Source organism: Canis lupus, chromosome 30 (assembly GCF_011100685.1).
Source record: "Canis lupus familiaris isolate Mischka breed German Shepherd chromosome 30, alternate assembly UU_Cfam_GSD_1.0, whole genome shotgun sequence".
Classification (NCBI taxonomy): Eukaryota; Metazoa; Chordata; class Mammalia; order Carnivora; family Canidae; genus Canis; species Canis lupus.
Window position 1 is genome coordinate 3,789,471 of NC_049251.1, and position 72,089 is coordinate 3,861,559.

The 72,089-nt window shown below is 38.9% G+C and overlaps 2 long non-coding RNA genes across 2 annotated transcripts; one reads left to right on the forward strand and one right to left on the reverse strand.

The window, feature by feature from the left end:
* The first annotated feature begins 10,733 nt into the window (after positions 1–10,733).
* Positions 10,734–34,060, forward strand: LOC111093370. The gene is made up of 4 exons (XR_005381338.1): positions 10,734–10,830; positions 18,861–19,034; positions 21,123–21,220; positions 33,976–34,060. It is a non-coding gene; the product is annotated as an uncharacterized LOC111093370 (long non-coding RNA).
* A 2,742-nt stretch (positions 34,061–36,802) lies between these two features.
* Positions 36,803–48,548, reverse strand: LOC111093379. The gene is made up of 3 exons (XR_005381339.1): positions 48,161–48,548; positions 41,321–41,454; positions 36,803–37,337 (listed from the first exon to the last, which is right to left on the reverse strand). It is a non-coding gene; the product is annotated as an uncharacterized LOC111093379 (long non-coding RNA).
* Positions 48,549–72,089: the final 23,541 nt, after the last annotated feature.

Genomic DNA, 72,089 nt, shown 5'->3' on the forward strand with positions numbered 1-72,089 from the left:
CATGGATGATCCTTGAGGACAAATGTCAAATGAAATAACCCATAACAAAAAGACATATTACATGATTCCATTCACATGAAGTATCCGGAATAGTCAAATATACAGAAACAGAAATTAGAATGGTGGTTGCCAGGAACTGGGGGAAGAGAGAAATAGGGGGCTGTTTAATGGGTATAGAGTTTCAGTTTTACAAGAAAAAAAAAGTTTTGGAGATTAGCTGCACAACAGGGTAAGTATGTTTAATACAACAGAACTGTACACTTAAAAATGGTTAAGATAATGAATTTTAATTATTAAATTAATTTGTAGGTATTTACCACAATTAAATATTTTTTAATTAAAAATAACCTCTTTTGGGATGCCCGGATAGCTCAGTGGCTGAGCATCTGCCTTCCTCTCAGAGTGTGATCCTGGGGTCCTGGGATGGAGTCCCCCATCAGGCTCCATGTGGGGAGCCTGCTTCTCCCTCTGCCTATATCTCTGCCTCTCTCTGTGTTTCTCAAGGATAAATAAATAAAACCTTAAAAAAAAGGGGGGGGGGGGCAGCCAGGGTGACTCAGCGGTTTAGCGCTGCCTTTGGCCCAGGGCCTGATCCTGGAGACCCAGAATCGAGTCCCACGTCGGGCTCCCTGTGTGGAGCCTGCTTCTCCCTCTGCCTGTGTCTCTGCCTCTCTCTCTCTCTCGCACTCTCTCTCTCTCTCTCTAATAAATAAATAAATTCTTAAGAAAAAACAACAAAAAACCTCTTTTAGTGACATGCCCTTCTTAGCTAAAGAAATGAACTAAAGAAATTATTTTTAATATTGCAGTATGTGTAGATTAAAAGGTAGGGTGGAACAAGGAATAAAAGACAAAATATTTCAACTCTCAAGAGCTGACTTTTTTGACAGAAAATCAGAGACAGAAATCAGACATATAAAAACAATAAATTCCCATAAAAATAGTTTAATCACTATTAGAGTTGCAAGGTTGAGTAAAGAGTTTGAACTGAAGTTGGATTAATCCCAGAGCTCTTCCTGGAGGAGGCAGATGTGTGGCTTGGTTCTGAAGAAGCAGGGGATGGGCAATATAGATATAGAAGGTGAAATGGATGAGCTATTTGTGAGGAAGATATACTTGCTTTATAGGAATTAATTTATTAAATTCTACAACAGTTATATCAAGAAAGTACTGTTTACAATCTCTCCTTTGACAATCTGAGGCACATAGAGGTGAGGTAGCTCACCTATAGAGAGTGCGTAGTAAAGGGCAGTGTAAGGTTTTAAACCCATGCCACTTGTCTCCAGCATCCATGCAATAAGCAATAAGCAATAAGCTGCATTTTGCTCTGCTTTCTGCTTGTTTCCTTTACAAAGTGGTTCTTAGTGTCTCATTTCTATACACCCTCCCTAAGGTCCTATGGTTTTTAACAGTTTCCAGAGTGCAACATGTTACCATAGGAAAGCTTGGAATCCAGCTGGATTTGAATATTCACCGAGGACTCGATGCAATAAAATAGTTTAGGAACCATATGAGAAATTCAGTTTAGAGAGACAATTTTTCTGAGATGGGTCAGTCCCTTTGACATGGGATTGAGGTTAGGGAATCTGCTCTCTGGGAGATGGTTCTACTGTCACAGTTTAGCACCTCAACTCTATACCTCCATGGACGTTCTTCACATATGATGCTCTTGTGGGGGAGCATTTCATGGAAGTGCCTATGCCTCTTGCACAGTACTTTCAAGTGTATCAGGCTGCAGATTGTCATCAGCATCATGGACTTTCAATAGAATTTACATCTTCTTCCATCCCTAGGATTGCAGCAGATGTGTTACATTATTTTCTTTTGAAAATAATAGGGATTGGGTATATATGAATGGGGTGAGAGGGGTGGTTAGGAAAAGCCAACTCTTCCATATTAGATCATATATATTAATATTTAACACTGAGAAAGACATTCTGGTTAGGATGCTGCTTACAGAAAAAGACACTGTTAACCTATAGTAAATTATCTGATGTAGAGTCAGATACTAGAAGAACAAGGTAGTTATTATTTTAATCTTTATTCTGATACAGACTGACAAATGGAGAAGTGCTTTATCATGTTCAGACTTCTTTTTTTTTCCTGTTTAACATTCAAAAAAGAATGTTTCCTGTTTAACATTCAGTAAGATTTTGTTAAGTATTTTTATTTTTTAAAAGGTTTTATTTATTTATTAGAGAGAGAGAGAGATGAGTGGGAGGGGGAGAGGGAGAAGGAGAGAGAATTTTAAGCAGACTCCACCCTAAGCACGATCCCATCATGGGGCTTGATCCAGGGATCATGACAAGCTGAAACTAAGAGTTGGATGCTTAACTGACTGTGCCAGCCAGGCACCCCAAGCTTTTATAAGAATCTTAAAATTATATTCAAATGATCAGGTCATAAATACTTGTTGATGAAGAGTGAAAAACAAGGGTACACATTTTTCCAGCTTTCGAAGTGAAAGGAATCTCTTATTATTGAGGCATTACTAGTTAGAAATCATTTAGCTATAGATGAGTATAGACATAGAAAAAAAAGAGAAAAGAAAACTATTTGAGTTTCTCAAAAGCCCTTTTGGACAGCAGACCACTGATAAAATATTTCATTTTATTAATTGTAAATGAATTAGAAATATGTGGGTTGTGTTCTCCCCCAACTCAGTAGGGGCTTAAAATGTAAGAAAAAAAAACTTCTGGCAAATCCTGTTTGGTATTTTGCTAACCCTGAACCATATTTGCTAAAGGTTCACTTTTGTGATTGAGTTTCAAATAGAATACAGAATTACAAAAAGAAAGCATTGAGTTTTTAAGCAGAACATGTTTTAAACTCAATGACAATTTAAGGCTCTTCTAGAAACAGGTGGATTCATGCCCAAAGTAATGAATAGCTTCGTTGTCTTTTGGTCTTATGTCTGAGTGTGCCAGAAAATTTCAAATTTTGCCTTGCAAAATGTAAAGACCTGCTATATGCTTCAGGAAACACACCTCTTAAATAGAATCCGAATTTCAGGGCTCTTGTGTGTCACTTGTATGTCTTCTTCACAGGATCAGCAAACAGCAAGTAGGCTGATGAGTCATGTGTGTGTGACTTGTAGACTCAGCCCTGCTCTATTAAGATTACTGTGGCTGCTCTAACTCAAATTCTCAATTCTATATTGAAACAGGAAAGTAGGAGGGAAAGAACAGGTAGGGGAGGATTGTAAGTGAGCACTGGCTATGAGCAAGCATGTTCCTTGCGTGATCTCACTTAATTACTCAAACAAGCCTGTGAGCTAGGAGTGACCTCCATTGCAAATGGCACATCAACTCAGAGAGATGAAACCTCCAAAGTCACACAGCTAGTAAGTAGAAGTATAGCGTCTGAACCTAGATCTATGAGCATAAAATAGTTTTTTTGCTTCTTCCTAAGACCTATGCTATCACTTACTTACCTTCTGCATACAGATTTTAAAAAGGTTTCATTATCCCTGGCAAAATATCACTGATACTCTGCTTAGGAACAATCCTTTTTGACTTTTAGACCCTGCTAGAACATATGTCTTCGAACTGTTCTACATCAGAAATGTCTAAAAAAAACCTGTCTGTGTATGTGTGTATGTGTTTATCATTATAATGGGTTATTTTGGTTCTTCTTTCCTGATTATTGCCTAAATACAAAGAGGTGATATGAACGTGTTTGAACTTTACCGTTATGCTTTTATTATAAGTAAACACAGACTTTTGTTTTTAAAAGGAAATAATATATTCCAGAAAGGGGATTTCCCTCCCTCCCTCCCTCCCTCCCTTCCTTCCTTCCTTCCTTCCTTCCTTCCTTCCTTCCTTCCTTCCTTCCTTCCTTCCTTTCTTCTCTTTCTTTTCTTTTCTTTTCTTTTCTTTTCTTTTCTTTTCTTTTCTTTTCTTTTCTTTTCTTTTCTTTTCTTTTCTTTCTTTCTTTCTTTCTTTCTTTCTTTCTTTCTTTCTTTTCTTTTCTTTTCTTTTTCTTTCCCTTAAGCAGCATCTTTCTGGTCTACAGAGGCTTTTAAATTGGATACCAGAATGTAATGTAGAAACAGAGATAGTCAAAAAGTTGCTAAAATTACCACATGGTAAAGCAGACTTCGATTTTGTGTATATATTCCTATGGGAAACTGAGAACACATCCCAAGCCCCATTTCTTTTACTGGCACTTTTAAAATTAGGGAATTGCTTTAGAAAGCAAACCCAGGAGTCCCCACCATGCCCTCTCAAGTTCTTGCTTCAACGATCCCCTCATTCAGCCATCTCCCAGTGCTTACTCCAAAAACTCCAAGATATGACTCCTTCCAAATGTGAGAGGGGAGAAATGACACTAACCACCTTCTTAAATATTAATTATTTCTCAAGCCAATGAAACCAGGTTTTTCTCCCTCTAAGGGGCTTTGTCCACCTCTATACACAATAGAGAGTAGACACTGATTTCAGGAAATCCACAGCATGGAGCACTTCTCCTCATCCAGACTCTATAGCTTGAGCTGATGTGTCTGATGATCTTATCTGCCTGGGGAGAAGAATAGCAGGCATATGAGAATGCTACTCCCATTATGTAAAATTGTTGTTATAAAAGCACTAAGTTCCAGACAGTTTACATACATCTCTTGGTATGTTTCAAAGACAACATAGTATATGCATAATCAAATGCAGGGAAACCATTAGTAAAACATCCCCTTTATCTGATAACATTTTCTGTTGAACTACCGGCAACTCCTCTCTGTCAGGAAGACAGGAGGCTGGGAGCAAGGTATTTATGCTCTGCAGTTTCTCAAAGGATTACAAATAAAAGATGTGGTCCCCCACAGAATTCTCCTTAAATATTGAACATTCAGGGTTCAGGGGCATATGTGTGCTAAGTGAGAGGCCATAAAATTAAAGATGATATGGTGATACTGGGGGTATTATGTTGATATGTTAAATCAAGACTTTTGCCAAGACTTCTCCACCAAGGATAACCTCAACAGTATCTGACTTTCCAGAGTTTTAGATTTAGCTGTCCTCTTACATCATCTCCCGTGCTCTGCTACCTTTCATCTGCCTTTCAATAGTTCCCTCCCTCTGTCCTCTGCTGTGGCTTTTCTTAGGTGGTGGGGTATTTTATGTCAAAAGCTTCTCTGTTACTTCTATCTGAAAGTCTCTCTAGGAAAGCTCTGTCATACACAGTTAAGTGAACTACATTAGAAGAGTTTATTATGATGTGGCTTTTATATAAGTTTAGACACCCTCTTGGTCTGTCATAGTTACTCACAGATCAAATGAAACAACCAATGAATCACACACTTATATTAGAGAACAAGGCTGTGTTTCAACCACATTGACTTTGTTTGGGGAATACATGAAATCAGGGACACTAGGAAGGATCTGGAATACAAGGAAAGATGGAATCGTCACCCATGTTTGGAAAAGGAGAGTCACTGGGAGAACTCAAGATTGCATCCAGATCGGTATAGTCACTACTCCAGGTAGGAGGAATTCTAACACAGGGAAATGCTGAGGAAGCCACACAGATGGAGTACAGTAACTCTTAGCAAGAACAGAAAGCCACTATTGCTCTTGAGCTGGATGGCTAAAGGGAGGAGACAGTATTATTTGATCCCAGGCTCTGGGGCCACATTCAGAAGCAGACACCACTTCAGTATTAAGCAGTGAACGTGCAGAAGCATATGTGTGCCAAGTGAGAGGCCATAACAATTAAAGATGGAGTTGGTGCATGGCAGTTAGTACCATGCTGTGTCTATGGATGGGTGTGGATGTAAGGGGTAGGGGCATATGGCTGTTAGAGAGCCAGGGACTCAGCCACAGCAAACAGCCTGGCACTAAGTATTCGAAGTATTTGTTGAACAGGCAAAAAAATTAACCACGAATGAATAGACATTTGATGGCCTTCAAGGACAGTGCCTAGTCACTCACCAAGCCTTTCATTGATAGTGGGCAGTTGTAGGTATGTACAATTTCAGGAAAGAATTTGGAATATGCCACAATTTGTTCTATCATTTTCCTTAAAATAAATGAGGGGTGGTTTTCAGAGAGGGGACCATTTTCCATGACGGGAGTGAGATGGATTGACCTTTAGGAGTTTTATCTGGGGCTTCCCAGATGTCCAACTGTCTTCCTCGTTGCTGTTTATTAAAAAACAACAACAACAACAACATGTTGGTTCTATTGTTTAAACTTGCAATTATTGTTAAATTTGCATGATACAAAAAGCTATCAAGGCTTATATCCTCCACTAAGCTCCCTTACAACCTCTGTTCTGAAGATGTCTGGCCAGTTCACATTTGCTTTCCAGCCATTGTACACTAGAGAGAACATATCTCACCGCCCACAGCTCCAGAATCCCATAGCACTTGCACAGAGCCCAGGGTATGTGTCTGCTTGTTTTTCTCATTTTTTTTTCTCAAAAGCAGAGAGTATTGAATTAGCACTGTCTTCTTTCACATGCAGTTGGGCTCAGTTATCATATATTAGTCTGGCAGAGAGATACACGTGATATAATTTAATACCAAGTTGGGGATCACACGTAGCCACTCACAGTCAAAGACTTCCTACTTAAATACTTTGAATGAGTGGAGATATTGATTTACAAATCAATATTAAAAAGTGATTATTCTGACTCCGGATAATCAACTTCCAAATCTGTGAGTAGGCCAGAGACCACTAGCCAGATTTTAGATTAAAGTGAAAAACACAAAAGAGAAAAAAAAAAAAAAAAAAAAAACAACTTGAAAGTTTGTATATTGTAGAAGATCATTAAGAAATGCCTTTCTAGGACAAATCTAACAATCAATGCCATCAATAACTTTCTATACAGTATTTAATGTCAACTATTGATTCCCAGAAAGCCTACCCTGGTCCAAATATGTTCCTTTAATTTATGAGCATTTCATTCAACATATCATTCCCCATGTCCCACAATAAGTGAGTGACCATTGAGTTCATAGTTTCCTAATTATTAAGAATGCAGAGGGCTCTCATAGATCACCCAACCCTGACTTCTTGTTTTGTAGAGGCAATGATATAAGACTTAGTTACTATGCCAAGGCTACATAGCTAATCAAGTGCTGCACCAGGAGTTGAACATTTGTCTGGGGCTCTTTCTTGTCTCCATATTACATAATGAATTTCTTTACATGCCAAAGTCACTACAACTTAGAATCATTGCCTATACTGTTTTGCACCATTCCTAAAATACGATCCCCAAGCCCAGATTACTCCTGTGTTCGTGTGTTTTCTGCCTTGATTCCAGGGTGCAGAAGGCTCTTGGGAGATGTGGTAATTATATTTTTCAAAGATGGTCATATTTGTATTTCCTATTTTACGTACTCTTCTACATTATGACCTCACCATCCCCTCATTAAGAGTTTATTTCTCCAAACTCTTTGAATCTGAGTGACCCTTGAGATTGTTTTATTCAGTAGAACACAGAAGTGATGGTGTGTCAGTTCTGAGCATTACCCTTAAGTAGCCTGGCAGCATCTGCTTCCTGCTTTTTGGAGTGTTTGCTGTTGGAATGTTTACTCTCAAAACTCAGCCTCTATAACGTGAGAAACTGAAGCCATGTAACAAAGACATGTCTAGATGTTCCAGCCCAGTTAAGCTTCTGGATGACAGCTAGTATCAACAGTGCATCTCCTAGAAAGGGCAGCCCAGTTGAGTTTCAGCTCACTCCAGTCCGGGGGGACAGCAGCCTATAAGTATGCAAGAGACCCAAAGTGAAAACTGCCCCGATGAGCCCAGTCAACTCACAGACTTTAGGAAATATTAACCAATTTCTGTCTCCATTCCATTAAGTTTTAAGGTGGTTTGTTATACAGCAATAGGTAACTAAAAGAGCAGGCATAGAAGTCAGCAGTCCTGGCTGCCCACGGATTCGTGACATCAGACCTCAGGTGCACTCTCACCTCTGTCAGGCAAACCCTTTTCAAGCCTCACAGACTCCCGCACATACTGCTCACCTTGACAGATCCAGCTCTCCCACTCTTCTTGTTAGTGAAATCTGTCAGGTTTGAAACTGATGTCTTGGGTATGTGGATTTTCAATAGAAATTCTAGGAAACTTCGAAGTTTCTTAACATAGAAAAAGAATACCCTCTTTTTCCATGTGGGTATTTCCCTTAAATAACAAGGGTCAACAGAGGTCATAGAACCCACAAGTGAGTTGGATATCATGTTGACCTTTCCAGAAAGCACAGAGATAAATTTAATCCAACATAGTAACTATTTTAGCCTGGGGGGACAGTAGATTTGCTTCTTTCTTCTACAAGGTTTTGGTGTTTATATTTTTTACCTCACAGTCTCACTAAGTACATGTCTTAATTTTAAGCCACCTCTGAGTCTTTCTGAAAACGCACAGGGTCTAAATTACAAACAAAAAATACTAAGTCCCTTCCCCTGGTCTCTGATGGTTAAGCTTCCTCTAAAATCTACGATAGACGCTTAGTTTTTCTCATTTAGAATAGAGCTTCCCAAAGTACAGAACTTGTGCCAATGGCAGAACATGAGAAGTTTTAAGGTAGACCAGACATTCCTCAGTTTTTTATTTTAAGTTATGTCTTTATTTTAATACATATTAGAAAAGATCAAACTAGTATATTACCACATTAGAACAAGGCTAAGTGGAAAAGTGAACCGATTTCAATAAAAATGTTAATTTAAAAATATTTTGTTGATATGGCAAAACCGGTAAAGGTGGTAAATAAATGACTGGGAAACACTAATTCAGAATTTCTGAAAAACCTTTAGGGTTCTAGGCTTCCCTTCTTTTACCAATGATTTGTCATGGGGCAGTTATACCTTTCTGGCTTATTGATTTCTTGTCTCTTCTTTGAGTCAGCGAGCTATTGCTTGCCATGGTTAGAACTCACATATCCAACGTTTTCTCTATATTTCATTCTATCAGCAAGCTTAATTCATATTTTTTTTCTCCCATTTACTGGGAGCTCACCAAGGCCAGCTCAACAACATCCCCAGGATCTGAAGAGCTGCTTTCTAGAGGTGCTCTTGCCTTTGAGAAGTTTCCCAAAGCTAGATAGCTCAGGGTTGGATTTTCAGATCATGCTGAGCCCCATACCTGAGACAAAGACATCACTGGCTTGTCCCATCCTCCTGCCTCCACTACTATAGCCTCATCCACAGATTTTCCAGAGACTAAGTGATCATATGTATTGGCCCTCTGGTCCCATCGCCAGTTAGTTAGTAACCCACCACCATTTTTCTCTGTCTTTCCATCTTCATCTAACCCTGACACCTTCACCTTGCCCGTTTTATGTTAGCGTTGGAAAGAGTGTATTAACACTTCCTGCAAAGTTACAATTCGCGTGGCTCATATAAATAAATTGCAGTTGAAGATGATTCCAGAGACATCTTTAAAAAGATAGATTATTATGTCCTTTTATCAATGGGGAAATGAACTGTTTCTATTTTCGAACTTCAAGTAGTGCTTAGGAATATATGCCTCTTCAATCTTAACATCAAATAAACTATCCCCTGTAAGCCAGATCAAGATCCACGGGCACAGGCCCTGGTCTTCGATGCCTCACAGACTTCCTCATTTAAGACCTTTGAATTTACCGCCTGCTCTGGAGATAAGGTTCTCATCAATTCCCATTTATTAGTAGGTGCTTAAAAGGAGGCACTTTCTGACATGCAATAAAAAGCAAACCTAATGAGCAAATGGCAGTGAACTTGAGGGGCACTTTAGGAGAAGGTCTATCAGTATTCATAACTCTGACACACTATAAAAGATACTTTAGTGCAACGAAAATGTGTCAGAAAAGATATTGAGTTAACCGAAGGGAGAATTTTCTGGTAAAACACATAAGAGCACCCATTTCAAGTGATCTGCACTATTAATATATTTTCACCTTTACTGACAACTCATTTACCAAGTGTCAGATGAATGGTATTGGAGACAGCACTGATATTAACTCCCAAATGAGGTTCTATAACAATGAAAGGTACATAAGTATTCCTCCCTAGCATCTTCTCTATAATTAATGCCCTTGGCCTTGCCTAGGCAGCTGATGCCACTCAAAAATTAGAAAAATTATCTTTGGGAATAATTCTCATCATGCTATAAATGGCACATTATAGTTTATTTTTCACACAACTCATCTTTCACATGATACAGATGAAAGTTAATGGTTGTCTTCAGATTCTTAGGGCAAATTAATCTCAATATTTCAAAGCACTATAGGTGACATCACATTAAGATTCTTTAGTTTATGTGGTCTTTTTCCTTAAAAGAGTTTTTCTTAAAGCCAATTCAGCGCAAACAAAACTCCAAACCCAAAGAACGAAGTCAAAGCAAAATCTATGCATCTTGTACTATGGAGGAGGAAATGCATAATCACATTTAAAACAGTATAATGATAAGCCTGATCAATAAATGTAACTATTCCCTAACTCGTATGGGCATGCTATTTATATAAAATAATGGGAAAGATTTCTCTTTTTTATCCTCTTTTTTAATAATGGAATTCCAATTAACTTTTCTTTTTACACTTGAATTATAGCATCTATATTTTTATATTATTCTTTAGAACCATACATATATGGGTGCTGTACATTATGAAAGTTAGTGATCATATTCACAAATAATATTCACCAATAATGGAATACAGTGCTTGGAAGCAACATGAATAACAGACCTAATAAGAGCATACTGTGAATTTTACTGCCACAGCATCAGATTCAATTATTAATAGTTTTCTGTATGATTTCCACAGGTGGCAACATGGATTATGGAAGAGCAGAATGTTTCTGGAACTATTATCTTTTTTCATCTCTGTATCATTTAAATGAAAATACAGCTAATGAAGGTAATTTGATTAAATACCAAACTTTTTCATGTGACATATAGAGGGGAAAAAAGCAAATGGGGGAAAAAAGGCAAATAATTCTCTGGCATTGGCCAGGATTCAAGACCACCTTACATTCCATTTAATGCAGAAACACAAAGGACTCTGACTTGGCCTGCATTATATTTCTACATTCACTATAAATTTGCTGTGAAAGCCATGAGGCCACTTTATCCAGAAAATTGCAGGAACAGACATCAGAATCTCACTGGATAACTTCAAGTCAGACTAACTTAGTCTATTTGCTTTCCAGCTAGCTTAGGTAGTAAAGACATGTTTTACATGATCATGAATCTTTGACTTTCATCTGTAAGCTGTATTACTAAATGCTCCAATAAAAGCACACGAATCCATCAGAGTATGCAAGAAAGCATTAACCCATTGCTTCTAATATGCTTTGGAATCTTACCTTATTCATTTATTCCTTCATCCATTCACTCATTCGTCATTCAACAATCATTTATTGAGCACCTAACATGGATGTGGTCCTCTGCTAAGGCCTTGGATTCCAAAGATGATAGAGATAACAAAGACGTGGTTATAACCCTTGCACACTTTGTAATCTGTAGGGGAATCTGAGTGCTGAGAAGATACTCTTGATACAAAATGGTAAATACGTTAGGGCTTACCCAGGGTGCTCAGTTGTGTGTGCAGATATGGGGAGGGAGGTAGTAAGGTAAGAGGGGAATTTGCAGGAAAATATTTTTTGAGAAGAAGTCTAAATAGAATTTTCAAGGGTGAAAAAAAAAAAAAGAATTTTCAAGGGTGAGTAGAAATACCATCTTTTAGCAGGTGTTCAGAAGACAAGTACCAACCAGCAGAAGACTACGAACAGGTACTTAGGGAAGTAGGAGAAAAAGCAGAGTAGAGAATGAAGGAAGCAAAAAACAAATATTGAGTGTATTTTGATCTCTTTAAAATTTGATCTCTTAAAAAATATTGAGGGCTTGGTGTATTTTCTTAATTGGTCATTGTTGTAACAGATTTGAGCTCATGGGTGAAATGATGAGTGTAGTTATGGATTTATGTTTGAGGCAGCAGTGGGCCGTATGTTTGGATACCAAATATCTAGTTGAAGTTATATATCTGAGAAATACAGATTTCATTCTTGTTTTTGTTTATCCATTTGTATATCAGGCAAATAATTGCTCTAGAGGTTACAGCAATAGAAATAGGTCACACAACTCCAAATCCTTGCCCTCATGTAATTTATATTCTAGTAGGAATAGGGTGAAATGGGGAAACAGATAACTATTGAATATATTAAAATGACATTAAAGATATATTTTAATAGGTAATAGGGGTGATGACATGGCAATTTTGAATAGTTGGCCAGAAAAGGCCTCAGTGAGATGAGGCCTTCATTTGTATAAAGGAGGCAGAGTCGTGAGTTATGTGGATGTCAAGGGAAGAATATTAACAGGAGGAGGGAGTAGTGAGTGCAAAGGCCCCAACCCTGAAACTTGTGTGCAGGTTTAAGACAAAGTGAGAGCAGCGACGGCTAGAGCAGAGTCAGGAAGAGATTAGTAGGAAGTGGTGAAGAGCAGACCAGACTGTATAGAAATTGTAAGCCATGGCGATTTGGCTTTTACTTTGAGATGAAAATCTATTATAGAATTTTGAACAGGACCAGGAAATGATTGGACTCTCATGCTAACAAGATCACTCTACCTGTTGTGTTTAAAATAGATTGAATGAAACAAGCGCTGGAAGTAGAAAAAATCAACTGGGAGGCCATTGGGATAATCCTGGAGAGAGATGATAGTGGTTGGAAAGGACAGTAGAGGGGGAAGAGGAAATAAGTGGTTAGACTCGGGATGTATTTTGAAAAAGGACCGATAGTGTATGCTAATGGATTAGCTGTGGAGTGAGGGCAGTAGAAGAGGTTAGGTTGACTCTGAGGTTCTGGCATGAGCAAATGGAAACAGAGAGTTGCCATTACCTAAGATGGTGTGGGGGGAGTGAAGAAGGTAAGGACCTGGTTTGGGATGTTAGATTGAGATGAGCATTAGACACTTGAATGGAGATGTTTAATAGTTGGTGTATGAGTCTGGAGCTCAGATAAGAGGGCCAGACTAAAAATCTAAATTTACAGCCGCCATGTTCAGATGATATTTAAAGCCTTGTTACAGGATGAGATCACCAAAGGTAATGTAGATATAAAAGAAACAAAGTTGACTGAGTGAGTCCTGGGGCACTTGACAGTTGAGAGGTCTGGAAGGTGAGAAGCAACCTGGCAAGGAAACTGAGAAGAAACCACTGCTGAGGCAGGAGGAAACCCAGGAGAGTATAGCATCCCCAAAGCAGCCTGAAGTAATAGTCCATCGAAAGAGGAAGTGATACTTCATCAAATGCTGCCAATGGGTCAAGTGAGATGAGGACTGATCATGGACTTGTGGATTGATCTGCATGAAGTCCTTTGGGACTCATCAGTATACATGTGACACTAGAAGACTAGTTTGAAAATTAACTAGTTTTAAAAGTTGATGGAATCAGAAATCAGATTACTGAGAGTTAAGAATGAAAAGGAAGTGAGAAATTAGAGACACCAAGTAAGACCAGTCTTTCCAGAAACTTGATTATAAGGAAAAAAAAAAAAGGTATAAATCCTTAGACTAGTAGGACACCAACATATCAAGAAGAAAATACATTCTTTTTCTAAGACATGTAGGCCAGACTTTATTTCTCCAGGCTGACAGACCTGGGAAGCTACAGGACAAAGAAAGGTTGAAGAGTGAGAGAGGAGAGTGCGATGGGCAGAAGGTTCTGTGCGATTGTGGAACAGATTCCCTCCTCACCTCTGCTTCTGCAGTTGCCAGAATTTTGTCATGCCAGCAAATTCTTCTAGTCTGATGCAGGCAGCCACTGTCAGGTCACCACAGTTCACAAGACTGTCAATAAATGTGATAAAATGGCATTTACACACACACACACACACACGTGTGTGTGTGTGTGTATGTGTATATATATATATATATATATATATATATATATATATATATATTTATGAAAAAATAAATACACTGCCTGATGGGTATGTGTGCATATATGTATACCGATGTATATATTATCAATAGTATATGTTTATATATGAAATATAAAAATACATTTCTTTCCTTCCTTCCTTCTTTCCATCTTTCCTTCCTGCTTTCCTTTTTATTTTGAACGTTATTACTCTTGAGGGAAGGGTATAAGAAAATTCACATTAATTGCCTTCGCTAGGAAAGAGATCTGCTAAACATATCCATAAAAGAATATTTGGCTGAGCCTGGGACCCACTAAAATTCTATGGTTCTCAAATGAAAGCTAAACTGAATTGTTTATAATCCAGTTTATATATCTAGTAAAGTGAAATACCAACAAGGATAACACAAACACTTCTGTGATGGATGTCTTCAAAGACAGCAAACATATCTCTGATAATATTGCAGTAAACCCAGAGTTTTATGATAAGAAATAGATTACATTTCCTTTATCATATAGAATAAACAATGGAATATGAGAATAAGCTGGGGTTTCTTTATTCAGAGAAGATAATTGAAATATAGAGTGCAGTGTATGAATCTTTTCCACATGCATAGAAGCCCATCACAAGGGGCTGGTGTGGGCATAATGGAGGTAGTTCGAGTTCTGTTTCTGGATATTTTATCTGCTTCAAACACACTTTGTTCACCAAATCTAAAAAGAACAACAATAGCGTGGAAACAACCACCAAAAAACCCTTCTCGGGTCTTAGATGAAAGCTTTTCTTTCCTCAGATCATACTTTCCATGTCCCAAAGTGCTGGCATAAAATTGAAAATTAAACAAACTACAGCATTGTCAGAAATAATCACACAGCAGACCAGCCCTTCCGCTCCTGTTCCTCTTCTCCACAAAGAAGCTACAGTGCTGCAACTGAGCAGCCCCTTAAATCTTTATTGTATTTTGCCTCTGGGGCTTACTCATCACTGCAGGTCTAAAAGTGTCTATTACGGTCAGAAATAACTTTAAAAAAATATTGCACCACTGAGCCAACGAGTAGTTCAAATGACTCCAAAATTGTAAACTCGTAAAATGTAAGGTAGAGTAAGCACTCCAGCATTTGGAATAAACTGACTCCTTCACTATGTCATCCTCAGTGTTCTAGTTTTATGGAGACTAGAAATACTCAGTCAAAGCAAGAGTACCCATAAAGTCGCCAAAGGTGCTGGAGAATTTTCTTTCCTTCCTAGCCATCAAGACAAATAACAAAGCATGGACTCTGTAGTTGAAAGCTGTTCTTAAACTGCTTGCTCCACAGTGATTTCCACATGTCTGAGTGGAGAATGGCTGGGTGAAAGACGTTTTGGAGGAATTAGAGACCAGGGTTATTTTAGATCTAAGTACACGCAGGAAGCTTTCTGACATAATAAGACCATTAGCGGAACGTCGCTTCTCAATTCCTCTTGGCAGCTGTGAAAAAAAATTTTTTTTCATGATTTTATATTTTCATATTACTTATGTTTGGGGCCATTTGGTGGTTCTTCTCTTTTTAGGCTAGTATCTAAATGATACTTTAATGATACTTTTTGCTTTAATTATGAGTTTACAGAGGATGAGAGTAGACGGTGTTGTCCACAGGTGAAATCTTTATTAAAATAGTTTATACACACTTCAAGAGCAGTGCAACTCTTCAAGTTGGCTAGTCAAAATATTTGGAGGTTATAATCAATCTAAATAAGTAAAATGAGTATGATATTGAGAACTTGGCATAAGAAGACAAAGGTGATCCTTTTAAAATTTTTAAATGAATTTTTCATTAATCACAAGAGAAATTTTGACATGCACTGACATTCCTTCTTTCTTTTTAAAGATTGTATTTATTTATTTATTTATTTATTTATTTATTTATTTATTTATTTATGAGAGCACTAGAGAGAGAGAGAGAGAGAGCACGAAAGAGCAAGCACCAGTGGGGGGCAGAGGGAGAGGAACAAGCAGGGAGCTGGATGTTGTGCTGAGCCCGGGATCCTGGGATCATGACTTGGGGCTTGGTTTCAGGACCCCAGGATCATGACCTGAGCCAAAGGCAGATGCTTAACTGACTGAGCCACCCAGGTGTCCCTGTTTATTTTCTTTTAACATGGTTTTGGCTTAGCTATCCTAAGTGCTGCATATATTTGGACAAGGCTGAAAATTATTATGTGTATGTGTGTGTGTAAAAATTCATACATATATATGTTTATATATATGCACACACATATATACACGTACTTTAATCCAGAGAAAGCAATAGGAAGACCAGGTCTTGGGCGGCATTTCTTGGAACACTTGGCCTTTAGCCCACACGAGTTTAACTTACTAGGGAGTATAAATTATTTTTCACCAGGGAAACTCTCTGGTAAACCTGGAAGCACACCTCAAGTCAAATCTATATGATCACAATTAGGCTGCCAGATAGTTGGCATTTGTGCAGGAAGATAGGATTGTACAACACTGGGAGAGAGCAGATAACAGTTGGCAGGCACTGCGCTATTACACAATTCAGAAACAATGAAATCTATGTCTCCAGAGTTTAATGGCAAGGCCACGACACTCTGTACGTTGCTAGATCCCAAAGCACTGTATGAAGCCAGTTGCATCTAGCCCTAGGATTCCTCATGCTTTTCTCTTTCTTATAGGCCCAAGACTGTGGCCTTCATGCAATGAAAGTTCTGTGGAAGCTTTTAACTGCATCTTGTGGAAAAGTATACCTTTGACTCTGCAATCATGTTTATCTAAGGGCTCACAGAAGCAATGCAAGGGCAGTCTTCGACATCTGTAAATCTTCATTAACTGCTATTTATTCAATGCACATCAGTGTCAGGCACTGTGTCAGGAATTTTAGAAAGCCTTAGCTCTTCTAATTGCCATATGATATTATTCACTGCTTATTGTGTGTCAGGTACTGTGCAATTAATAGAAAAAAGGGACATACACATAGAGATAAGACAACATTTAAAATATTCAAGAATAGAATTATCAAAAAAGACAAATGGGGCAGTTCCTAGAGAGTCATGGTTAAGAATTAGGGTGAAATAATAAAATGATGATGGTGATCATGATGGTAATCTTATTTTTGCCTCAAGTCTTTAAATAGTGAAGTTATTTGACTCAAAGTCTTTAAAAAAGTCATTGTAAGTTGCCAAATTTCTAGGTGTTATCAATAATAACTCTAAACACATAGGATGATGGGGCACCAGGATGACTCAGTTGGTTGAGTGTCTGCCTTTGGCTCAGGTAGTGATCCCAGGGTCCTGGGATTGAGTTCTGCATCCGGCAGGTTCCTGCAGGGAGACTGCTTCTCCCTCTGCCTGTGTCTCTCTCTGCCTCTCTCATTGTGTCTTTCATGAATAAATAAATAAGATCTTAAAAAAAAATAAAAACAGGATGAGATAGTGCTTGAATAAGAGGCAAAAACCACAGTTGCCTTACCTCAATTTATTTTGGTGGCACAATATTTTCTTAACTCCTTATTCACTGGGACACCATTAGATCGGAAACCAGTTTAACAGTCACACTCTTGCCTTCCTCACCACGTGTGTTGCTAATGAGGTCACAGCTGATCTTGTAGTAGCTGTTAGCAAGAGACTCATAAATGCCAATTTTAATCAGAATCTTTATTTTATTGACACATTCCACAGTACACACATGGCTCAAAATACTTTTTCACAATTTAGAAATCATACGTGCTAGAGTAGTACTATAAGGAGAAGCACATGCTTCCACTTTGGAAGACTGCTTTCAGGTATTAGTTTTACTTATCAAATATGAAGTGCATTTTACAAACAATGGACATATAGCATTAGCATGTCATACTTTTCCTACACAGATCCCAATATCTGCTTAAAGAAATCAATTTTACCCAAGAGTGTTTCTTTTCAAATATGTCACTATATCTATGTTGACTTAAAAGTTGTAATGTTTTATATACACTGTGTGGGCAGAAAGGCCTCCCAAGATGTCTGTGTCCTAATACCCCAAATCTACATGGCAAAGGGGACTTCATGGGGGTGATTAAGTTAAAGCCCTTGCCATGGGGAGACTATTCTGGATTATCAGCATGGGTTCGTTCTAATCACAAGGGCCCTTATAAATGGGAGGTGAGGGAGTTAGAGTCAGAGGAGGTATATATAACCATCGAGACAGAGGTTGGAGTGATGTGGCCACAAACCAAGGAATGCAGTCAGTTTCTTGAAGCCACACAAGTCAAGAGATGGTTTCTCCACTGGAGCTCCACAGGAACACTGCTCTTCTCACACCTTGATTTTAGCCCCTATAAGACCCGTTTCAAACTTTTGAACACCTGTACTGTAAGATAATAAATTTGTGCTGTTTTAGGTCACTAAGTCTGTGGTAACTCAGTAAGCATCAGTTGGAAACTAATACACACAAGACACACCTTATTGGGTTTACCTTGACTCCTCTATTTTATGACTCACTTTAGCTTCCATCTTCCTCTTCTTTCTCATCTTCACTCAATACCTTTGATGATTTGTAAAAAAAAAAAAAAAAAAAAAAAAAAGTGTCATGTATTTATGATCCTGGTGTTCAAAGTGGAAGTGGTGATTACTGCATATATCTAAAATAAATATTTCATCTGAAAGCATAGTAAAGTATATTTTCAAAATATTTGCAACCATTATTTTAATGAGGAAGAAGCTCTTACTTAGAAAAATTAAAGTACTCTCACATAATTGAAAGCTTTTGTGTCAAAATGTGCAAGCATTTAAAATGTTTCTGCTCTGAGGGGAGAAAAACCTTATTACTTTGTGGTGTATTTTTATTGACACAGCTAGAGAGTAATGCCATATAGAAAAAAAATGTGCTTTGGTTTGCTGTTCTAGTTGGAAATCTCTTAGCTGACACTATCTCTATAAAACAGTAGAAATTAATGGGAACAAATTATAACCTTAAAGTACTGTAATATTTTGAAGTGTCCTTTGGATTAAAGTTTAAATTTTCTGATGATGTCAAATGTATCTTTTCCAGGCTTGAATTTTTGGAAATTGGAAACCAGAAAGTAAAATTAATCACAATGTTCCTTTCCTTCATCATACCAGATCAAATAGATTATAATGGAATAAATTTTTAAACCTTTTTTATATTTGAAGAATTAAAGCTTAATTTTCAGTTTTGGAAGTATATATCTGATCTAATATTCAGGTAAGCACGGTGGTACAGTAGAAAGAGCCATGAGGTAGGAATCAGAAGACTTGGGTTTAAGCCCCAAATTAGCACATGAACTTGGAAAGCCATTTAATATCTGGTAACATCAGTCCTCTTCTATCATTATTATCCCTAGCTACCTTGCAGGAAATAAGTGAGATATAGTAAGTTTTTTTTTAACAATTTTTTAAACATTTTATTTACTTATTCATGAGAGAGAGAGAGAGAGAGAGGCAGAGACACAGGCAGAGGGAGAAGCAGGCTCCATGCCGGGAGCCCGACGTGGGACTCAATCCCGGGTCTCCAGGATCGCTCCCTGGGCCAAAGGCAGGCGCCAAACCGCTGAGCCACCCAGGGATCCCCGATATAGTTAAGTTTTTTAAAAAATGCATTGCAGGGACGCCCGGGTGGCTCAGTGGTTGAGCATCTGCCTTTGGCTCAGGTCCTGACCCCAGGGTCCTGGGATCGAGGCCCACATCGGGCTCCCCACAGGGATCCTGCTTCTTCCTTTGTCTTTGTCTCTGTCTCTCTCTGTGTGTCTCTCATGAACAAATAAATAAAATCTTTAAAAAATGCATTGCAGACTGTAAATTACTGTTCAAATGAAAGAGATGACTCAAGAAGGATTCTGAAATATCCCATAGAATTGTAATACCTAGAACTAAAATGTCCCCAAAAGTAATTCTTTCAATTTCTTTGTAATTATATAAATGTGTGTGTGTGTGTGTGTGCGCGCGTGCGCATGTATGTATCCCAGGCTGCTCATCACTTGCTAACAAATTTCAAAAGATGTACAGATCTTCACAGTAACTGTAGATACTGAATTTTATATACATTATATAAGCCTATTTTTTTCAAAATTAAGTAATATTTACTTGATTATAGGCATCTAGAAATAAAAAATGAGCAAAATTGTCCTAAGACTCTAAAGATGTTGTTATGCTTTGAGTTAAGGTTCAGGTTGATCTTTTTAATATTGCAGCAAACTCACACGTCATTAATCATTTTGAAGTGGCCCCAGGTCATAGTAAATGGATGGCCTAATAATCAGACGAGATGTTTGCTATTTCCAAATTATTGTCAATAAGTAGAGTAAGGAGGTGACAATTCAATAACTAATGATTATTAACTTAAATTTTTATTTTTCTAATGCTAATCAAGAACATAAGAAGTAGGAAGGTGAACCAGAGCATAACACATATAATTATAGACAAGCATGAAGACAGTAATAATCATGATAAAAGATGTGTTTATTAAAAACAACTCATATCTATCATTATGTATGAGTTGCTCTGTAGCTAGAGATATTGTTTCTGGTTGTCTTAACTGTGAGTATGTAACAAAAAAAAAGTGGGACTCAAAATATTTTCATTCTGAGGGAGCAAGAAGATGGTGGATGTAGGGTTCATGAAAAGCAGAATGAGGATGGGTGGGGATTGAGCATAACAGACTGTGGTAGGAGTGATGCACATGTGGGAATAGAAAAGAAAATGAAATACAGAAAAAACAACTCACATGAAAATGGGAGGGAAAAGACAAGAGGTTGAGAGGAAAGAAGATGGGGCTACATAGTCAGTGCAACCCACTGTAGCAATGAAAGAGATTTTTGAGGTCAAGGTTCTTAAAAGTAACCAGATATGGAGAATATCTAGAAATAATGTCCTTTGACACCAACCAATAAGCCAAGATACAAAATGAACTGGATAAAATTACAGTATAGTAGTCAGCATGAAGCATAGTCCACATTCTTAGGAGTCTGGTCTTCTGGTATTAGAGGTGCTGTAGGAAAAGCTGGGGAAATATAGCGAAAGACAGTTCAGTGAAAAACAAATATCAGCATTAGCCCCAGAAGCCATCTGATAATCAAAGTAAAAGGAAGGATTCTCATGAAATGGAGAGTCCAGGAATCCCAGTTAGGCTTGCCTAAGCATGAGGCAAAGAAGAGGGAGATAAGAGCGAATCACAAGAGAGGGAAATAAGGATGAGAAGCAACCACTTTGATGTTCTTAAGCTTCTGTTAGGAGAGTGAGGTAAAGTGGAATCTGTGTATTTACTGAAAACAAAACCTATGGTTTCAAATTCCAGTTTGGGTCTTGGAGAAGTGGATATGGCTAGATGAGAAAAGCACTGGCTTTTCAGTACAGAAACCTATATTCAAATCCCAGCCTAATCATAAACTACAGGTAAGTAAGGTCTTTTATAACACAAATTGTTGAAAGCCTAAAATTATATTGTTTTTTTTCATCTATTAAAAGAAGGTATCAATAGCCCCTACCGCAAAATTATCATGAGAACTAAATGAGCAAATCCAGGAAGAAGTCATAGTGTTTATGTTGATGGTAATGTTAGCTACACCACCATTAATAGTAATATAGAACCTTAAGAAAATCCCTGGACCTCTATCCATTGTACTTGCCCAATCTGTAAAATGGGAGTTATGGTAACAAATGTATGGTCTGGAGGGAGTCCTAAATAAGATCATTTATACAAAGGGTCTGGCACACAGTAGGCTCACAGTAAGTAGTAGGTACTATTATTTTAAAATATACTGGTTTCAAAATAAACCAAGTTTCATTTTGTTCAGATGACGAGAATGTATTTAGGGAGACCTGGGGTGGCTCCGTCTGTTAAACATCCAAGTCTTGATTTTCACTCAGGTCATGGTCTCAGGACTGTGGGATCAAGCCCTGAGTCTGACTCTGCACTGGGCTTGGAGTCTGCTTAAGGTTCTCTCCCTTTCCCTCTCTCCCTTACTCCCTTCCCGCTCCCCCTGCTCACTTCTAAACCGTCTCTCTTAAAAAAAAATGTATTTAGAATGCTTGATTTATTTTTAAGTATAAAATACTTCAAGTATATACAAGTGTATATACTTGACATATTTTATATTAAGAGGAAGGAGCCCCATCAGTTGATAGTGATATTTATGTTTTTCTTGGGAAAAGCACTGAGGATAAATAGCTTTGAAAGTCATTAGACCATCGAAATTCTGTCAAATAACCTGCTTCCACTTTTCAAAATTCCATCCACTTCTTTTTAACTATTACTGTGTCTTCTGCTAATAAAAAGACATAGTAGTTACCTCTTGGAAAGAGGGACTTCTTGTTATACCAAGAGTTTCAAAATTTGGCCTCTGAAACAAAAGAAGGAAGAGACGAGTAAATTTACTTTTGAAAAAAACTGCCCGATTCTCAGTAGTCCTAGTTTCCTTCACATTGCCATTGTTCTTTCTTGTGCAAGACAGCTTCTAGTGCCATGCTGGGTGCATAGAAGCCATGAAGTAAATAGCTATTCGGTTGGGTGCTTAGAAGCATAAGACTGAGTTTTCCTCATAATATTTGCTGTTTAGTTGTATCCAAAGCCTCATATCAGCCATGTTTTTGTAAACAGAGATTTAGAGTAGGTGCTTAACTGAAAACTACATTATTATAATTGATTCCAAATTCTTAAAAAATGCACGCACACATCTAAAACAGCTATAATTAGAGCAAAATGCAACCCCGTCTTCTTTATTGGGGATCCATATTGCTGTCATTATAAATGTCACTTTTCAGCACCACGTCTCTTACCAAACAGAACTCATTTTGAAATGCCAGTTTTTGTGAAAAACTTTATCCATTTGTCCAAATGGTATTTGGACAAGAGAAGAGGTTTTTTTCCTTTGGGTTCATTTTCAGGTTGTTAGCCTAACCTAAAATAGAGCTTCTTTAAAAGTCTGCCCAAACGTTTACTTAAAACAGAGAAGGGACAGCTGAGTGTTGAGTGGTAGTGTTACATTGAGTGAAGACATGACTGTAAATAACTCTGCAGTTTGGAAATGAATGATGCTTTTGACAGAGACGATTATGTCCTATTGACAACGTTGATGTCAAACGTGGAGTGAAAATACGAGATTGACTATCAGCAGTTCCCACCAGTGATCACTTGAAATAGCTTCTCTGAGATAAAGAAACAGTAACAAATGCATTCCTTCCCGTTCCCTCTACTCACACTCTTTCCTTCCCTCAGACCTAGCTTAGGCCAGTTCCACTTTGGGGGAAAGAGGCCCAGTGTTCACACTTCATCAAAGGAGGATCAAATACTCTTGGCTGTTTCTTTTTAAGTTAATCACTTCCAGGGCATCCTTAGTTACTTTCCCTGCTCCCCCAAAAGGGAAGCCGTGATATCTAAGAAAAAAAGTCAAGCCCTGAACTTCTATAGAAGTAATTACCTCTTCCAAGTTAGACCTGACATATCTAAAATAAGGTCTTTGTAATGAAAACCTCACTTGGGGTTCTTCACAGCCTTCAAAGTCATTGTTCACATAGCAGCTAAATACTGGCTTACATTTCTGGGTGGAGAATATTCTGAATGTTGAGCTTTCCAGCTTGGAAAAATGTCATATACTGGAGAGTCTTGATGAGTAAATAATTTTTTCCATATCTATCTCTCCATTCCGTTCACTTGCTGCACTATGGAGGCTCTTTGTATTTTTACTGAAGAGAAATTATGCTCTTTTAATGTACACTAAAAATGCTTGCATTCTTTAATATTCACATTTAAACATGTAAAATAATTTTCAGATTTATGAAAACTGGGAGTTAGCAGACCATATTTACATTCAATGGTCAAATAACATTATGCATGTAAGATCTCTGAGCCAATGAATCTGGACTTGGTCAGAAGAACTTAGGGAGGAATTTCTGATGGCATAGAATGTCTGTAAGGAAAATGTTTGGCCCCTCATTCTCAGAAGTTACAATGGGATATTTATGTTGGCATGGAGGAGTGTTACACATCCTTGTGTTAATCCTGTCATTGTAGCCTCTCCAACAGCCGCGAGGCAATGATACAGGTCATCCTTGGAAGGCACACTTCTTACAATAGGTATGACCTTTCTGGTCAGGGTGGGGAGATGGATGGGTGACTTTTTTGGTTTGTTTTGAAAAACAAATGGTGTGAGCTTTTTGTAAAAGGATGCATGATTTTCACATGGTAAAGAAAGTGTTCAGTATTTGATGCTAGAACCAGATTCTTTAAAGCGAGTACTCCTCTGTAAAATATATGGCAGTTTTTGAAGGCTTAAAACTTAGTAAGGGATTTATGAGTTCACTGTCAGAGTCATTGACATAAATAGAGATAGTCTCTTCATAGAGTGAAAAATAAAGCCCATCAAAGAGGAGAAACCTAAGAACACATTTTACTTATATAAGACAAAATAATTAATTAGCTAAATGACAATAGTTGATACTTTATTTAATTAAAAAGAATGCCCTGAAATGTAATTTAGTAATTCACATTTGCAATCAGGTTCTATAAATATGAACGTGTATTTTTTTTTAAACAACAACATCTTAATCTCTTCATGATAGAAGACTGATGGGGTGGAGAAGACAGCTTTTGATGTACAAGATTATCTAAAGGCTATCTTCTTATAGGACAAGTGTATTTATTTTCATTTCTAAAGGAGTACATTAACTAGATTTTGTATCAGTCACTAGTAAACTAGCAAGTATTTTTGCCCTCGACCTATCTCATTATATAGAAATATGGGAGACCATTTATTCCTGTGGACTTGTTCACCTCTGCTGCCTGGGTCTCAACTCCCTTCCCTATGAGATGATAGAACCTAAAACTAGCTCAGGGCACCTGGGTAGCTCAGTGGTTGACCATCTGCCTTTGGCTCAGGTCATGATCCAGTGCTTCTGGGATCGAATCCCACATCAGGCTCCCTGTGAGAAGCCTATTCTCCCTCTATGTGTCTGCCTCTCTGTGTCTCTCATGAATAAATAAAATCTTAAAAAAAAAAGAACTAAACTAACTCACCTCTATGGGTCTTCTGGGCTCTTAAATGGCATCAGTTTATGATCCTTATGAGGGAATTCCAGATATATTCTCATATGAATGGTTTTCTGTTCTAAGTGGAATTTTTCATGATTTTATTCTTTTACCTAATTTCTTGTTTTGGGAGAACTAATAAAGCTCCCCTCTTTACCAACTATTGCCTCTGTGGAATCTGTCTCCATTGTGTTTAGAGGGTTTTGTTCATGTTCACAAAGTATGAGAACATTTTACACGCACCTCCAATGTTGGCATTTTCTTTCAACATCTTCATTGCACTCTGGTAGGTCAGAGTGATGAGAGAATTTGTATTTATTCAGGTTTAGAAAGTGAGTGTATTAAAAGGCCTTGGCCAGTATTTCCCTCTCCCCTGTCCTCCATTCTTTCAACAATATTAAAGAACACCCACAAGGGATCCTAGCTGTACTGGAATATACATTACTTAGTGGCAGATAGTTTTTGTCCTTATGCTTACCATACAGTGGGAATACAAATACATTTATAATTACACTAAGAATGAAAGGGAGAAGATACAGAAAAAAGTAAGCAACCTGGTAGAAATGGTTTATATTATGGAAATACTTGTTTTAGAAGATGGCCTTAAGTGGACTGACTCTTGGTGAAAGAGTAGAGGTTGGCCAGACCAGCGGTTCAGAGGAACGCGTTGTTCTTGGAGGCAACAGCACATTGCCTTCAGGACTCTGAAGCAGAAAATGGTTGGTGTCTTCATGTTGGCTAGTGTAGAACTACGGGAGATGAGACTAGAATAAATCATATGGGAATTTTGTGTTTAAGAGTAGGGTGACCATATAATTTATCATCCAAAATGGGATACTTTGAAGAATGAAAGTGGATCCACACTGATAATTAAGCTAGGACAACAGTCAGAGAAGAGGACGCGTCCCCAGAAAACCAGTATAAAGTGTTACCTACCTCAAGAGAGTATAAAGATAATTATATCCTTTAGGCAGAGGAGTACTACAATTTGTTATCTGTTTTTGAATGATCATCCCTGTTACTGTGTGTGACGTGGATTGGAGGAGGACAGAGATGGAAGCAGATTCTTGCACTTGTCTAGATGAGGAATGAGATGATAAAGAGTGGACAAATTTTAGATAAAGATTGGTAATACAATTGGTAGGATTTGGTGATGGATTGGACGTAGGAAGGGAGAAGACGGGAGTTGTCAAATGACTCAGGTTTCTACTGCGTGTAACTGAATGAATGGAAGTGAATATTATTAAGCTATGATAAAATTAAAGAAGCAGATTTAAGGCAGGAATGGGAAAAGATGAAGAGATTATTTGGGGAATCCTGAAAATGAGATGCCTGATGAGTCTCTAAAGGGAGAAGTCACATAGAAAGCTATACTTGGAATAGCAGTCTATGTGGTAGATAAAAATCTATGGGTTGTAAACATTTTGGGTGCTACATACAGCAGAAGAATGTCTGAGATTATTGAGAAAGGGTAATAAAGTGATAAGACAAGACAGCCCAGAACTGAGTCCTGAGGACCACAAAAATTAAATAATAATTTAAGGTAAAGAAGGAAGGAGCTGCTAAGTCTTTTAGACAATCAAGGGGAAGCATGCTGTATATTTCTTAGGAGGCCTCAGAGGAATTAATATCTTTACCTGTCTTGCCTACCATGCTGACCCTATAGCACACTTCTATCCCTTTATCTTCCTTGCCTATCTTACTCTACCAAGTCCCTAATACCTCCCCCCTTGGATCACCTTTCAAATCAACTATTTGCACACAAGTCTACACCTTGGGCTCTGTTTTAGGTCCAAGAAGGAAGAACCAAAGGACTAGAAATATGACCAGGAGAGTATATTATTGCAGAAGTAAAGAGACAATGTCAGGAGAGAAGGGGTGAGAAAGGATTTTGAAAGCTGCTGAAAGGCTGAGTAATACACGAACTGGTTTGATGGTAGAAATCGGTGGTGATCTGTTGGAGCTGGGATGGCGGTGTAAGCAAGATTGCCTTGGGGAAAGTGTGGCTGAACTTTGGTTTGAGGGGAAGCTGAGCAATCAGACACTAATTGGGGATGTGGCATGAAGGACATTTTGTCTTGATTCTCATTTTTTTCTTTTAGAACATGAGAGTTATTAGAGAGTATGTGAATGTTGATGGAAATGATCCATTAGAGAGAAGTGGAAGAAACAGGAAAGGGGACAGTTACCTGAGACACAGAACAGATAGAATTCTGAAAGAAAGGTTGGCTCTTCCTTCATAATAAGGGGGCAGATGAGTGGAGGACTGCAGATGTGGATTTGGTGATGAGACGGTAACGTGGAATGTAGTTTCTAGGTTCTCAGGGAACTTTGAAGCAGGTGATGTGCTGAGAACAAAAGAGGCTGGGGCAGTAGCAGGGACATAGACAAGGTGTGGAATAGTCGCTGTGGTGGTGAGGGGGAGAGTGCTCTAGTCTCTCAGTGTTGAATGAGCATTTGCGGCTGGTGACCAGTAAAGAATCATGATCACAGCTTCTCTGCTGTAAGATTTTTGTCCAGCAGTGTTTAGCTCTGTTGGATACCGGCCCAGAGAAAACGCGTTGCTGGATTCATCAGTGGGGTTTGCTAACTGGTTGTGAGGAAAGGAGAAAGAGCCCAGGGAATTGAGGGTATTTGCAAAAGAGTCATCACAAAGAAGAGCTCTGGAACAAGGGCTATTGAAGGAGGAAAGTGAATTCCTGAGGGGGTTGGTCGATAGATAGAAAGGAAGCAATAAGGATAAAGGATTGCAGTTCTCTGCGAGGTCAAAGGATCATCGCAGTGGGAATGCTCTAGAAGAATAAAGGTGTGATAAGAAAAGAGGATCTCTGAAGGAATGATTGTGTTTGTGGTATGGTTTTTGGTGACGAACTCTGTTAGGTATTTAATTCTTTAAATTCCTACAAATTCTGTTCTATACTGTGATAGGGCCACATAGGGATAAAGTACATTTTCTTTTGTCTTAGAAAAAAATCACCTTTACCTTTTCCCTATTTGTCAAAGCCACTTTTGAACTGGGCTTAGATCATCACATTATCTGCTCCTGGAAGGCATCGTGAATCTGGTGTAGTTTTCTACGATTCTGGGAGCCTTAGCTGTTCTCCTGCTTTATCCTGAGATTTCAGGAACAGACTACGTTGAGGAAATCCTGGTCCTGAAAACAAATGTCATTATTTCCTCAAAGGAGTTTATGATGTTCAACTCCAGCAATATGCCACCTGTCATCTTATGTTCTAAATATGCCAAACTATTGACATGTATGTAACTATGTTATTTATCTTTTCTTTTCTACATGCATTTGCCAGAAATGGCCTCCCTCCCTGGTCTCATACTCCTCTTTCGGAGATAGTTCAACGTGGTGTTCTGTGTGATATCCAATTTGACTACCCCCGAGCTGCTTCTCAGTCTTGTTAGCTATTCATCCTCTGTGCTGAAATGAAATTTTATACTTTATTTTTTGTCTTAGTTTATTACAATAATTTACTTATGTGACTGTCTCTTTACTTGACTGTGAGTGTTTTATTTTGTTTTGTTTTGTTTTGTTTTTGAGGCAGGGAACATGTTTATTCATCTCTGTTTTCTGAATGCCTTGCCTAATTCCTGGCATATTTTAGGTGTTAAGCAAATATTTGTTAAAAAAAATTAAGAAATGAACTGATGAATTCCATTTACCTTTTTATAAAGCATGCAGCCATCACTAACAACCATCATGATATGAAATGGCACACAGTTATAAGCTTGTTTGCTGACTCTTACATTGTTGACACTCAGAAGAAAAGTGTCACCAAACACATTTTCATAATGAAGCAGATCTATAATCTGGCATTTACAACTCCTGTGCTGCTGTGGGTAGAGTGTGGTTTAGGAGGTGGAGAGAAAGGGGAGACGGTGCAGTTCTTCCCAATTTATGAGAGGGCTGAGGAGCAGAGATGAAAATGCAGAATGGCAATCAGATTAAAAGAGCTGATGAGATCCTAAATACATCCCTCAGGCCACAGGAGAGCCCGAGGGAGCAATCTTGGGAGGACTAGAGACCATTGAGGGGAGGCAAAAACTGGGCTTCCCACCACTAAAATAACAAGAGATAAAATGAAACCCACTTATCTGATTTTAGAATTCTATCTGGGCATAGAAACCTTCAAATTATTTATTTATACATAGTGATATCAAGCTCTATCTACTTCCACTCCAAAGGGAACTCTTAAATAATCAAATAAAATGTTGAGGTTTCCTGCCCGAGTTACAAAGAGGAGGAAGAAGAAAAAAAAGACAAATAGATTTTTGAGATACTCTTTTTCTAATAGTATATTTTAAGTGAATATCAAGAATTATTCATTGTTTTCTCTTATTCAACATAAAAAGGCTCACATTTTACCAAGTCCTTTTCTGTGCATCAAAAATCTATGTATTTTTAGCTTTAAATAAGCCTAAATACAAATATTTATTTCCTTTTCTCTTTATGTTGTAGACAGACATTTGTTAAATGAGAAAATTCTCCAAATAGGTCAATTTTCACTCAAAGATGGGGTTTAGGTGTTTATATATTCTAATTTACCATAAAAACTCATTTTAAATTATTTCAACCACTTACGTTTAGCATACATCTTACATACATAAATAACATGCTTTTAATGATGCCCATCTTGCAGTCACACCAGCTTTATTTTGACTTTAAAAATATATTTCCTTTTTAACAGAGTAGCTTAAAGTATTAAATCTGTTACCAGTTTCAGGAGAATGATAGGTTAAATGATAGATATTTTTCCATGTGGGGAAACTGAGGGAGACAATTTGGTTTATCAGAGGCCCTTGACAAAACTTGGGAGGTATATGAGTAAATGTGGGTTTACAAGACACAAAGGGAAATCAATGATACAAATAGATTCGGATGCCTGGGGGCCAGTCAAGTAGTTTTATTTATGAGTCTGTCTTTGCTTCTTCTTTTTTAGAGAGTCTAGGTCTCGAGATGAGGGAGAGGGGGCATCTGTGTGGCTTCAGGATATCTAAGAGTGATATCAGATGTAAACAAGGGACAAGGGAGAAAATAATAAATGGGAAAGACAAAAAGAAGCAAAGTCAGGATGATAGAGAGGAAGCAAAGAAAGGAGGACGGTGCCAGGGAGAGATCTACACATGGTTGGGATTTTAGGGTTCCACTGATCACTTCCAAGCCCCAGTCCAGTTCCTACTCAAATGGGCCCATTTTAGACAAAAGGCAAATAAAATGTCTCCTGATGACAGTCAAATAAACAGGCTCATAAATCTGCTCTATTTGGAGTGTCAAAAAAATATGAAAGTAATGGCAACGTCTACCTATATAGGCAGAGGCCAAGGGTTACAAGTTAGGGAAGATGAGAGCCGACATGAACAATCACCAGATATTCCAGGCTGAGAGGCAGAAAGCAAACCTCGGAGTTGGGTTTATGCATTGGAAGAAAAGGAAAAGTGAAAGTTGAAGACAAAAATAAAAACACTCCTTGAATAGTCTCTCCCGGATTCCCATATTTCTAAGCGGAATAGAGGTCAACCTAAATGTCCAGATGGTTGATTTTCTACATTTCTTTGGAAATTACTATCTTTTTTGGATTGCCATGCATCACATTATACTGTTTTCAGTTTTTCCTACTGCTTGTTTTCTACCAATCACCAGGGCACTTGTCTGCATTCAATGAAGAATGAACCACCCCTGGATGTTTTTCCACATCAGTTCCATTCACCATCCTAGAGGTTTTCCACATTCATGTGGAAGACACATCAGCACCTTTGCTTAACTTCTTCAACTTCCTCCTCTTCAGTCACCAGTTCATGGCTTCGATCTGCCGACTGCAAGATTGGCATCATTAAAAGCAAACAGTTAAGCCCTGGATGTGAAACACTTTCTGCTCCAATGCTCCCACCCCTCTGCCAGCCGCCCCCATACCCCTGAGACCTCTCCAGAACTCTCCACAGTCCAGATCCCTGGTCCTGGGTGGAGGAATGCCAGTCCTCTGCTCCAGCCGGAGGGGTGACTGTGCCTGACCTCTGCATTGCAGTCATGAAGTGTTTGCGCGGCAGTCCTGTCCATGGCCATTCACACAATTTTATCAATATCTAAGACTCCTCCACTTTTGAAATTATATGCTCCTGATTTATACTCTAATCCTTCAATTCTGTCTTTCCTTTTCCTTATTCCTTTGCTCCTCTTTAGCTGTTTTGAGCTCCCCACTCTTTTGAGTCCTCGGGTTGCTCTCAGACATCAGCTTTCCTCTGTCTTCACTTTTTTCCCTATTAAATCTCCCTCTATTTACCTTAACTCCATTTTCTCCAACATCATCCTTTTTTATTTCCTTGTGTTTCTACCACATCTGCTCTGCAAAATTTAAATGAAACCCACAATCCATCTTCTCTGATCTTACAACCACCCAAGTTTTGGAAGAAGAGAAAAACCAAGTAAGTGTACAGAACATCATGCCTCAGCGTGGCCGAGGGGGATCTGCAGTCCCTGGTCAACCCCCTTGCCCCTCATTACTTATTCCAAATTCTTACTTCTCTCCTCCCGTGCCTAACCTGCCTCTCAGTGGAGCCACTTGCCTTTTACCAGAGATCTCCCCCTAACTTTGGAGAAAAACTTGTATTCTCTGACAGGAATGCGTTTACCTTTACATTCTGCACCTCTAGTTTCTAAAACTTTGACCATGTCTTTTTATCTTTCCTTTCAGAGCTGAGGGAGGAAGCTTCCGCTCCTTGGTCCAAGGCCAGAACCCGCTTAGGATTTTTTTTTTTTGGGGGGGGGGGTCTATTTCATCCTTTCCATTACTTCTCAATGTCTCCTCCAACAACGATTCTGACTTTCTTCCTCTGCAGTGGCTCATTTCTCTAAGCTTGAAAGTTTGCTCATGCTCATCTCTTTTAATAAATGAAAACCCAACTCTTTTCCACCTTATGACTCTTCTTGCTACCACATAGTTTGTCCTTTCATGCAATCATTTTGGTTATTTGCCCAGCTTCCATTCACTCTGCAACCTTATAAGTCATTGAAACCATTCTAATTAAGGTCACCGGTGCGTTTCCATTTGTCAAATACACTGGATATTTTTCTGGCTTTTTCTGACCATCTGAAGCGTAGGACACAGTATCTTCTGGCTTTACTTTCTTTCTGTGTGACCACTCCTCAGCTTCATCCAGTTCATCTATTAACTAAAGCATTTATATGCCCCTGAACTCTATTAGTCCTTGTCTCTTCAAATCTTTCTGGGTGATCTTACCTGTAACAGAGTTTTAATAATCATCTGGATGATATTTCCATCTGTCTATGAAATATCTCAGGCTAGCTAATGACGATGGCATTTAAAATAATAGTAGTTACTAATATTACTGGCATTTATTAATCACCTTCAGGCACTGTACTGAGGTCTTTTCTTATATTAACTGATTTACTTATCAAAATCTCTGAATTTTTCCCCCACTTTTACATCTGAGAGGTAGACTAATTTGCCACATCACACAGAAGTGGCACAAGTAGGCTTTATTTTTTTTTTCACAAGTAGGCTTTAAATCCATCTTATCTAACCCCAAAGCCCATACTTTTAACCATTTTACCTGCTATATGCAAAATTTAACTCATATTCCACAAATTATTTATCTTCCTATATAAGCTGTTTCAACAAACCGAATCATCATTAGCAGAACCCAAAATAGAAAACTTGAAGTCACGCTAACGTATTTCCTTTTACAAGTAGTAAGCCACTATATTCCTTTATACTTCTTCCTTATATTTTCATCTAATAGTACTCAGTTCAGCGTCTCATTATTTCTCTCCTGTCTCAGTCAGAAAGCTTCCCAATTGGATTATGCACATCCTTCTAGGCTTAGTCTTCCAATTTATTCTCAAGGAACTATTATCTTCTTATGTTGTATATCTGATCATATCACTGTTCTGGTAAGTCCCTCATGACTCCCCATATCCTGCAGCCATGTTTCTCAAAGTGAGTTTTATGTATCTCCTTCCATCAGAATCACCTGGAGAGCTTGTTAGCTGAGGCTCAGGAACCACATCAGGATTTCTGAATTAGAACTGATGGTGGCAGGACCTAGACTCTGTATTTTTAAAGATTTGTTAATTTATTTTGGAGAGGCAGGTGGGAGGGAGTGGCACAGAAGGAGAGGGAGAGAGAATTTTAAGCAAACTCTACACTGAGCATGGAGCCTCATATGGAGCTCCATCCCATGACCCGGAAATCATGACCCAAGCAGGAATGAATAGTCGCCACCCAGGCACCCCTGGACTCTATTTTTAACAAGCTCCCTGTATGATACTTTGTCACGCTAAAATTTCAGAGCCTCTGGCCTCCAAATCAGGGGCAAACACCTTAGAATTGCCAACAAATACCATCTGATGCTGTCTTCTCTTCTTTCTCCATGCTCTTTCCACTACTCCAACTACTCTCCGTGCTCCAGTACACCAGACTTATTACATGGTCCCTCTCATGCCAAACTTTTCTAAGTGTTGGTGACTTCATATGTGTTTTGTCTTCTACCTGAAGGCCCTTTTCTTTGTATGTCCAGCAATTCATGTGACTGTGTGTGTTGTATACCTTGAGTCCTCATGAGACTGAAGTTTCTCCCAGGATACCACAAGCTGTATCATCATGGGGACTGTATGTCCTGACCTCTCCATTTTAAAAATGCCATTCCAAGTTCAGCATGTGTGGAAAACCAAGGTATGGCTGAGAATAATGGCATTAACGTGTGCTTGGTATGTCCTCAGTATGTAGGTACTTGGGTCTTTTAGCAATTTTCTTTGACTCATGACTGGTGGTTTGGTTTGTGATTGAGCTTTTTAAAGGGAAATTTCCTGTTTGCTGGCCTATCTACAAATGACTGGACCAGTGGAAGTGAAATTCAAAAAAAAAAAAAAAAAAAAAAGCTCTTTTGGTCACCAATCAAAATCTCTAACTAGAAAAGTCTTAGGAGAAATCTACTTGAAATCTCTATAGGGTCTGTTTATATAGATGTTTCGTGCCCCTCCGAATAATGAATAATCCAGGGGATGGAGGGATGTAGATAACCATGTCTATGCACTTGATGTTGAACTAAGCTTTGCTCATCACAATTTGCCTGTCAGTGTGTGATCCTCTCTTTACAGATGAGAAGATTGTGGTCAGAGATGCCAAGAGGCTTGGAAGAGTCACCTAGCAAACAGGGAGACAAATCTGGAATTGGAATGCAGGTATGTTTATGTCCAGAAGGATCTTGTTGTCTTATATTGGAGTACCTGTGTGCTGAGATTTTGCCTTAATGAGTAAAAGCTTAGACTTTTTTTTTTTTTTTTGATGAGTAGAAATGTTTTGCGAGGTTTTTCTGATAAAAGACCATTTTACTCACATAAATTAGTTTGTTTCTCCAAGTTTTAGAAAATGACACGAAGGATAATATATTTTTTAAAGTTTTCCTAGTGGATCTTTAGGCCTTCAACCAGTACGGAGAAGAGTTCTATACTGCCCACTACTTAGGGAGGGAGCCATTTGATACTAATATTGTTTTGCCAGATTGGTCACCCAACCAGTGGTAACATGGGAAAAACAACACAAAGGGCTAAAAGCAAGAATTTCCCTACACCCTTTCTTGCCCTTTCCCTTTTCAGCACCCTCTCCCTTCCCAAACCTCATCTCCAGGAAACTGGGACAGCTGGTTATCCATCTCATTTTCCTCACAGTTGCATGCTGACTCTGTCACCAAGCTGTGCATTTGCTAGAACAGTTGATTTTCTTTACAAGACTGATGAGGAAGAGAGAGCAAAAGTCCTATTCATTGTTTCTCTTAAAGTTCATCATGGTGTGAGTGTGTGTGTGAGTGTGTCCCCCATAAGTGAGGGGAAGCTATTAGGAGAGAGCCAGATCTCTTTAATGAGCCTAGAGGTAATGCAAAATTCATGTGTTTTCACCTGCAGCTGGGTAAAGCCTGGTTTCACAAACAAAAAGGGGGAAGGCAAGAAGGGTTGGTTATTTATGATTTTGCTAAAGCAGGTACCCTGGCTGCTACTGGGCATCCTGACCCACTTGTTCATTTTTTAGGAAGAAGTGAATACTTTCAATGGGAGAAACTCAAGCATCAGATTTGCTCCTTGGAGCATTAATAAAAGGGCTCAGTTAGCTTCATCTCATTATTTTACTATGAGTATTGACTTTGGCCTAGAGTCATGTATAGATAAAATGGTGCAAGGGCTTGTCCTAAGTGATTACTCAGAATTACAAATCATTTCACGTGTAACTGAATACTGCAGTCTAGCTGGCACCCTGCCCCTTGCATTCTCCCCCTCCCCTTTCTCTAATAGGAGCGCAAATCCAGCTTTGTCTGAAGAGGCAATTAATCTTATTCACTGAAAGCTGAATTTTAATTCACCAGCATGTGGAGGGCATATCTGCCTATCACACAGAATTAGTTTAACAGAGAATTTAGAGGAAAAAAATATTGGAGGTCTTGGCATTCTTGAGCAGTCAAAATATCTTGTAGGTACATTCCTTCGTTAGCCATCTACAGGCTATGGACAAGCTTCTCTTTGTACTAATAACTCTATTAGTCTAACCTGAGTTTGTTGTGTGTCCAAAAGTGGCCGATTACATTTTAGTTTATGTAAAACAAAACAAATCAAAAAAACCCCTGCAAGATAGGTGTGTTTTGGGGGAAAATGCACATAGGCAAGAAAGATAAATTCTGGTTTCCTAGAGATTCTCAAAGGCTATTACTTTTAAGGGCATGGTTTAGAGATGATCAGAAAAATAAAGGGACACATAAAAATCCTAGAAAGCCTACATTCATCCAAATCAAATCGTATGTAGGAGTAAGTGGTAGGGTACAAAGTGGCAGGACTGCTGGCGCTGCAGGGGAGAGGCTCATGTGAGATCTGTTTGGCAGATACTGGGTGTTTCTGGTGCTTCTGAGCTATATTTTCATAATTTTTCCACGGAGCAAGATTTCAGTGTTTGGTCCGAGGTTTGTTTTACATGTAGATAAAGCACATGCATGTATGTGTGTGTGTGTGTGTGTGTGTGTGTGTGTGTTTAAACTTCCTGAAGCAGTTTCTTAATTCAAGTTTCTTAATTTGGACCAGAATATGACTTAACACATGCCCACACTTAGTTAGATATCAAGTTGCCATAAGGTCAGAAAACACATGGGCTCTGGTTTGTACTTCTGTTTAACACAGCAGTCCTCAAAGGCTGCCCTGTGCTACAGGCAGGTCTCAAAACACGTACCTGTCTTCTCCCCAGTGAAAGGGGTGATTTCATAAAGTACAGTGATCTCATATGACCACCAATAATTAGTGTAGCAGAAATCTTAAGGGAATTAAAAAGGTGCTATTGGCTTTTCTGTAGCTTTCTCTACATGCATGGTTGTCTCCTACCCCTGGAATTAACCTTCATGATTCCTTCCATGGCTTCTTCTAGGAATGCCTGATTGAATACTTACTAATGGGAAACCATGGAACTTTTTTCAAAACTCGTCCTAATGCTTCAAAAGGGTTTTTTGTTTGTTCTACTGTCAGTGGGTCTGAAGTGGGAGTGGGCCAAGGGCAGAGAAGCTATGGGATTAAGTATGCCTATGAACACCAAATGTCACAGGGTAATAGTCAAAGCACAGGGCTGGAAAGTTACAAACTGTGTTGCCTCATCAGACCATTCCCAGGGCTGAGCCTGGTGATTATTTTTAAAGGAAACAATTTGAAAATTCAAGGTTTTTACATTATTACCAGAAAATATTGCTTTATGTAGTGTCAGCGCTATAAAGATGGATTTTTGGAATCCCTTGTGTAAACTTTGCATTATCTATATAATGTTTAGAGTTTACGCAGATTTGGAATTTGGATATGTGAATGCCCAGAAGCACATATTTGCAAATAAACACTTGCAAATGTTCCAAGACTTAAATGATGTGTTGAATGCACAGTGGTGTTAGTGTTCATCCATTATTTATTTACTTAATTTTTTGTAAGCTCTGCTACTATACAAGGTGCTTCAGCTTATTTTGAGAGAAGAGGGTCATCGTTTGCATTTCCTCTGTGACTTATAATGACATTTTCAATGCTACAACTGTTTGACCCTTAACAAGGAGTGGTGGGGTAGGGGAGACAATATGAAGAGGCCTCCCTTTCAATGTTTCTTGTTGCTCTTCAAAGTATATGAAAATGTTCTCTTTCCATCCCTTGCAGTCATGACATTAAACCCACACACTTTTAGAGAGCTTCTGGATAATCTTCAACTTGCCCCATCTCCACTTGGCAAGGCTCATCAGTAGTGTCCTTTCCAGTATGAAGGGGAAGAAGCCCTCCATTAGCACCTCTTTGGTTGGAGGGCTTATTTCTCCTGTCTTTTTCAAAAGATATGAGTTCCACTCAGAATTCTTATGAGATCCCAAATAGATATATTTCCATGCAGAATTATTCCTTCCAAGCCTCTCATCCTCTGTCTGGATTGTCCTGAACATTCCCCAAATATGTCTATTGGCACTCTGTTGAAGCAATATTGAGATTTTAATGAATAAAAAATAAGTTAGCTGTATTCAAGGCTAACAAAGTTCCATATACAACCTTATGAAGCAGGTTCTATTGTACCTATTTACAGGTGGTAAACAGCAGCCCTATTAGTTGTGTGTCATATATTTTGTGCAAAATAGAGGGAATACGATTTGAACAAAGACCTTTGGACTCCAGATCCCATTCTTTAAACTACTTGACTATCTTGCTGCCTTATAAGCTACCAGAAAATAAATTTCAGTGTTTTCACAAAGTGACCAAAATGGAAGCGGAGAGAACTAAAGTCAGTAGAGAATTTTTTTCCATGTCTTAAAATGGCTAGATCCTATCTCTGTAGCAGTTGAGTGAAGATTTTCAGATTTCCTTGACCTTCTTGACAAGAATCCCTAAGAGTCTAAGGACCTCCAATAAGGATTAGCCTTCTCTAGAACATAAAAATGGATTCTGGGGTTTATGGGTGTATAGTGGGAGTGTTTGTTAAGTTCATTTTGAGGAATGTTAGAGTGTTTTGAACTGCAATTCATCAGAAAACAAATATCCCAAATAGTGTGGGGCTTTAAAAAATTGTCATGTATATGCTAAGTCTGAAGGTAGGGGACCTCAGGGTTAATCCAGCAGCTCAACCACATCACTAGATCCAGATTTTTTTTAAAGATTTTATTTATTTATTCATGACAGAGAGAGAGGCAGAGACATAGGCAGAGGGAGAAGCAGGCTCCCTGCACGGAGCCCAATGCGGGACTCGATCCAGGGACCCCAGGAACACGCCCTGAGCCACCAAGGCATCCCTAGATACAGATTCTATTCTTACTCTGCCATGCTTGGCTTTACAGCTATTACTCCTATGGGGCTCAAGATGGCCACTCCGCCCCACGCATCACATCTCCATCTGTCTCTGGTGTTGGTACACCAGAGACAGAAAATGCAGCTGCCTGTATCTTGTGTACTTTTGTTAAAGAAATCTTTCCTGGAAGTTCTTCTAGGGTATTTTCCCTCATATACCATATATTGCCATTTGCAACTTGGTTGCATATCTACCCTAGGACCGATAACTGGTAAAGGGAATGGAACACTTCCCTCTGATTAACTTAGATACATTTGTAATGATTTATGAGAGTCCTCTTGTCTGGGTGGCAACAGAACAAATCAAATTTCTGCCATCAGAGTATCCATAGGGGAAATAAGCTCCATTGTGTGTCCCAAACACCAACCCAGTGCTGCAAAGGGGGAAGAAATGAAGCACACAGGAGTCAGAAGAAGCTCCTTCCTCTTCTAGTGTCCCTCCAATACCCTCTACTAACAAAGATTAACCTCGTGCCAGCTGGCAAGGGAGAAATGTTCCAGTATCACAAGCAGCCAATGAAGGGTGGCTTTGGAGCTGAGAGGCAATAAATTGGCAACTGGCACAGTTGGTTTGCCTGTCAAATCCTAGCCCTTTAATAAGGGCCTTCTGAGATGCTGATAACATGAACACCCAAGGAGGCATTATGGAAAGAAAGCTGAACATACAAAATATTTAGCTGGAGAACTTATTTCAGAAGTTATATTGTGGGTTCTGAGAGCAATAGCTATTTTTCCAACTCCTAGAAATAGATTAGACATCCCTAGGTCTTTTACTTATACGTAGATATATATAATAGATGCATAAAATTTGTATGTATATGCGCATATATTTGTATTCTAGGTCTATAATTTTTTAAAAGAAGATGAGAAAATGAGGATGGAGAAATTATTTTCTGTAGGAAAGTGGGTAACTTTATAACAAAGTCCAGACAAGTGCCCCAAATCTTAACGATTGAAAAACAGGATGGAGAAAGGAAAAGACAGAAGGAATTTCAATGTGTTCTGAATATTTAATTTGACAGCTTAAGAACATAACTCCTGTTCCCCCTATAGTGCATTTGTGGAGAGAGGACAAGTGGGCAGTATGCTAAGGTTGATCATCTCTTCCTTCCTTCATCATCATATCAAATGCCTCCATGGGCTATGGCTGTGGAGGGTGCTGGAGTGAGGAATAGTGGACGTGAGGAAAGACTAGGAGGGAACAGAAGGTGAATAAGACTCTATATGAACTTCTGGGCCTTAGTCCTGGACATATCCGAGTCCTCGGCTCTGTCAAGATCAGTGAGCTGATTGATTAATATATATATTTTTCTGGAGATCCAGCTGGAAGTAGTAGAGGGGAGGGGTTCATGTCCTCTGTTATTTTTCCATGTTGTTTGTGACAATTCCCATAACTGGTGCTCCTAGGGAGGGGCTTCCCAGTGGAAAAGACCCCTGATCTTTATTTCCTGCCTTTTCTTAAAAAAGTCTTCAAGCCATAAAAGGACTGTAGAGACAGCTTCCATTTTAGGTGAATCTGATAGTCGTCAGTACTCCAGTTCCTTAAGGCCGATGGAAACCCCACCTTCTACCACAAGAAGACAACTCCTGCAAGATCATCTAAGCACAACCATATTTCTATTTGAAAGAAGGCTTAACTTTAAGAATATTTGTAAATTAAAAAAAAAAAAAACCTTCTGACTTACGGTGAGCTCTAATAAGGCTATTGTTTATCCCATCCATTCCTGAACCATGTTTAAATAAAAAGTACTCAAGTTTAGATATTCAAATGAACTTCAATGAAATGTACCATAGGCCCTGAAGACAACTTCACAGGAGAAGCTCTAGGGTTTTTAACAATATCTGTGTTGTTGGAGTAAGTAAAGCCTCCTAAAGTGACTATTTTGAATACTCCCCTATACAATTACTCAAGAAGTGTTTGACTTAATTTACACTTCAGGGGGACACCTCCTGTAAAACAGATTCCCTTTCCCTCTATATCAGTACCTGGTTAATGATCCAGCTGACAGTGGTTCGAATAAAACTTGTCGAATGCCCAGCATTTAAAGAAATGAAATATCGAGAAATGGGAACTCTACTGTGTGATCATTTGTAGTATCCAAAAATCGGAAGGGGAGTGGGTGAAGAATAAAAGGATGAGTGGAGGAGATTAAGAATTAAGCATAAGTAGAAAAAAGAAAAAAATATTTTTCTGAAATCCCAATGGATTATAATGAAAGTCACAAGGATACCTCCAGAAAAAGAACTCTAGATATCTGTATGAAGAGCTAACACATGTAGAGATAACACCTTTGAGAATCGTTGGCAACAATTTTAAACGATGTTATACTTATTGTGAAATTGCATTGCTTCTACTTATTTCATGGAATATATGCCTTTGGGGAGTCTGGTTAACATAGTTTGGTTGATTATTATGTTGTTGTAACATCCTGTGGTGAAAGCAGTCTGGCAAACTAGCCACATTACAGGATGGATCCTAAGGAGATTTACCAACAGAAAGCAAGCTTGCTCTCAACTCTGTACTTGGTGGCCCAGTTGAGAACATGACTGGAAACACTTCAAGAACTTATACTGTGAGAATCTGTTGAAGTACACTGAACAGTCAACTATAGGATGCTTAGTACTTGTTATTATCAATTTATAAATATGTATGGAACTCTGATTGCCATTTTAGGGATGCTGGATATAAAGGTTCATAGGTATGAATCCTTCTTCCAAGGAGCTTAAGTTTGGCATACCAAATAAACATTAGGCTTCTGTAAGAGCAGGTAAAACACAAAAGTTATGCTTCTATGATTATTAAAATGTCACTTGGTATTGGAAATTATTTTTCTATTAACCTAATAATTTAGTATGGCATACCATTTACTAATAGGACTTGCTAACTTCAACCCTGTAGAATTTCTTGATTTCCTTGGCATTGGTTTGGAATATTCTGACCTGAGATTGGCAGCAGTAAGTTGAGAGTAAGTATGGGGTAAGGGAGTACAAAAGCAGTACTTTTTAGTAATTTTATTTGACCATTTTTTTTTTTTTGAGGCTCACACATTATCAGTAGTGGATCAGATGTTAGTCATCCTAGTCCGGGAAATCATGGAGAATTGGTGATAGATACCTTGAAGGACTCTGGGAAGAAGGTGTGTGGCCCAGGTGAGCTGAGTTAGATCACTTACAAGGATTCTCACTAACAAAGACACCGTTGCTTCTCTTCAGGAGGCTCAGGTTCTAAATGCATCAGAGCTTTGATTCCTAGAAGCAGGGGGAAAAGGCAAACAACTTTTAAAAAGAATTAAGATGGCCAGGAGCACCTCGGTGGCTCACTCAGTTGGTTAAACATCGGACTCTTGGTTTCAGCTCAGGTCATGATCTCAGGTTACTTTTTTTTCTTAATTTTAATTTTTTTAGCCCTCTTTTATATTAAAAATGGAGACTGCTTGGAATTCTCCTTGTCTCCCTCTATTCCTCTCTCCTTCCCCCAAATCCCCCACCAGCCATGCGCTCTCTCTCTCTCTCAAATAAATACATAAAATCTTTAAAGATGGCCTAAACAGCTCCTTGAGATGGGAAATGTATATTTACAAGTCGCTTGCTGATGTGTTTTTAAACACATTTTAGGGATCTGCTATTTATGCTAGATTTTTCTATTAATAAATCTGTATTTCATGTTTCTGAACACTGACATTTTTTTTTCATTGTCACTTGGAATTACATGGACCATTAATTCTGTATCCAAAAAGTCAGATAGTGATAATCTAAATTAAATAAATGTAGAGGAGGAAATCTAAATTAATGAATTTCAGATAACACAGGAAAACACAAATGTTTTAACCAGAGAATTTTTAAAAAAATGATTAGAAGATGCAAAACACCCCAAATTTCTGTATTCCCCCTTATATCTGTCTTTCTCCATCTCCTTAGAACAAGGTTGAATGTGATTTCACCCTGAGTACATTTTTTCTTCCTTTTGCAGGGCTGAAGACAAAAACACAGGTTAATACAGTACATATATTTAAAAACTATAACTTTGGTTATTTTTATGGTTCTATTTCTTTTTTTAAAGATTTTTTTTAAAAAAGATTTTATTGATTTATTCATGAGAGACAAGGGGCGGGGGAGGGAGAGGCAGAGACACAGGCAGAGGGAGAAGCAGGCCCCATGCAGGGAGCCTGAAGTGGGACTTGATCCTGGGACTCCAGGATCATGCCCTGAGCCGAAGGCAGATGCTAAATTGCTGAGCCACCCAGGGATCCCCTATGGTTCTATTTCTTCAGAAGATTGCATTTTGTGGCAATTCCTTAAGAAAATGAACTGAAGTCCTTAGGAATATTGACTGAGGCTAAGTCTCTATTAGAAAATCAAAGTTTCTTTTATTCATATCTATGGAATTCGGACATAGCATATCCTTGCTGATGGTACATAGTAACTATCGTGTAAGTGTATATTGAATTTTATGACATAATAAAAACAACCAAAAAAGCTCAATTTAAAGAAATAGTTTTCTATGTGATAAAAGACGCAGAAGCTTTGGTCTAGTGGCTGTTGCTCAATTATGTAGATGAGTCCAAATTTGTTCTGCAGCCCAGACTCTAGACAATTTAAAAACATGTTTATTTTCTTTTTTATTTGACCTTCTGAGTCAATTAGCCCCACCTGGCTGAGTTGTAGCTCAGTGAAAGAGAATTCAGAAGATTTTCTTTGTTAGTTTCGTTTGAAGTAAACACCCTGAACCTTTTGTAAATGTAATGATTTTCTCTTAAAACTCACTAATACCATAACTATACTAATAAAAGCATAATGTATATTATTAGGCCTGAACTCTTGACCATGGGTATCTGTACATTTTGGTCTGTGCACAAGTGTCATAAATGACCATTTTATAGATAGATAATGTTCTTAATCCATAATTCTTTATTGCTGATGGTTATTGCATTAGATGATGACCCATAGCTATTAAGAGCCAGTTTTTAATATCACAACCATTTAGGAAGGTTAATGGACTCAGTTTTGAGACTTAACCTTTGGATGCTGTGGGTTAAAGGGTTATATTTGTGCACTAAAATGCCAGAAAATATCTACTTATTTTCATTTCTCAGTGTACAGTAACTGCTATTTACCAATCAGAAGGAAAGAAACTGAGTGTGACATATAAGATAACAAGTTTCTAGAGCAGTGAGATTCTTTTAAAATATACATTTCATATTTGGCTTCTATTATTTTTCATTTAGACACAAGAATTGAAATGTGAACAGATGTAACCTAAATCAGTTGAGGAATATTTATTATGGCTGTTCAGAAAAAATAGATGGAGATTATAATTCATAGTTTTCTTGGCTAGTTTGGAAAGTTCACACGCATTGTAATGGGGAACTGGTGGTTTAGGGAAGTCACGAATTCCTTATGGATGATACCTGTCTGCAGCCCAGAATTTTCAGAGGAATAAAACAGTGTCTATGTGGATTCAGTTCCATTTCAAAAATCTAATTAGCATTCCATGGTGACCATTTATCATGTATTTTTGCCACCCATTATCCATTATTCTTCTTAATGTCACCCTTATTCCCTTTTATTCCGTTAATTCATTGTGACTTGGCTGTGTCGGAGGAAGAGTTCAGGCACTTCCCTTCTATTATGGAAGTCAGAAGCTGAGTGTGTGAACAGACACCGTAATGGCCCTCAATGAATCACACCTTGTATTCGTGTAGTTGTGTCTCCACTCCATGTGGACTCTGGGCTTGACTGTGCAATCGGTTTTGGTCCACAGGGCCTAAGCAAACAGAATGCAAGCGGACTGGAAAAGGGCTCACCCATTAGGCTACCCTCTTGCTCACTGCGTTTGGAACCCATACACAATACGAAAAAGTGTAGGCTACGAGTGACGAAGAAGGACCCTGAACTAGTGGCTTCTTGCAAAATTAACCCTCAGACGGGGGGGGGGGGAGGCCATCCAGGACCTGATCTGACCCTCCCCACTCCTAGCTACTTAAAGTCTCACCGCTTCTCCGAGCTTCTTGACTGGTTTTCCAAGGAATTGCCTTTTGCAAATTCAGCCAAAATCAATCACTGATGCAACCAAGAAACCTAACTAACATAGATACTTAAATTGGGACCTTGAAACGCGAAGAGATTACTTGAGAATAACTGAAAACCACGTGAACTGTACTTATACAGATTCACTCAGAAGTTGAATAATGAGTGAAGTATATGTATATTCATGAGTTTGGGTCAGCAAACATTCCTTACCAGGGAGCAAATATTCCTTACCAGGGACCTTTTGTAAGTCCAACAGTTGCATTAGCTTTGCATCTCTGGGTGAGAATCGGAATTTCCATTTCTCCTTTACTAAGCGTGTATGTTGCCTGGATCTCAGGGTGGAAGTGCCTCAGAGAATAGCTACAATAATTCAAGACTTCATGTCCTATGTGGCCTTCTCCGCCCTCCCTGTCCCGACCTCATAGATATGATTGATAAGTGACATTGTATTAGTTCAGGGTGTTCACCTCACCCTTCTTATTCCTGTGCTGTGTTCCTCCCCCGTTGCCCCGTGATCCCCCCCCCCCTCCTGTGTCCCACCCTACGGTGGCACTCTGCTCCTGCGGAGGGCACGGTCCCCAGTCCCTCCCGATGTTGCTTTACCATTTGCTATGGGCTGTTCTTTCCCATCCGCCCTGGGCTCATCATCGGCTTTACACTATTGGAAATTTCCTATAAAGGCCGCCTACGATCCGTGAATGACCCTGAAAGATAGGGCATACCCGTGGGTGTTTTCATCCATAGCTTGTTCACACAAGCTGAGCTACACAATTATTGATAAATGTTTGTTTTCACTGCTTTGACAAAGGCCGTTCCTCCTCATCTTATTGCTTTAGCTCTTCAGTTCCAAGCTGGGGTGGGTGGGTGACTAACTTGTGGCCTGTGTGGCTGGATGCATTTGTAGGGAGAAGAAGCTGGCTCTTAAAGCTGGCTGTCGTCAGAACGGAGGTGCTACTGCCCTGCTCACTGCGTTATAGATAATGCTCAATGAACATTAACTGACTTAAAATTAATTTGTAATTAAGTAATTCTCCAAGACTGGACAATTGGTCCTCATTTTAGAACAAAGAAACCTAGAGTTGCTGACATTATGCAACTGTCTTCACAGTAAAGGGAAAGAAAGTTATTCCCTTTTGATAATCAGATAGGCATTCAGTCACAGAAGATGAAGGGTCGTAAGAAGGCCTAGAAGAGGGATATGAAATCTATGATCCAAGAGAAAAAGAGACCTGGGAGGTTAAGTAACATTTCCCTTTTTTTCCCCAGCACCACTCCACCAAAGGTATCACAATCTAGTCAAAGACTGTAAATTTGGTATTTCACACATTAGAAGGTGCATTCAACTGACAATGCTAAAAAAATCCATTTTTACAACTTAACAGTTTCTGTCAACATTTAAAAAATGTTTTCTGTATCCATTTCTTGGGAGACTCATAAAGCTGGCTTTCCTGAGTATTCTTGGTTTCTGTTGTTTGTTCATTCTTTAACTATTTTTTCCCTTCCATTTCAAGGAAAAGCTGTTGGGCATTTTTGCACCTTCTTTGGCTTCAGCTGTGATGCTAGGTGATTCCGATATAATTAGGTGAGATTTTTATAGGCCCTCAAAGGCTAACAAAATAATAAATGTGGCAGTTCAAATAATAGCAATCAGCAGGTCAAGCAAATAAATAAATAAATAAACTCCTTTGGACTGAGATTGACAAGCCCTAATGTTATCAGAGTTTTGAAATGCAACATACTTTCTTGTTTCCTTCTTACTGTTTTTAGCTTCTATTTCTTAACCTTTTTTTTTCGTGTTGCATAGGGATATTTTCATACTGTCTATTGTTACTATTTTTTCATTCATGTGGTTTTCTGTTTTCAATGCAGCAAGTCTGCTTACTAAGAAATACTCACATATTACTGCAAAATGAATCCTTTTCCTTGAGATTATATTTATTGTAGACTTTCAAAGGATACTGATTTCTCTAAGTATTCTTATAAATCAGGATATCACAAACATCTTTAGAATGCTTTTTTATCCTTTTGTTTTTAAAAGTCCTATGCATTTGTTGCAGAAAATTCAGGTACTACAGAAAAGCACAAAGAAGAAAAGTACCATCATTTCTCTAATAATAACTAGTTTTATATCCTTCTAGTCTTTTTTCTGTGACTCGATGTACCTGCATATACAGCATATCCAAGGGAATCCTGCTTTTTTGATTAAACATTAATCCATTTCTTGACAATTCACATACAGGTTTATGAAACTTCAAGTGCTGAAATTGCAAATGGAGCCCTTTTTATAATTAAAACATGACAGAAATCAAACTTCTACAATTTGGATGGGAGTAAAATTATGCTTCAGGTGTGAATGGCTCTTGGTGTTTTGGTGGGCGCTTGTCAGAAAAATTAACAACAGCATATATAAAATGAGAGAGATTTTGGGTAGCCTTACAAATAATGTCCTATGTTCTATTTTGATATTTAGTTATTTTCCAAATGACTTTAAGACTGCTCACTTCTCAATCCTCACCTGGCATTCTCTTTCTCACAGAACTCTGCTGTTCTACATGTATAACTGGTTGAAATGAGCAAAAATAAAGCCCACAGCATTTTTCCTTTCTTTCTTTCACCTTTTCTTTAACCATAGCTTTCTTCAGTTTTTTCCACCAACAGTTAGAAATGTGGCTTCTGAAAGATAACAAGGCATGGTTCCATAGCATGCCTGTGCCTCCCCGTCTCCCCCACTCACTGCTAACTCTTTTGTTTGTACAATATTCTTTTATTCTGAGCAATATAACATTTTAGTTCTCGTAATAAATGCCTTCATGTGAAGCAGTTCAGCTAAGAGAATGTTATTAGACTGTGCTCCCAGGCAGCGCACCTCCACACGATCAATACAAAGCTGGGCCTCAGCTCATTCCCTCTTTGCTTAAATTCCCTGCAAATGTGCAAGAGAAGCAGCAGAGGGTGTCATCAATCACAGGCCACTGTGACATATGCTGAAACCTGACCAGGGCCGAGATGTTTTAATAAGGCATCCATTAAAACCCTCAAATAAATTGCAATTTGAAAACAGAACATAATACCAGCCAAGTTTTCCTCATCCATCTTGTGGCATGTCATGTAATGTAATTGCGTTGTTAATTTATCCAAGAACTTTCTCAGTACACTGTTTCGTTGGCACCGCTTAATTTCCCTGTAGACTATTTGTGTGTGTGTATGTGTGTGTATGTGTGTGTGGGTGTGAGAGAGCACACATGTAAGACAGAGAAAGCAAGGGAGCGGGCAACTGGAAGAGAAAAAAAAAACGCACAGAAACTGTATTTATTTCTGTGTGTTTGTGTGTCTGTGGGCCTGGTGGTTCCTTGGAGGAAATAGTCCTGTTTCTGCTTAGCATGGCATTAGTCAGCGAGCTAGTCAGAAATTTGAAATGTTTGACGTTTTGTCAATGACCCCTGAGTAGCCCAGTGCTACCTTGCCAGCTCTGGCCTACAGCAGGACCACGTCCTTCTCCCGTTCAGCGTGCCATTGGTTTATGCCCCTCCAGAGTGGGATCACTCAGAGTGCCTGTGGATCCCATCAATAAATATTGACAAAAGTGTTTAGGGGCCACTTAGGATCACCACACGATGACACTCAAAACAGGACAGTACTGATTTTGGTTCCCTGGCTCTTGGGTCATAAGTGAAAAGTTTTGACAAGGGTAAGAAAAATAAGAAGTTATAAATCAATAGGAAAGAATAAAAATGTATTTCTCTGGAATAATGTCAAAGTGATTGCATATATATATATATAAATACATATATATAATTTTTTAAAAGAGCTTGGAGGAAAGATAGAGACAGGCAGGGGCTCATATAGATTTCTTTGTCTTCTAAGCGTAAATCTAAAAATAAGTAATACAATTCTTCATGTAGGGCTGCATCAGCAGATTCCTTACCTTTATTTATTCTTCTAGGTTTTCTTAATCAATCTGTTCTCTCATTTTCTATAAAAGAAGCCATTGGAAGGCAGAGGGTGAATCTACCCCACACATTCCATCTGTATCTAGGATGTCACAGAAACCATGATGCCAATCAAATATTGGTTTCAAACTGTCAACCGTCTTTTCTAGGCCTACCACTGTGAAGTCATAAGTCATTGAACTAATGACAGAGGAGAGAAGAGAGTATGACAAAAGGGGAAAATCCACCAGAAATCTACTTGTGTAGCTGCTGTTTTAAGATTATTAATGAAGAACAAAATAGTTATTTGAGATTCGGTAAGAAAGACAACTCGATGTAAAGCAGGCTGGTCAATAAATTAACAGCCACCCTCTTGCGGTGGAGCCTTACGTCTAAAGCGGTGTTGCAAGTCGGCCCCAAGAACGTGGTGGCGTTCTGATACGTAACCTGCATACAAACCATTTTTCTCCAAGGCTCCAACTTATCACCATGCAAACTATTAGACAATTACGGGGTATGAGAGGTGCCAGGGAAAGCCAAATTAGTTTCTGCTTTCTGCTAATGGATGACCTTTGTGATTTGGATCAGGTGCTGAAATTCACTTAGTCCGAAAGGCAGGAGAATGGGGAAACACCTAAAATAATTTTCTCTCCCTCCAGAGAAGATGCCTGGCTACCACCTGCCCAATAAATGTCAATTGGATTATTTTTTTAAAAATAAGCAGCCTGATCCCAAAGCACTGGTGGACGCTAGATTGAGTGGTGCGGGGGAGTGAGAGTGAAATCGCTTAAAAATATCAAATCGACCTAAAACCAAAACCCAAACATTACAAATTAGACATGAGAATGGTTAGTTCTTTCCTGGGAACTCTAACACCTCAGGGTTCTAAGTAGATTCTGAAAGCTTTACTGAGATTTGAGCTGATTTATTATGCTTAGTAGGAATCATGTTTGGTTTCTCCTCGTTGAAAATATTTTGAGGTTTAGCTGAAATTTGTTTGGAATTGAGAGCGTAATATCCCAAGCAACATTCAAGGGATCAGAACCAACAGGAACTGGAATGTACAAAAAAAAAAAAAAAGAAAGAAAGAAAAAAAAATGTTTCTTTCGCTCCACGTGAGCGTGGGTTGCCAACTCTCACATGCTTCTAATGTTAGCTCGAGCTTGCTGGCAGTTCCATTGTAAGCTCCATTCCACACACATCCTCTGCTGTTTTGGCATTTGAACGTTGGCCTTCTTTTTATTTCCTTGTCCAGAAATACAGTCACTTAAAGAACAGCATAATTATTATTAGACGTGTGGGGGTTTTTTTGTTTTGTTTTGTTTTTTGTTTTTAAAGTTCCAGCTTGAGGCGAATTCTTTTTTGCAGTGCTATGTGGCCCCGACAAGACCCAGAGGACGCGGACCTTGAATTCCCCTGGTGCACGGCAAGGGCGGGGATGAAATGTCAGCTCCCAGGCTGATTATGTAGCTCGTGTTGGCAAGAACAGAATAATTGTGTCCTACCCGTGGTGGGAGAGATGTGTACACGGGGAGATAAAATTGTAAGGGGACAGACAATATAGGGTGAGCACGTGGACGGCACAAAGGAATTCAATTGGGTGGATGACCCAGGTCTTTGGCCTTTGTGGAAATCAATGAACTACTGCTTAGGTGTCTTTTTCAAAGCACAGGGACATGGAAAGATTAAAGCCTTGACTCTGATCCACTGAGGCTTGTTCACTTAACCCTAGGATATTTTTTAAGAGACTTGATTTGTTTTCTTCTTTTTTTTTTTTTCCTATTTTATTTATTTCCGTTTTCTCTCCGCTTCCTTGAACTGATTTACAATTCCTGCATCTATTGCTGCCTTTAGCTATGTGTGCCATTATTCAGCTACCCTTTTTGTAATTAAATTCTGCTTGAATTGCTTATAGGCCTAACGTCCTTCCCTAACGTTAATCTGTGACCTCCCATTTCTAAATCGGTTAGCGACCTTGTACCGGGCGCGCCCTGGCTACTGGGACACCTGGGTCTGAATTCAATTTGAGATTTCAGCTTTGTGCAAAATTCCCTGCAAACTTGCATGCAAATTCGAAGCCTGATCCATACAAATCTTCTAGCGATATCATTCTAATTTCAGAAGCCTGGTGAGACGGAGCCATGTGTTATGTTATAAACACCCCAACAAAAGAACTGTGATCTTACCATGTTATTTTTTCCCCCCGATGTAATTTTGTAAACGTTGTTGATTCTGCCTCAGCAGTTGGAGACTCTTTGCATGTGTTCCTCTTCCAAATTCCCTGCTTTAAAATCCCCTAGAGCCCCATAAGTGCCGGGTTTCTTCAAGAAATAGGTTACCGGCACCCCTACCCTCCCACTCCCCACCCCTCCAAAAACAATCCCCGCACTAAAGTGCCAATAAACGAACTCAGCCGCGGACGATGATATTGTCAAGAAAACCTCAAGAGAGAACCATTTAAATTTCATGGCATAAATCTGAGCTCTTGGCCAACCTTCCGTTAGCAAGTAGCAAGTACAAGTCTCATGCTAATTCTCCACCAAACCTTGAGTTTTATGAAAGCTACATTTTATCTGTTTGGTTATTTGCAGTCACTCGAGAGTTGGAAAAGGAATATTAGCACCACTCACATTTTATTGTGGGAGTCACAGTACTTGGTTGACCCCCTTTTCAGGTCCTATTGAATTTCCTATACAAAGGAAATGAAAATGTTTTATATTTAATACAGCAGCACATAACGAGAGGCTTAGTTATTACACAGAGAGCTGCAATTTTCTGCCTTTGTTTCGGCTATTACTGGGGAGTGAAATTTCTAAGCACGTTTTTTATGATTTGTTTATGGCTGGCTTTAGTGATGACAGTGAGGGGGAATGCCACCCTTATGCCACCTACTCTATAGAAAAGGGCTTTTTTTTTTTTTTTTTTTTTAATGATAGTCACACAGAGACCGAGAGAGAGAGGCAGAGACACAGGCAGAGGGAGAAGCAGGCTCCATGCACCGGGAGCCCGACGTGGGATTCGATCCCGGGTCTCCAGGATCGCGCCCCGGGCCAAAGGCAGGCGCTAAACCGCTGCGCCACCCAGGGATCCCAGAAAAGGGCTTTTTATTTGTGCTTCTGTACCCGCACGAAAGAGTGGCCCTGCTCTTTTACTGACTTGTCAGTTTCTTGGAGACAGGTCATTTTTAAGTCAAAGAAAGGGCGCTTGAGGGGATGAGCCCTGGGTGTTACATGTTGACAAATCGAACATCAATAAATAAATATATATATATATATTTAAAAAATAAAAAAATAAATGCTATTTTTGCTTTTTTTCTGGAAAAAAAAAAAAAAGTAACCCAGCAGATCAAAGATTGAACAGCAGGATGCTCCTGGTTTTACTCCCATATGCTCTGGGGTCACGATGGTGAGAGAGAGGACTCTGCTTGGGGCTCTCGGCCTGTCCCCGGCCTGGGGCTAAGCTCCTCACCTTTATCATCTTACTCAATTATGCAATAGTAACAGAGGAGTAGCAGGAAGGGAGTCCCGATATCATTGTTAAGCTCTTTCTTTCTTTCTTTCTTTCTTTCTTTCTTTCTTTCTTTCTTTCTTTCTTTTTTTTACAGATGAGGAAACTGAGGCTTGGGTTTTCTAACTTGTCCAGCCGCACAAGTTTGGGGCTCAGATCTGTCTGATTCCAGAGCCTGTTTCTCCTCCTCTTTTGGGTAATGGTAATCATGTATTCGGTGCTACTTAGTCAATTAAATCATGCATGTATCTATGTGTTTAGGAATTTACTTTCCTTGCTGCTGCTTTATCTTAAAACTTAGATGTATTTTCTTTTAAAAAGTAATAGAGCACACATAGCTTTCAGCTACACTCACCAATTTTGCCATATTTGTTTTTTCTCCCGGCCCCCTGCAGATATAAATACGAATCCATGTGTCTGTGTATGTATTTATTTCAAATGGTTTCTGCTAAGTCATCTGGAAATAAGTCATCATGATCCTTTAGCCCTAAAACGAAGAACATTCTCTCATTTAGCCACAGTGCCATTTGCCACATCATAAAAATAAGCATTCATTCAATAATGTCACCTACTGTGGTCCACACGAGAAATTCCTGGAGTGTCCCCAGAGTGACTTTTATTACTTATTTCTTGACCATGGTCCAAATAAGGAAGAGCCTTCCCTATGGACTCCTCTACATACAACCAATGCAAAACGCTGGATGTGGAGTGAGATCCTCACAGGCTATACGAACTAAAAAGCTGTGCCTAAGTGTGTCTATTATTTAAATTTATAGAATATCATGCTACATTCATACATGTTTAGGACCCTTGCTGCCTGACCTCGGATCCGCTGATTCTTTGATGCTGGCTATCTAGAACAGAATAATGGTATAGTTCAGGCTTTCCCTAGGCCATTCTATAGTCCTTTCCTCTCAGAATTTGTTATAGCTACCATACTCAGACTAATTCTATCTTCTTGCCTTAAATGAGTCTAAACTCTCCTCAGCATATCTCAGGTAACACCAGATGCTCCAGGATTCAAAAAGTCACTGTTGAGGGAGAGGGGAGAGGATGAAGGAGTTTAGAAACCAGGAATGGGAGAGGACTCGGGAGAGAAAGTGAAAGAGAAAAGCAACCAGAATCCGGTTGATTAAATTTATAATCACAACAACGTGGGGGGTAATAATGGCTATAACCTATTAATCATGAGACTTTTATTTTTTTATTAATTTTTATTTATTTACGATAGTCACACAGAGAGAGAGAGAGAGAGAGGCAGAGACACAGGCAGAGGGAGAAGCAGGCTCCATGCACCGGGAGCCCGACGTGGGATTCAATCCCGGGTCTCCAGGATCACACCCTGGGCCAAAGGCAGGCGCCAAACCACTGCGCCACCCAGGGATCCCAATCATGAGACTTTTAAATGTGTTTCATGTAATCTTTACAAATAATGCTCCAAAATAGGTTACTACTACTCCCTCACCATTTTACAGAAGAATCACCAAGTCTTAGAAAGGTTAAGTGTCTTGTCCAAGGTCACCTAGGTAATAAAAGGCAGCTATACTCAAGCCTAAAACAGAGGAGGAAGAAGAGGGAGGAGGGGAGCTAAGGAATGGCCACATTGGCAGGGATCCAGTGGTCATCTACTCTTATGGTGACCTATGTTCCCGTAAGTTCTTAGTTGACATGACCTGAGTCACTGGTCAAAAATCACTTATTCTCTATGTTACCACAGCTCCAGCCAACTCCATCTCTTGACCAGATGCCTGCAAAATTATCTCATAGCAGATTCCCTGTCACTAGTCTCTCCTTCCTTTAGCTTCTCCTCCACAAAATGGTGAGGACATTTATTCCTTCAGTGATCTTTCAAATATGCCACTTCCTTGTTTGAAATTATCCGAGTGTCCATCACTTAGACCCAGAGTTCTTAACCCTGCCTGCATGTGAAAATGCTTGGAGGGCTTTAAGAGACCCTGTTGACCAGAAGCCATCTCAGAGATTCTGATTTGATTATTCTAAAGGAGTAGGTTCCCAGGGGAAAAAAAAAAAAATACCGGACACTGAGTCAAACTTGAATATCAAGTCAACAATAAATACTTTTATTAGAAATGTGTTCCAAAGTTTGCACTGGACATACTTATGCTAGAAAAAAAAGTATTAAAATTCTGATTTGCCTGGGTATCCTGTATTTCTATTTGCAAACTCTGGCTATATGTTTGTGTGTGTTGTGAGGGAGATGAACCAATTAGTATTTAAAAAAATTTCCCCAGTTCAGTAATGTGTTCCTCCAGGGTGGAAGCCACTGGCTTATAGAAAATAATCACAGGTGAAATAATCTCTACATGCCTTCTCATGGCATAAAAAGCCCTACAGACTTTGGCTTCTGCCTCCTTTCCAATCTCCCCCCCTCTTTCTTTCCACCCACACCAGCCCTCCTAAAATGCCACATATTTCCTTATCTCCATGTCTGTGCACATTCTGTCTCCCAGGCCTGGAATTTCCTTTCTGGGCTGTTGGAATGCCCAGTCATCCTTAAAGACCCAAATCCAACTTCCTTAGGTGAAGGGAATTGTATGGTCCACTCTGTGCCTGCAGAATTTTCCAAATGTGTTAGTTATTCTGACTATTCCTGCTATTAACAACCGGATACAATGTCAACCCGCTTTTTACTAAGCACCAGATTAGTCATTTTACTTTGAATATCTCAAATTCTCACAATTAAAATATAATCATTTCCTAATTTGTAAATTAAAGTTAATAACAACTGACTTTGTTGTATGAAAATAGAACATTTCCAGCAAATGTCAAACACCAATTTTTAGCAAATAAACATGTGTTACGTTCTTAATAAACACTAAAGTTATAACATATATATTAAATTCAGCATACACTAGAATTATACATTTTTTACCAAGATTTTTTTTCTCTCCTTCCTACCCACCAGCCAACTGAACAGAACAAAACAGCTTAGACAAACACTTGTCTCCATGGCTTCAGCATGTAAAAACATGTTTATATTTCTAATCTCCGCAGCTACAACTTCCTAGGGGCACTATAGTTTTCCTCAATTACATTATAGTTTTGTCATATATTAATTTATGTCAAGCTTAAAATGTTATATTTGATACTATATTTTTGATACATTTTCCTTCTAACAACGTTAACATGCCTTATAGTAAAATTTCATTATTTTGGATTCTATCAATAATAATAGATTAGGATTTGGATAGAGTTGTTTTGTGGTTACTTCTCATACTCCATGTTCATTTTGCCAAATAACCTCTTTTGGAGCTGGAAGCAGAGGGAGAAATGTAGAAATCTCTGCTGTTTCATAGCCCTGGAAAACCTCAAATAGATTTCCAATTGGGTAATGAAGGAAAAACTCAACTGAAGTAGGAAAGTCAGGTGGTCACAGTTACCCCAAGTATGGTATTCGCATTTGTATGTTCCATTTAGAAGGCAGGTGGAAACCTCAGAGCAAGAGAGTGACTTTTCCTAGTTGAGATCTGGGATATAGAGAGGCTACTGACAAAATTATTGATTTTTTAAAAAGATATATTTATTTTTTTAGAGAGAGAGAGAGAAGGAGGAGACAGAATATTCAAGCAGACTCCCACTGGGCACAGAGCCCAACACAGGGCTTGATCTCACAATCCGTGAGATCAGGACCTGAGCGGAAACCAAGAGTTGGATGTTTAACCTACTAAGCCACCTAGGCAACCCCCAAATTACTGATTTTTAATAAATGTTGTATCATCTGCCATTTGACCTTATAACATTTCTCACCACTTTACAAAGCAAACCAAAGTTTGCAATGTGACCAAAAGTTTGATTACATAGGTATAGTGTATTTCACCTGTTTGTCACAGGGGAAATACGTCCTGCTTCATTGTTCTATGTTTTCCTTTCCCTCTGCTAGTGTATAAATGGCCACTTCCCTATAGGTTCTCTTAGGTAATGTCAGGCTGCTTCTGCTTGATGTTAAGCCTTTCTAATTTTATTTGTTGGCTAAATGCCTGCCTCTTCACTTGGTGATTATCTCCCTAAAGACAGAGACTGCCATTTATTTTAGTGGCAAGTATCATGCTCACCACAAACTAGGTTTTCAGGATGTTCATTTGTTCAAAAGTTGACAAAAGATATTTGTTGGAATATAAACTACAATGAACAAAGTAAGTTATTACTGACTTAAAGTAACAAATCAAAAAATGATTACCTTTTAATCATAAGAATTAAAGACATTCAATGTAAGCCACCTAATAAATTGCTTAGCTAAAACCTCCCCCCCCCCCCCAAAAAAAAAAAAAACCTATGTGTGCCATTAGTAGGAGTAGTCAGAGCAGTAGAGGTACACATGGAACCCTGCAGGAATATTGAGGACTCTACATTCATTTTGCCTACGGAAGTCAGATTTGGTCTTAAAGGATGACTGGTGGTTCACCAAACAGACTAGAAAGGAAATCTCAGGTTTGGGAGACCACATGTGCAACATCATGGAGATTAGAAAATATATGGTGCTTGGGAGGGTGGGTGTGGAGTGTGAAGGGATAGAAGAGGCTAGACTTGAAAATGAGGCAGGGAACAAAGATACCTAAATGGCCAACAGGCCCATGAATAGTGATAGTCAGCATCACTCATCATCAGGGAAATGCATATCAGAGCCGCAATGAGATATTACCTCACACCTGTTAGAAGGGCTGTCCGAGAAAAGACAATGAGTGTTCGTGGGAATGTGGAGAAAAGGAGCCCTCATGCACTGTTGGTGGGAGTGTGAATTGGTGCAGCCACTCTGGAAATCAGCATGGAGGTTCCTCTTGTTTAAAATAGAGCTACCGGGCAGCCCTGATGGCTCAGCGGTTTAGCGCTGCCTTCAGTTTAGGGTGTGATCCTGGAGATCCAGGATCAAGTCCCATGTCAGGCTCCCTGCATGGAGCCTGCTTCTTCCTCTGCCTGTGTCTCTGTCTGCCTGCCTCTCTCTCTCTCTCTCTGTCTCTCATGGATAAATAAATAAAATCTTTAAAAAATAAAATAAAATCTTTAAAAAATAAAAATAAAAAAAATAAAATAAAATAGAGCTACCATGTGACCAGGGAATCCCACCTCTCTGTATATATCCAAAGGAAGTGAAAACGATCTCAAAGATCTGCACTCTCATGTCCATTGCATGTTCATCACAACAGACAAGATATAGAAATAACCTAAGTAACTGTCAACAGATGACTAGGCAATGATGTGAGGTATGATTGGATAAAGAAGATGTGGCATGTACGTATGCATGTGGACCCTCAGGGCATAATACTTTTAAAATAAATCAGATGAATACTATATGATTTCATTTATATGTCGAATCTAATGAAGCCAAATTCCTAGAAATAGAATAGTGGTCACCCAGGGCTGAAGGATGAGAGGAATAGGGAGACACTCAAAGGGTACAAACTTCTGGCTGTGAGATAATAAGTTCTGGGGCTCTAGCATACAGCATGGTGATTATAGTTAGCAGCAACATACTGTATATTTGAAAGTTACCGAGAGAGTTGATCTTAAATTGTCTCACCACATAAAGGAAATGTTAATTATGGGGGTGTTAGCTAATGCCACAGTGATAATTTTGCTCTATGTAAATGTATCAAATCTATGCACACTGCACGTTAAAATCATACAATGTGTGATTTTATATATATGTCAATTGTATCTCAAAAAAAGGAAAAAAAAGTTTTAGAGCCCAAATTCTGAAGAACATTTTATACCATAATAAAGAGTTTAAATACTATTTTACTCAAATTTTTCCTATAATCCAGTGGTTTCAGCCCTGGATGCACACTAACTTATATGTGTTTATTCAGTAAATTATTAGACAGTGATCTTTTTCTAGACTGAGAGCTTATTTTCATATGACTCATCTGCCTAATATTCTAATTTATTTAAAGATAAACCTTTTGCAATAATGATGATAAACCTCATTTTGGCTTACATAGTCATTTATACCTTTCAAAACAAATAGTTAACAAAGAAAAAAACAATTAGTTTTGATCCTCAACATCTTTGTGAAATAAATAGGGAAGGTGTTGTAATTACAATACAAAGAGAAGTTCAATAACCTTATTCTATGTAGCAAGCGAGAGTACCATTATCAAACCATCCCCTGCCTTATTATACACTCTAATTATCTATTTAACATAGAATTATAATAACAATAGCACAGAGAATATTTTATTTTCTGAGAAGTTGGTCTGAGGATTCCTTGAAGGTGAAAAACCAAGTTTCTTGGGACACTTTCATGATGGGCCTTTTGAGAAGAGCCTGAAACTCTTAAAGACTATGCTAAAAACAAAAACAAAAACAAAAACAAAAAAAGGTTTCTAAATTGTTTCTAAGATGAGTAGCATCTGATAATCATCAGGGCTTTGGTTTAATGAAGAAAGGAATGCCGTTTCAGGATAGGATTTGATCTAGATGAGGATTTCTCTATATAATGGAGGGGAGAGGCACTCAGGGTAGGGGATCGTCATGTCTAGGATGGAAGAAACAAGATCCAACAAGACTAGATCACTTAGGAAGAAAAAACTAATCTTGTGACACAAAGAGCTGAGGACAGGAGCTATGCCCAAGGTTGGTAGCTTGAGCATGTGTGATTGGAATCCTTCCTAAGTCATCTTTCCTTGTACACATTGCTTACTAATAATTCTGGGTGGAAGCTAAAAATGAGAATGAAAGGGTACCTGGCATTTGAGTGCCATAACACAGACAAACATAGTAGTTGTGTGACCAAGAAGATCTCGGTTTTCTAAAATGGGATAATGACACTTAACACCTGGGATCATTTCAAGGTTGGAAGTAGTGGTAAATTACATATGGAAGTTAGACTGAATTTGGGACTGGAGAGCATGTTATAAAGCAGGACTATAATTACCGATGTAGCTAAGCTATCCGCACTGACCAGTCATAGAAATGTACGTACTAGGGTCAAGAGACCCTTGGAGCTGGCAGCCACAACACACCTAGCCACCATCAAAATGAGCACTCAGGGCTCAGTACAGCCTTTGTGTGTCTTTGTCTCCTTCCACCACCTTCAATCTTTCTATGTGCTCTGCTCTTCTATTTTTGGACAAGGACTAAAATCTCATGTACACTAAGGTTTTAAGATACAAGTGGCTTACAGGTTTCAATGATATCTCTCCAGGGGTTGAAAGAACACTCATGAGTAATGAAAGTAAAATTAATTTTTGATAGTGGAATGTCAGGCATCAAAAGCTGGGTTGGTGATAGTGAAAGAATCACCTGAAGCCCTTAAAATCATACCAAGCTGGCAGTCCCTTAATCTCTTTGTGCATGCGGTCTGCATGGTTCCATTGTTAGGGTTATATTCAGAAGGTCTTACAGTCCCATAATCGTTCTTCACACAGAATCCATGTACTTGGTATGTGCCTTTCCAAGGTCTATGTGGTAACAACAATTTTAAGAGATATCAAATTCCAGTCTTCAACATCTATGTGTACTTTTTCCTTGCAGTGGGTCTGACTGAAGCACTATCCTGGTGGGTCTTTTAATATCTCCTCTTTAAAAAGTTTCTCCTACTGCGGCATCTGGGTGGCTCAGCTGGTTAAGCATCTGGCCCTTGATTTCAGCTCAGGTTGTGGTCTCAGGGTGGTGAGATCAAGCCCTGCCTCAAGTCCCTTGTAGGGCTCTGTTCTGGGCATGGAGCCTCCTTAAGATTCTCTCTCTGTCCTTCCACACACTCTTCCTCTCTCTCAAAAAGAAAATAAATAAATAAAAATTGAAAACTGTCTTCTATTTTATAAAATAAAGTCCTACCACTCACCAGCCTGGCCCCATATTGTAAAAAGTTCCATCCTTACTAATGAAGGGACAATTTTTCATTTTTAATACTGTCGTATGGGATGCCTCTTGTAACCAAAGAGCCATAAACCTAAGATCTTTCTCTTCTTTAAACGTATCTTTATTAAGAATGAAGAATGACATTAGAAAGGGGCCCTTTGGCTCAGGATGATATATTCTAACTTAAGTATATTTGTAAAGTGAGTGGCAGAGGTTCTATTTTCTTCCACGAATCTTTTCATTTTCCTATGCCAACTATTGTCAAAGAATGAATGATTCTCATTAGAGAGCCCTTCGGGAACAGAGCAAAGAGCAAGACTGTGAGAAATATGGAGGGTCAGGAGGTAAGAAATTTATGGCAAATTTCCATGCCTAATCTATCCTTATAACTTCCTACCTACCTACCTACCTACCTACCTACCTACCTAATGTAACTTAGAGCTAGGATTCAGAAGTGAGATGTTGTCACAGTGATGCATAATATTGGATCTTTTTTTCTATCAAAGAGCACTTTTGATTTGATTGGTTAGACAATGAAAACTAGCTTTGCCAAGTTGGTTAAACGTGAACATCACCCAAAAATGGAATGAAATAAATCTTCAGCTCCTAGTTTTGAAAAAAATATATTCAAAGCATGTGATAAGATGAAAGCATTTTATTTAAAAACATATTGGCAAAGATGAATTAAAATTAACATTTTTGTTTTCTCAACCTTTTTTGAGTATATCCAGACTGAGACAAAGTGCTTCAAAGTAAAGGAATAGCAGGAATAATTAACAGTTATTTGATCGGTACTAGTAAAGCCTTCTTGGTATACTTCCCAGAAACTGAGGCAATGAATGTCTCTAATGACTGGGTGACAAAGTCTTTCACAAGGCAGGTTGTTTATAATTCTTTGCTTTCAGTAAAATTAAAAGAGTCGTTAGCTGCTAGAACACTAGAAATAACTTCAGATAAATAACTACATGATATTTTGGCATATAACTCAGAGGAATACCAAGAACTGGGTTACAGCATTATAATAAAATTTCCTTCTATTTCCATCCCCCTGTTTTTCAGTGCTCATAAGTGGAAAAAAAAAGAATAGAATTGATGTTCACCTCTGTCCCATTCTGGCAGTGATACTCCTCCATAAATACATAAATTAACTGAAAATGAAACCAGACCCATCCTTCCCATAATAAATGCACTTCTGATGAAGTTTATCATATATAATTACTTATCCAGATTTAGAACTTATTTCTGTCATTTCATTGGTTTGCTAATGTGAATATTTGTAATGATAACCAAGTAGGATTTTTTTTTTTTTGCTTAGAGCCATACACCAAAGGAAAGCAAACATGATTTTAATTTACACACGTTTTTGTTACAGAAAAATACCATAGAGCAATAAAAAAAACTTCAAGGATAGAAATATATGTATTAGGGCAGAATGTAGTTGGGAAATTAGAATAAACATATAATCTAAGGAGAAAAAAGGAAAGCCATAAAATATCCAACTGTTAAAAACAATCTCACATATTTTTAAAGAAATTATGGTAGATTAAAATCCCAACAGGATTTCATGATTTTTTGAAGTGTCAGTAGTCATAGCAAACCATAAATTTTATATTCTTTGACTGTTTAACTTGCTATGAGAAGTTTTCCATAATATCACCTTAATAATAGATTTTCACTAGTTCAGGGATCAGGAAAACAAAAAAATAAAGGGAAAGAGGTAGTTGTGAAACTGAGTTGTCTTCTTTGTTTTCCATTAAGCAAGGTTCTTAAGCTACAGTCAGGTCCACATCTAACTGTGCTTGTAAAAGCTTGTGCAACACACCTCCTGCTCTGAGAATGTTCAGTAAAAATGCACTTGGTTACCTATGTACCAGCACATTTTCAGAGGTACTGAAGTTGGACCCAAACCAAAATGGTTTCCGATGCATTATTTTACATTGATGCAAATATTGCCAACAGCATCTTAGTCCCCAGACATTCACTGGTTAGAAATAACACACAATGAATTCTTTCGAAGACCCTCCCCTCCCCAGTTCCTTTATCGGGTTTTTCAAATGGAATACAACGAACATGATTAATATAAAGTTTAATGGGGATTTGGCCACAGTCCAAATATATACTAACCAAGGGGAACCTGGGATTTGATAATGTGCTGACTCCACAGAAAATCCCCTGCTCCTATTAAGAATAGTTGATTCAGGAATAAAGGATGAGCAGCTAAATTTTATCCAGATGTACCAGGAAAGAGCATTTTCATGAATACAGATGCAACTAGAAGTGGTCACCTCTAAAGATTCTAAAGACCACACCAAGGTGTAGCCTTGACTAAAGACGGACTAATGAACAAAAGGCTGTAATTATTAGTATTCTTAACAATAGTAACCAAACAGTTTTCTGGTCTTACCTTGCGCTTGTCCTAAGCGCTTACCGGATGCTATTCTGAATTCATGAGTCAGATTAATGGAGATAATCCTCAGGGGGAAAAAAAATCTCTGAGTTAGACTAGTCTCACTTTCATTTTACTAATGGGGAATCCAAGGCACAGAGAAAGTAAGAAACCTTCTAAAAGTCCCCCAGCAAGTAAGTTGACAGAGCTGGGGTCTGAACTCTGACTGTCTGGTTCTAGAGTCCTGCACTCAACCTCTCTACTACACGTTACTTAATGGGAACTCTGCTGCCTTAGACAAAGAAATTTGCACTTCTCGAAGGTGGGCTTTTAAAAAATATGGCAAGGGCAGATGGAGGAGGGGGTTTAGGATAGTTTGGCCCTCTGCCTAGAATTAAACATTCGCTAATTTTCTTTTGCTCTCTCCTGTTTCTAAGTAAATTGCTATATACACACTTATTTTATTATCATTATTTTTATCTGGCATGCTGTGCAAGAACATCACGATTTAAAATATCTTAATAACAACCCAAAGAAAAGGACTTACAAGTAATGTTTAGAGAGAAAACAGATGGCCACCAAGTGCAGATTTTAAATTCTTATATTTTTGTATGGGGAATAGTTGTGGTTGGTAAAAGGTTATGCTAATAAGCAAAATGTTCTTGTATTGTCATGAGCTTATTATTTAAAATCATTTCTGAGATCTATAAAGTTGTTAAAATAGTAACCAAAGCGGATTCTGGCAAAATAAACTCCAAGTCTTCCTGAGGAAGATTGTCTGATATAAGCAGATTCAGGAGACTCAGTGGAAAAACTCAAACTAAAGATTAAATGTCACCAATAGGATGGAGCAACCTACCTTCATTCAAGGCATATGCTATTATCTGAAAACCACCAAGGTTCTTGTGTAAACCTGGACTCTACACCGAAACTATTTTTAAATCCCTGTAAACTTCCTGGGGAAAAGCACCATAAATAGGACCAGGAAACTTGAATCCAGGATCCCAACTCTTGAGGCCTGCCTCGGTCACCTTTGAGCCCCGTCTTGCAATATCCCGAGTGCAGCCGTCCCTCCCCCAGCGCTTTCCACCACTGGCTGGAGTCTCTGCCTCAAACAAGTTCATGCCCTATGTAAAGGCCCCCGACGTCCTTTTCTTCACCCTTTCTGGATGACAACTGTTTCCTTCCTATTTTAGCTGTGGAAATAGTAATTGTAGATTTAAAAAAAAAAAAAAAAAAAAGATAAGTCATCTCTAAAAGCCTGTACACAATTCTACAAAAAAGGATTTATTTCTGTTCCTGATCTGGCCTTGTTGGTGTTATCCTCCTAATCCAGCTGTAGTGATGTATTGTCCTGGCTGCCTGCCACACGCAAAATTCTACCTCGGGACATCCTGCTGGAAGCAAAAGGCCAATCTGGCCTGCTTCTCAGCTGCTGGATTGACAGGCCAGTCCCTGAGGATGATGACAGTGGTATATTTGTGTATATGTGTCTGTGTGTATATATATATATTTAGAAATACACATACTCTGTGTGCCTCTGTGTGCTCATGTGTACAAACACACATACATAGATAATATCTGTGCCATATATGCTGCAAACTGTGTCATGTGCATACACACACGTACTCAGATTCCAGATGTGCTGTAAACTTCCTATTTCTAGCCTTATATGAAATTTACAGCCTCCAACCTTACTTTTTTGTCCCTCTCAGTCTGAGAGGATGTTGCTCACTCTTCAAGGTGCCCTCGGAGCATGACTCTATGCTTCTGTACTGTGTTGACATGTTCTCGCTCTAGGATTCTTTCAAGCACGAACACACCTTCCAACAGGCAAGTGGCAAGTGTAATGTTGAAACCTCGAGCTTTGTGTTTCTGGGTTACCCATTTGCACATCATTTTAGTTTTATAAGCAAGGAGAGGAAATAGCAATCTAAATAGATATCAGCATAAACCTTAAACTTCCAGACCTTAAGGTTTAACGTGGATTTGCCACTACTCTATAAATCACTGTCCTACATTCTACTAAGTGGAGCTAAGCAAGCTATATCAATATTTTGTCTGACAACACAGATGCAGTTTGGAAACAAGTAAAGGAAAAAAAAGGTTACAAGTCCTGGAGATTCTTGGACGTTTCTCTAAATCTCCTATGCAATTAGAGAACACAAATTTGGATGAATTTTAACAGATTAAAAAGAGAATTGTAATGAAGCCAGGATTTCCTCTTGAAGAATTTTTATTCAAAAAGTGTCTAGGATAACTGTGCAAGAAGGCGGTGATGTGTACTTTAAATGAAAACATAGTGGGAAGCAAAAGGTTAGGGCCAGAAAACGAAAAACACCTAAAATGTATCTTTCTTGATAAAAAGATTATTTGCATGTGTGAATATATATTGTAAATATTTTGAATGCCAAAATGAGCCCATTAAATAACTTTGAATATATTATGTGGCCCCCAAACTGTGCAGCTTAATGTGTAGACTCTCCTCTTAATTATCTTATTTAAATTTAGCAGCTCTTTCTATTTGAGACTATAATCCAATGATGAGTCATTTTGCTCAAGAGTTTTTCCTCTAGAAATAATTCATGACAGCGTTTTGGCTTTCCTGAGGCACGGTGCCTGAGTCTCATCCATGTGCCCCGGTCTCTACTTCGGGGACAAAATGAAAACACAGGTTATTATGAACGGACTTGCATTCAAATAGCATTCAGGTTCGTGGTGCACAGAATAAGCCTCAGTCCAGGGCAGAACCAGAGTCACAAGTTCTATTTTAGGGAGAGAAACATGGAGTGACTTGAGAAATCGAGCAATGAAAAATGAACCTAGAAATAAATACCCGTCTGTGAGTATAGTGGAAACGCAAAACATAAGGACGATAAAGAGAAAGAGAGACTCACTCTGAGCATGTGAGGCTTTGATTTGGAAATCACATCCTGGGGACATCCCTCCTTCACTGGGCGATTGTCTCACGGAGAGTCTCTAATCATATACAGTGAACTAAGATTCACTCCTCCAATGCCAGGCCAGGCCTCTTCTCCCCTGAAAGACATTTCCGACCCCCCAGTAGGATACCTCCTTCCCTCCTTGGTCCTATGTCTGTGCTTTACACAGAGATCCATTGCTGTACTTACTTAAAAAAAAAAAATTCTGTTGGAATTGTATTGCTTGCATGCTGCTTTCCTGCCCTTGACTGTGAACACCTTGAGGGTAGAAACCATCCGTGAATCCTAGTACGGTGTCTCACTCAAAATAGATGTTTTATGGCTTGATGGATCGATGGACAGTTGACGGATAGTAACGATATCAAGCTGAACGCTTGACACTAAGAGTGAAAATCCTTTGCTGAGACATGTCACAGCAGCTTTTTCACTCTGGCTTCACTCAATTGCCTTTCCCTTCAAGTGGGGTTGAGAGTAATGATTCTGAATAGCGCTTCCTTAAAAAGTTCCATTTTCCCTATAAGTTAGGTTAGGAGTAAAATTTCTGAATGACATTTCTAAATAACTTTCTTTTTAACACGTTACTACATAAGTCATTATGAAGTAATTTGAAAGGATTTTATCCTCCTTTTCAAAATAAATCCCTACTTTGAGATGAGAATTGTTTCTGGCAGGCGAGAGCACTTCATGACCCACTGTATAGACCTGAGACGTGTTGTACGGGTGCCATGAACTCTAAACTATATGAGTGATACTTAGATTATATCACCAGGTTTTCCCTGCTCCACATTACTAGTTTTTATCTGGCATTACTAGTTTGTTAATTTCCAGCCAAAACTGAAAACATTTTTTTTTTTTCTAATCTTGGGAGCTGACTTTTGAAGTGGTGCATAAAGTACTATAGCATTAAGAAACCTGATTTTGACCTGATTTTTAAATTTTATTTATTAGAGAGAGAGAGAGTGCATGTAAACAGGGGAGGGGGCAGAGAATCTCAAGCAGGCTCTGCACTCAGCACTGAGACTGACTCGGGGCAGGATTTCATGACCCTCAGATCATGACCTGAGCTGAAATCAAGAGTCTGATGCTTACCCGACTAAACCACCCAGGTGCCCCTTGACCTGATTTTTTTTTTTTTTACCTTTAAGTAACTGAACTATTTTTTAGAGTATTTGAAATATCCATATAGTTAAAAATATACCTTTATTTGAGATATACTGTTTATTTATGGAATAAATAAATAAATGCTGCTTTCTTTTATATTTGCTGCCAATTGAAAAAGGTAAACATTTTACTTGCAACATCTTGGGCTTTCATTACCATTGCAGTCACCACTGATCGGAACAAATATTTCATTCCTATTTATCAAAAAACGATGTTTCATCCAAAGTTACACAGTAGTTAGCCACAAAATTAGATCCTAAGTCTTCCCTTCCACAAAATATCCTACGATGAGTCATTTGACCTTCAGCTCTGATTGATGACCTTAAAGGTATAATGCAATCTATGCTCCAAGTTTTTGAGATTATTTCCAAATAGGAAAAAAAGAATATCTGGGAATCAGAACTTTATTAGGTTTCTAACACTGACCACCAGGGTTACACTGCCTTCTTAATTTACTGTATAATTATTTCAGGTTTCGACTGCTTTCCTCAGGCCCACACGCTGTAGCCTGTCTTCTTCCAGAATATGTGCAGCTCCTGATTCTGCCAGATTCACAGGCATCTTGGTCCCGTCACCTTTCCCATCTTGATGAGAGAGGATCCCATCCTCGTACTCAAGGCAGAGATAGCCAACTGTCCTGTGGGTCCCATGCTTCCCCGGCCTGGGCTCTGACTCGCTCAGGGACTTCTCGCCGTCACAGTGCAGACCTTGAGCCTCAGCCTTCCCACCAGCATATCGACGTGTCTGTGTCTTTCTAACTTTAGAAAGTCTTCTACCTACTGCTCTACCACTCTGTCCTTCACAGTTAAGGTGTTGAGAACAGTAGTGTCAGGGCCCCCAGGGGGCTCAGTCAGTTAAGCTCTGCCTTTCGCTCAGCTCATGGTCTCACAGTCCTGGGATCGGGCCCCACATCAGGCTCCCTGCTCGGGGGGAGCCTGCTTCTCCCTCTCCCTCCTGCTCGTGCTCTCTCTCACTCTCTCAAATAAATAAAATCACTAAAAAAATAAATAAATAAAATAGAACAAATAGTATCTGTCACTTGATCTACCTTATCTTCTCTTTATTCCTGAGACATGCTGCATTATGGTTTCTAAGTCAAAAAAATCCCCCCCCCCCCCACCCAATGGCTTTAGCACATTGGTAGGTGCAATGGATACTTTTCCATTATCTCCCTGACTATGCGTGAATTGGAGAAAATGAATCACTCAGTTCTTCATGAAAATCCTGCTTGCTTTGGCCTCCATGAACAATGTTCTCCTTCCCGGTTTTCTTTTTTTTTTTTTTATTTCTCTAGCTTTTCCTTTTCAGTATCTTATGGCCTCCTCTGCTCATATGTTATCTATTCCTCAGTCCCTGTTTTTCTTCCTGTCTTCTCATTCTATAAGTCACTCTTCAATGACCCATCTACCTCCACTTCCGAGGCTTCATGAACTAATGGATTCCACAAATATATTTATGACACAGAGTGTGCAAATGAACTCCAAAGCTGCATCCCTAGTCCTGACCTCTTTTCTGACCTCCAGGAATATTTCTAACTGATATTCCTATCAAAGGCCTCCTATTCCACAGCACCATACAAAGGGCATATAGGCACCTTGAGTTAGTGATCCTTTGGTAAATGTGGCACAGAAAAAGGGCTCAGTAACTGATGCTGAAGAAATTATTGAATTTCCCCCTGATCTTTTCAGGAATTTCAAAATATTCCGAGCCACAAGAAAAGCCACACTCCGAAAGAGAGGAGGGCAAAGCATATAAGTAATTGTTCAGTTGTGACTAACTACTCAAATGAATGTTTAAGGTACATGTTCTGCATATTTGCATTTAAACTATGTCAAGTCCCAATTCTACCTTTGGCCAGTGAGGTGACCATAAATTTCTTCATGTATCGGGTACCTGGGTGGCTCAGTCTGTTAAGTGTCTACCTTTGGCTTAGGTCATGATTTCAGGGTACTGACATCGAGCACCACATCAAGAGACTGCTGCTCCCCCTTCTTGTGTGCGCTTTCTCTCTCTCTCTCTCTGAAAAATCAATCAATCAAATCTCTAAAAAAAATTCTTCACATATTCATTCAACCATATTTGAGATTATTCTGTGCCAGCATTGTTTAGGTGCTGGCATATACATTATTGAGCAAAATAGACTAAGTTCCTGACATCATTTTCAACTTCAGTTTTCTTATCCATAAAAAAATGTATAGGGTGCCTGGGAGGCTCAGTGGTGGAGCATCTGCCTTTGGCTGAGGCCGTGATCCTGGGGTCCTGAGATCGAGTCCCACATCAGGCTCCCTTCTCCCTCTGCCTATGTCTCTGCCTCTCTGTGTCTCTCATGAATAAATAAAAATGTTCAAAAAAATGTATAATTTCTACCTCAGAGATTTGTGAATATGAGAATACATATAGTTCACCTAACTGTGTAGGCCCATCAAGCAGATTCTCAATAATTCCATGTCTGGCTATTAGACGACTTCACCCATATAATTCTAAATTCCAATTTGGGCTTTAGCCAACAAATTAATTCTGACTACACCAGGTCCTTAATTTTTACTGACTTCTGAAGCTCTCTCCACATGTTAGGAGAAGTGGGTTAATTGAACAAACTCAGGTGAAGTAGAAGAAATGCCACTGGCTTTGCTGGTTATTTGAGAATCTCAGTCCTTTTTTTATTTCCTCCCCTAGAATTTCAAATAATAGCAATCATAATGATGATGGCAATGATACCTTCTACTTATGTACATCCTATGCGTTTTATCTTTTGTTCAGGTGTCTCTAATGCATAAGAGAACCTACAAGGGGTTAGTATTCTTACTTATTACTATTTATGAAAGAGAAAATTCAGGTTCAAAGAGCTTGATCAATGAATTAATGCCACATTTAATTGATACAGGGGTAGGATTTTAGTCTGGCTGTTCTGACCCTGAGCCAGTGCTTTCCCCACTGTACATCACGTTGCCCTTGTGACTGTTCTGCTTCTCTCACACATCTTTAATTTGGCTTATGGGCCTGATTCTAAGACACTCAGTTGCTGACTACTTTAAACTATGTGTATGCTAGTGGGCTTCAGCCAGGAGGCCAAAGTTGGGGTAGATAAAGGTCTTGTGAAGTCTCTGTCCTCTAAGCTGTTTCTAAACTTCCCTTACAACCTGGGGTGGGATTTTTCCATTTGCTCTAATGTCTTCTCATAGCCTTCTGAATCTTGTGCCCTGGTGGCTCTCCTTCACCAGGCTACGGAAATTCAAGGATAGAGATCCTTCATCTTTTTCCCTGTGGCTACTTCCAGCTATTTTAATGACAGAAGGCACCATTCTAGAGACAGCGGATTCAGGATTGTAACACGAGTCTCTGTTCTGGGTGAAGGCTGACACAATAACCTGGCCCCGGCCCCAGTGGTCTTCTTAGACTGTGCTTCCTTAAAATTCTGCAGGTCCCCAGGCCCTCTGAACCCTTGGCTTCCCTGACCGTTGACTCTAGTCCTTGACCTATCTGAAAGGTGGTGTCCTGAACTCACTTCCTGGCTATCCTATGCCAACACACACACACAGTTTAACCCTTTCATTCCTAATCCATCACTTGGTAACCACATATGCCACAAATCTGAGAGTTGAAACAGTTTGTCAGAGTCCCAACGGTTTCATAGTTAGGACATTTTTACCAAGATATAATTTGGTAGTTTGATAAACTTCTTGTGCAAATCAAAATATTGTATATGGTGACTCAAAAGCCTGTGTATTAAAAAAGACTGACGAAATGAACAGATACTTATTTTTATGAGATGAGTGATACATGTTTGGTATTCACTTTCAACATTTGTGATAGCTAAAGTAGAGTATAATAACTGCTTGCAATTTCCTACAAAACTCCTGTAGGCATTTTCTATTAAGTACCTAAGAGTGCTTACTTACAAAGTGTTCCATTAATAGTCCACTTTGTGTGAATTTAATTAGTAGATTTGAAAAGTCAATTAAGAAATATATTTTATAAATCAGAGAGGGTGACAAAACATGAGAGACACCTAACTCTGGGAAACGAACAAGGGGCAGTGGAAGGGGAGATGGGGGGGGGGGGTGGGATGGCGTGACTGGGTGACAGGCACTGAGGGGGGCACTTGACAGGATGAGCGCTGTGTGTTATACTATATGTTGACAAATTGAACTCCAATAAAAAATATACAAAAAGAAATATATTTTATAAACAATTTATTACACAGCACTTACTGCAATATATGATTTTTTAAAACTTGGCTTCTTTCAACACTTTACATAACAAGACTATGAGAAGGAGATACTGAATTTTAAGAACTAGGAACTTATAGTCTGAGAACTCCTTGTGGGTTACAGAAATTTGATGACAGAGAAGATAAGTTTTTTTTTTTTAATCCGTATAGAGAACTAGTGATGTTCAAGAATATTCATCACTGTTTAGTTTGTAATAGTAAAAGAGAAAATGGTCTAAATGACTGACACATGGTGGTGGGGGGTTCAACTTTGGGGGTAAAGGGTAGAAGAAGACCTGTTGCTGTGATCTTCTCTAGGAAGTCAAAGGAAAACAAGATCTATTTAGATCAAAGACTATGTGTTTATTAAAAAACATCTCCATTTGTATGGCAGATGTTCCATATAAAATTTCTTTATGTATATGTTTCAACCCCCACTAGTTATCTGGAATTTTGCCTGACGTCAGGCAGGACTTAGGGGAAAGGTCTGAGATGGTCTCTGTTGAGTGATAAAATAGGCACATTCAGATGAGACTTAAAAGAAGCAGAAGAACAAGAAAAGTACAGAAGGAGACAACAGGATGAGTTATGGAAAAGTAAAGAAAAAAATAACCAGATGGTGTGGAAGTTGGCAGAATTCGCTTGTTTTAAGGACAATATATAGTCTGAACTTTCACTGGCTTTGGTGAGCTCCATTTGGCAGCACAAGGTTGTGCTTATCAAAAGGTTTATCAAAAGGTTTCTTTCCTATTGCTTCTGGGAAAGAGTAGTGTGATGTTAAAATTCCACTCCCAAGGTAAGCGTCAAAGTCTAGGGAAACCTTAAATTTTATAAATAACATGCTTCAGGGAAAGAATACATATCAGGAGATGCCGAGGTGGTGCAGTGGGTTGAGTGTCCGACTCTTGGTTCTGGCTCGGATTGTGATCTCAGGCTGCTGAGAGTCCCCCTTGGGCTGGCTGCGCATTGGGGAGTCTGCTTGAGATTCTCCCTCCCTTCTGCCCCGCCCCCCATGCTCACTCACACATGCGTGTGCTCTCTCTCTCTCTCTCTCTCAATAAATCTTTTAAAATGCATATCACCGGGAAACCTAAATCTTAAGATAAATACAATCTATTAATAAATAAGTAAAGCAGAACATTTATTAAAATCATTTACACTTATTTTTGTAGAGGTTCAGAAACCATCACTAACCCCTTTTACTTTGAAACAGATCAGGACACTGAACAACATGCTGCGTAGCATGCTGATCAAATAAAGCTCAGAGGACCCCAATCTGGGCAACTGTGTGTCTTAAATGCCTGGTACCTGGGGCATAATGTGCGGATGTCTGTTTTATACACGTGTAAAATGTTAACCCATTTCGAGCACCCATTTTCATCTGGAAATTTGATAGACTTCAAGGGGAGTGAACATGGGAATAGGCTACCAGGGAATAAACGCGCTTTTTTGTGGGAATTTTCACACGGAAGGCACGATATTCTTTCCCTGCTGAGATCTCATCATCCTTCCTTTTCCTCGATGAGCTCCTCAGTGTATTCTCGTTGAGCGTTTCACTGAGGGCTGCCCAGAAGCTCTGACCCGGCGGGCAGTGGAGAGCAGCCGACTTGCAGGCTGCCCGAGAACACTCCAACGACACGCTCTCCACAGCAGTATGAGGGATCTAGGTCGTTGAAAGGGTCAGGACTGCCACACACCAGGCTGGAGTGTGAATAAACGTTCAGACCTTCCTTTGCCTTTCAGCTAGCCTTCTCTCTTTATATTGTTATTTATGAGAGGCTCTTCCTAGCAGAGGGAAATGTTCTTCAGGGCTTGGGATGAGTTAGCAGTTCCTTTGATTTCTTGTTCTGAACATGATAGGGGTAGTATTGAACAATGCTTCCAAATGCAGCTGCAGGGGC